Source organism: Tamandua tetradactyla, chromosome 13 (assembly GCF_023851605.1).
Source record: "Tamandua tetradactyla isolate mTamTet1 chromosome 13, mTamTet1.pri, whole genome shotgun sequence".
Lineage (NCBI taxonomy): Eukaryota > Metazoa > Chordata > Mammalia > Pilosa > Myrmecophagidae > Tamandua > Tamandua tetradactyla.
In genome coordinates, this window is record NC_135339.1 from 83,902,677 (window position 1) to 83,974,765 (window position 72,089).

General features: G+C 41.4%; 1 long non-coding RNA gene across 3 annotated transcripts; it reads right to left on the reverse strand.

Annotated features, from left to right (window-relative positions):
• Window positions 1-3,446: 3,446 nt before the first annotated feature.
• Window positions 3,447-16,104, reverse strand: LOC143653271 (uncharacterized). 3 transcript variants are annotated; one of them, XR_013161211.1, is made up of 3 exons: window positions 16,007-16,104; window positions 15,727-15,885; window positions 3,447-3,568 (listed from the first exon to the last, which is right to left on the reverse strand). It is a non-coding gene; the product is annotated as an uncharacterized LOC143653271 (long non-coding RNA). The 3 variants fall into 3 exon arrangements; XR_013161210.1 differs by lacking the exon at window positions 3,447-3,568 and adding an exon at window positions 10,334-10,502; XR_013161212.1 differs by lacking the exon at window positions 3,447-3,568 and adding an exon at window positions 12,776-12,929.
• Window positions 16,105-72,089: the final 55,985 nt, after the last annotated feature.

Sequence of the window (72,089 nt, forward strand, 5' to 3'; positions counted from 1 at the left end):
TTCGCACCTCTATAAGTATACCCCACATTTGGGACACGTTTACACTAAACAATTATTCGTTGTTTATCGAAATTTAAATGTAACTGGTACCTCATGTTTTTACTTGACAAGGAACTCGGGAAATCTCATAGCGGGGCTGATATTTGAGTGGGGTTCAAGGATGAAAAGGGGTGTGCTTGCTGGAAAAGGAAGACAAGGCAATGAAGGCACAGAACCCATGCCTTGGTATGCGATCCTACCCCAAAGTGAGGTATAACCGCAAGGGACGGAATGGCTGAGGTCGGGGTGCTGAGGGCAGCCAAGGCCAAATGTTAGGGTTTTGACCCCAGGACCAAAGGTCAGTCTTGATCCTGTACACAACAGGGAGGGAACTAAGGATTTTAGGCAGATAAGTGACTACCTTGGGGTGTATATTTGAAAGCACAAAGTATCCTCTCTTGGGTTCTGCTAATAGGTTAAGTCTTGGTCTTATTTTAACCAGGCCACGTGTACCGGCTTTTCCTTATTATGAATTTGCTGATTAATACACACTCACACACACACACACACACACACACACAGTAGAAATATAGCACTTTTAACAACAACAAAACAAAAAAGTTACCACTTGCACATCAGAGATAAGAATTCAGGTTCCACGTGGTAGGACTTGCACACCCCTGAGCATCCATCCGCTGTTTTCACTGATTTGAGGGCCACAGCCCCCCAAGGGGGGGTGGGAGGCCATTTCAGTGATTCCAGCCCACTTCTGTGTCTCAGTCTGTCTTTTGGCTTCTGCCCAATGAGAAGCCTGTCCCAGGCCCATTCTTCATTGTTCAGCCTGGACATGTGATACAATTGCTCCTCCGGTCACTGACATGTTTGCAGGAGACATAGAGTCAACCACAGGCTGCCTTCAGGTGGCAGAAGTATGGAACCTGGGACCATCCCTGGACCACTCCACTGCCTGGCAGCCCATGGAGGATGAAGACGAAGCTGAAGCCAGAGAGACTGGTATGGCCACTGTGGAGTCCAGGAGCATGAAGCGCTGGCTTTGTGGAACAATTTGGGATAGAATGATTAAGATTTAGTGACCAGCTAGTTGGTGATTGGAGAGTAGAGAGGGACAGGCATCAGAACAATTCAGATTCTAGGTTAGGAGAGTGACACCACCTTCCAAGCTAGAAGATTCAAAACAAGCTCAAATTTTGGGGGGTTGGAGAAAGAGATATGATGAATTGATGTTCAATACGTTTCTTTTGAGGCACTTTCCAAACCAGAAGATTGTAAGTAGTTGGCGATGTGTTTCCAAAACTTGGAAGAGAGATGGATTTGGGAACTGTCATCTAGATGTTGTTCAGAAGACATGTGAGTGGATGGGGCTTCACCATGGGGAGAGAATGTAGAGAGAGGAGAGAAGGGGACCAAGAATGGAACTGAGAAGAACCCCAGCTTTTATGGATAACCAGAGGGGGTGGGAGCAAAAGAGACTGAGCCCCACAAGCCAGGTGGTTAAAAAAAAAAAGTAGAGAATTTTGTCCTGAAAATTAACTGAGAAAGTACAGAGGTATAAAGAAGGGATGACAAGACTGAACAGGATGTTGGATTGAGCCATCAAGCAGCCACTGATGACCATTGAAAGCTAGTGTCCATATAGTGATGGGACCCAGAGATATTCTGAGCTGTGGGTCTCAACCCTGTTCATTCAACATTTTGAATGATTAATACCATGAATAGTGCTTATTCAATAAATATTCATTGAGCATACACTCTGGTCCAGGAATGTCCTAGAAAAAGGCTTAGCAAGCCAGTGGATGAGATAAAGCTGGAAGGGGCAGAGATGAATTCTAATGGAGGGAACTAAAACCATCAGAATATTTGATAAATAGAGCTAGAACAAAGTTAGCATATTGGCAAGCCAAACTGATTGTTTTTGTGACCCAAAGAATTAGCAAATGTGATCAATGTTACTTCAGGCTACTTCCAGGAAACTGTCAGTCTGAATTAGAAGAAAGTCTGAAGAAGTAACTAATTTTAAAGGCAAGTAGTTTAATGACTCTGAAGTACTAAAATAATTCATACTTTGCTAACATCACTGCCACACAGAAGTCCGCAAGGAAATGCTTTATGGGAAATGTAATATGGTTTGTAACGAATATATCGATAGGCTAGCAATAAATTTTTTTTTCCCTAGGCTGCTAAAGCATGTGCTTTCTTTAGCAGATTAAGCTTTCTCTTTGCAATATTGTTTACAGTATTACTTTGCCTTGTAATCAAGTAAGAGATTTAGAAAAGAGCAGGGGATTTAGAGTCAGACTGACATGGGTTCAAATCCCAGCTTGGCTGCCTACCCAGCAATATGGCACAGGAGGAGTTGCCCAGTTTCTGAGTCTCAGTCTCCTGCATGGCAAAATGGGTGGCATAATATCTGTCTCTTAGGCTTATTAAAGTTAAGTTAAATAACACTGCATCTGGAACATAACCCATGCAGACTGCTATTCTCCTAATCACTGTTCGTTGTTATTAGGCTCAGACGATGAGGCAAGTGGCCTCAGTTTAGTCCCTGGGTGAAGTTTTCCTGAAGTTCTAAGGACAGTATTCAGTGCAGGGTTCTAGCGTGATAAACAAAAAGTGAGATGGACGAGGAGACACGTTCCTTTGGCACAAAACCTGGCAGGGGGGGATCAGTCAGAGAGAATGTGCACTGGCTGCCGGCACCCTGGCCAGGATCACCCGTGTCCCTCCCTCACACCTGCAGCTGCCTGGGGCATGGCTGAGCCCCGGAACACAGGTGTAGGATGTCCTGCCAGGCGTCATGGTGAAGGCGTGCCAGGTGCTGCCCCAGGAGGGTGGGTGGGCTTGCCTCCTTCTGCAGCCAGAGTCCTTCTCCCAGGCAGTCCACCTTCAGTGGGGGTCACAGTTCCCGAGGCTGGGGTCCCTTCCCAAGGCCCAGCCACCAGCTCTCCCACAAGCCGTCATGAGCTGGCCTTACCTCCCCATTCGAAATTGCAGGGATGGGACCAGACCTGACTCACCAAAGAGCTGTGGCTTCCTTTAATAGTTAAGATAATGGGGAAGAAAAGGGAAGACAAAAAGTACGAGGTGCTTTGCAGCTTTGTTTTAAAAGAAGGCAGTCTAGATTCCACAAGGCAGAATCTTGGGGGCATTCTGGCAGCAATTTTCAAAGTTTCATTTTGTTAATCATCTCAACATATGTGCTGTGAGCACCTAAGATGAATGAGGGACAGTGCTAGGCTGTGTGTGTGTGTGTGTGTGTGTGTGTGTGTGCACGTGAGTGTGAGAGAAAGAGAAGGAAGAAGGGAATCATCTCTACACTCATGGGACGTCCCATCTAGCAGGGGGCTGGCAGGCACATGAAGGGAGTTTAGCAAAGGCCGCAGCCATAAATAGTGGGAAACTTGATGCAGGCAACAGAGTTTCTATATAATCCAGTACTTGCCTGGGTAGAGACAGACAGGGTGAAAAAATAAAGTGGTCCCTCTTCAGCTATTATCCGGGACCTTCTGTGTGCCGGGCTTGCTGGTACTTGGTCACCTTGTTCGTGATAGTTTCTGGTTAGTTCTAGATGCTGCAGAGAAGAGGAAACAAATTCAAGTTTTGTACTCTGAGGTTTCCTACGTATGGGGGCGTCTGTAGGGAGGGTGGGATGGGCGAGCAGAATCGCTAACCAGAAGCTGGGAGCACAAGCTAAATTTAATCACCATTGCTTTGCCTGACTTTTAGTCCCAACAGTTATGGTCAATCAGTGATAGTTCAATCAATGATAAAGGAGGATACGAGCTTTTTGCGTGGTGAAAGAGGCATGGGTTTAAGAAGGCAGAAGAATTATTGCACTCATGTCAAAACTCTTTGAGGCAGGGAGCCAGTCGTTGTGCCTAGAGGAAGACCAGGGCATTTGATAAATGCTGATTGTATGAATAAATCAAGCAAGTGAGTAAATAAATGTGACAAGTAATTCCATGCACGCTGTGGTTCAGGTATCCAGGTAGGGAGGTGAGGGGAGTGAGCATTAAGAGATGAAGGCAGCACCTGCAATATGTGAAGAGGAGACAGGCACAGAGGGGACAGAAGTCACAGCTTTCTTCATAGACTTCCTAAAAATCACACTTACTAAAAAGTCCCTCCCAGGGTGCAGGTGGTGTCTTAGAGCTGTAGGTCAGGGGCACGTGGCAACAGAGGCGGGAGGATGGGCCGGGGGAAGTATCAGGAATCAGAGCCTCTCCCAGGTCCTCGGGGTCAGGAAGCCTTCCAGGAGAGTGGGCGCCCCTGGCAGCGATGGGCCAGGAGGTGAGGGGTGCAAGGCAGGACTAGTAAAGAGGATTCTGCCCCTTTGGAGATACGGTGCCTGTGAATGTAGCACTCCTCAGCTTTATGGTAGCAGAGTTTAAAACAAACTCTTTCTTCCACTTAAAGAGTTGGGCCCTGAGCAGAAACAACATAGCCGTCAAAACTAACAGCACTCCACAAAGGGTTGTGCTTAGCGCACACTCACCCAGGTTCTAGGAGGCAGATGGTGCCCGGATGGGGCTCCTCTGCCCAGATACGAGGCCCCCACGCTCACGCACAGGTCTCTGCTTGTAAGCTCCTGAGCTCAGCCGAAGGGCCCTGGTAGGTGGCCCATGGGCAGTTCTCCTTGTACATCTGCCAGGTGGTACCATGTGGAGCGGCTGGGGTAGAAGGTGCCAATGGGGATGCAACTGGAAGTGGCATGGGACAAGATGCCTGTGAGGTGGAGGGCTTTAGACTGGCTGCCACAGGTGTTGATGCAGGAAAAAAAATGGCCTGCGTGGAGATCTGTTTAGGAAGAGTGAGTAAAAAGTGTCCCCTAAACCAGCTCCCTATCAGAATCACCAGAGGAGCTTTTAAAGATTCCCAGGCCTCAAATGAGGGGTCGCTTCTGCCGGGCTGGTGTGGGACCTGCAGTGTGTATTTACATAGGAGCTGTGGGTTGCTTCTCATGTGGCCAGTTCTCTGATTGGAAAAATGGAGAGAACAAGGTATCTGGGAGGCTCTCACAGTTTTCAGGGGTGACAGTCCTCTGTGGGGAGGGGAGAGTTCCTCTCTTTCACTATTCTATGATCCAAAGCTGGGACCAGCCCCTGAGCTCCATGTGGGCTGCTGTGATGGAAAGGGGCGGAAAGAGTGCTGAGGAGGTACATCTACCTGGCAACATTCCGAGTAGAGGTAGGTGGCGGGAGGCTTCACCCTCCCTGATTAAGGGCGTGCAAAACCATTTGGAAAATGGGGCAGGGAGATGAGGGGCTGGCTGAGGATGAAGACAAGTGCTCCGTTTGGGACCTAATACCTTGGAGGGTCTCACCAACTGGGGCAGCACAGTGTAGGGGTTGAATGCACAGTTCAAAGGCCAGCCTCTGCCTGTGTCCATAATTCTAGCTTCGATACTTACCTCGCTGTGCCACTTTGGGCAATTTTGTTCATTTCTCAATGCCTCAGTTTCTTCATTTGTAAAATGGGGATGATAATAGTGACAACAACAAATTATGGCAGGAACTAAATGCGTCCACACAAAGTGTTTGGAGCAGTGTCGGGCACATAGTAGGTACCTGTCAGGGGTTGCTGACCTTGTTACAGGACCCTCAGATGGGAACATCAGTTGATCAACTGAAGATGTCAGTCTGGGGCTGTGGAGGCCAGATGGGGCTGGAGACACAACCTTTTACTTTCTACTTTTTATTTTCAATCATCACCCACATTGATTAGTGACTCATAGCTAACTATGCAAGAGGGACAGGTCACCACCCAGGGCATGGATGCAGAGGTGATGGCATTGTCCCAGCAATTTGGCCCCAGCCCTAAGCCAGCCCACCTGGCAGCATCGGCTTTGGTGGGTTCTACCCTCACATCTGCCACCAGCTACTGCTGTGACTTTTTCTCATCTGTCACCCTGAGGGTTGAATGTCTCAAGTTCCAAGGTGTCCTCAAGGCTTTTAATTGTGATTGTTCCAAAATCAAAATCATGCATATCCGAAAAGATGAAGAAAAAGCTCCTGGTTCCAATGCCCCAATGGTTCACATAACTCAACCTGCTTCTCAATTGTAAGAGTGGACAATAAAATTGGTGGAAAACTGGCAGATGAGTTCCTTCCTCCTGGTAGTCAAGATCTCAGCCTAAAACTTTGTAGAACAAAAATCTGCTTTTGCCGGAAAATGCTGGCTGGAGACTCAAAGTAAAAAGCAAACAAGGGTGGCCAGCGATGAGACAGTCTATATGACAGAAAGTGAAATAATGGCTGCAGAGCCTCAGCTGTGCTCAGTGCTGCATGGTATACACCTTAGCCAGTGGCTGTGTGTGGCCTGTGAGGAAGTTGGCCAAAACCCAAATGACTTGTATCCTCTCATGGAACAAAACCCAAATGGGGCATGGTGTTGAAAACATAGTCTCCTCTGATGGTGCTAAAGTAACCCAGGGGTGACGAACTCATTCAACAATAAAGAAAAATGTTCTTTTTAAAGTAGCTATTTCTTTTCTATTCCTATAACTTTTACAAGGGATTAAAACATTAAAATATGGAAACCTGGCTTGACTGAGGACCAATTAAGGAGAACAATGGAATTCCTGGGAATTTTTACACACTGTTTTTAAGTAAGTGTCAAGAAGAAAATCCTAATCTAGAGGATTTGTAATTTCAGTGTGTACCTGGCAAAAAGAGCGGCCGTATATCATCCCTTGGCATGCTTTGGGTTACTTTCTCAGGAAGGATAAGGAAGAGAGACCAGAGGTTGGGTTCAACTAGACCCCAATTCCACTCTCAGTTCTATCTCTGCTGCTTCAGGAGTTTGCCTTGATAAATTAATCTCACCAAGACACCATTTTATTCATTCGTGAAAATGCAAAGTCTGCTTCCTAGAGTTATTTTAACAATTATAATGGAGTTGCATATTCATTTGGAGTGGGAGAGTTGGCTAATAAAATTGGCACATATAGTCATATTTTCCTTGAAAACTCATTAAATCACCCATAAAGTGCACTATAGACCACCACTGTCCAATAGAAATATGAGAGCCACGTATGTCATTTAAAATTTTCCATTTGCCACATTAAAGACATAAAAAGAAACAGATGAAATTAATTTTAATGATATCTATTATTTAACCCAATATATCCAAAATGTTGTTATTTCAACATGTAATCAATAAAAAATTATTAATGGGATATTTTACTTCTTTTTGTACTAGGTTTCAGAAATCTGATACGATTTTATACTTACAGCACATCCCGACTTAGACTAAGCCACATTTCAATGGCCCAGTGGCCACCTGTCCAAGGACTGTGTCACTCTAGCCACCTTGGCACCTATTAGAGATGGGGATGCCAAGTCTCAGTGAGGGCAACCCAGCTGGGTTTTCCAACAGAGTTGAAATGAGTCCCCATTTCTTCCACCAAGCACCAGGGCAAAAGGGATGTTCATAGTTAAGGTCTAGGATGGAAAATTATCTTGAAACGCCAGGATGCTGCTCATTGCAGCAAGGTGCGCTGATTTCTGGGCCAGAGAGGACCACTGGACCCGGCTGGGGAGGAAGAGGTACGTCTCCCCTGGGCCATCGCATTCATGGTGTGGATCCCAGAGATTCGATTTTATTATTATTATTTTTTTTTTTTGACATGGGCAGGCTCCGGAACTCAAACCCTGGTCTCCAGCATGGCAGGCAAGAACTCTGTCACTGAGCCACTGTGGCCAGCTCCCGAGATTTGATTTTGAGATTGCTCAGCATAAACGGTTGACACCACGACTGGCACACACACAGACAATATGATTTTGCTTCATGTGGACAAAATTTCAGCTCAAGGGACATTTGTTGAGCTCCAAATATATAACATAGCCTTGAAAATATAAAATTATCTGCCCAAGTCCAGATCCTGGCATATGACCTTCAACAGGTTACTTGATTCCCTAAGCCCCAGTTTCTTCATCTGCATAACAAGGACAATACTTTTCCCTTTGTAGGGTTGTTTATGAATCCTCAAAAAGGACAGGGCAAAACCCACACTGGATTTCCTTTCCCATTCACAAAGTGTTTAGCCCAGGGTAGTGCAATAAATATTTGCTGAAAACAAGCGTGCCAAACCTGATGGCCCAACGTGGGTGTTCTGAGGGGATGAAGAAGACATCTAGGTTTCAAGGCTTCTCCTCCCGCCATCCCACCACCATCACCGATTTCTCAAAAAAACAGAGTAGCCAGTCACCCCTTTAAGCTTAGATCCCTCTCTGAGTCTGATTAAAAAGCAGAGGAGGGAAGGCAGCGAGTGTCACGAACTTCTTAGTAAGGACCCATACTGCTTCTTAGGGTGTCATTCACTTTTCTCCTGCATGGAACAGCCTCAGGGATCTGTGGGGCTCACATGGCCAGGGAAGGGGGGGGAGGGGGGCCCAGAGACCGGAGAAAGGGCAGCTGGCTACACACCTCTTCATTTTCAGCCCCCAGAAGGCTTGGACGTTTTGACTCTGGAAACCTGACGGGGTGGTTTCCCGTCCCTGCGGATGTGGCTAAGGGAAATAGAGCTTCGTGTCAACAAGGTTCCAAATGGACTAGAGGTCACAGTGACTTTGAAAGACTTCCTAATCTGCTTGTCAAAGTGTTTCCCTTCCAAGAAAGGTGAAGGCTTAAAGAATAATCCCTCAGAGACAGCACATGTTTAGCAACAAAGAAGAAGAAAGTTAACCCGGATTGAAAGCATTTTATTAAACATTCGACAAATAAAGGAAGAAAGTCAGCACAGGCCTGTAGGATCTTGCCAGGGCTGTGCAGGGACGCAGCGCCGGCGGCGGGCATGCTTCCGGGGACTGGCTGCACGTTTGCAGGCAGGTAGCTGCCATCACGTTTCTGATTATTCTGCCGCTCTCTTTCAGAGCAGTCCCACAAAAGGAGATGCCGAATCAAGAGAACATTTTGTTGGAAGAAAGAGACTGCATCTTCTTTTTCTGTCTTCTGTGAGCAGTAGAACAAGAATCTCCTCACCAAGTGCTAAGGACCATGCCTCTTGGGCTGGCTTTCTCCATCTCAGCAGTGCGGACCCGGAGGGGAGAGGGGGACAGATAATTCTTTGTGTGGGCTCTGCCCAGTGCATTGTAGGGATGCCTAGTAGCGTCCCTGATTTCTACCCCTCTGGACGTTGCCAAATACCCCTTGGCAGGGCAAAATTGCCCCTGGTGGAGGACCACTGTTCTAGAACTAGAGCCACCTTTCAGAGCATTCCACCATTCAGCCCTACTTGTGGACTGAAATGATCAAAGAAAACTCTCTGTCTTCTGTGCCAGATGGGAAAAATCACTTATCTAAACCCTGAATCTCTGCGACATCTTTTTTCAATTCCAACGAAAGGACAGTTCAATTTAGTAAAGCAATAAGGAATATAAAATGTAGTCTGGCGATGTGGTTTCTAAGCTTAGATTTGGCCTTTCTAGCTTCAAAGATCGTGAAACCTCTCATTTGTAGTCCACAAAGCATCAATTTCTCACAAGGGTACGTTCCTTTGACTCTCTTTTAAAAGTCAAGTACAGCTTGGTAACCACAGAGTACAGAAAATACAGGCTTTCTGCAAGAAGCAATTATTCAAAACCCAAAGACTTAAAAAAAAAAATGAGCATGTCAAATCGTGTCAGTTACAGCATATAAGACAACTGGATTTCTTCATTTATAAGCAACGGAATGATCTGGGTTTGTTTTTTCTTGCTGACTTTGATTATTTCTTAAGAGATATAACCCAAGCTGTCTAAAGCTGTTGACACTGGGTTATTGACCTTTAATTTAAAAACAAAAAGGTCCAGGTTTACTATTCGGATTTTTGCTTGAAGTGTTGGCCAATCATCACACCCATAATTAGATCTTTTGGAGTGTCCCAAAATCTACATCCTGGATGACTTACAGGGCCTGTAGAAGCCACAAGAAAACTGAACACTTCAGCAATGGTAGGACTTTTCTGGGCTGGCACAGGAAAACTCACTTCATGGAATATAAATCAGCAGCCCGATACTCTCATTTCCAACCAGCACATGCAGTGTGATTATACGAGTGAGCCAAAGAAGCCACTTGTCAAGTCACAAACCAAGGTACATTTGCCAAAAGGAAGACAAACCTTAAATTCTGTGGTTAATGCCACCTACAGATATAATTACACAAAACTAATATCATCTTTCTACCAAAGAAGAAAGAAAAAGGATCAATACAGCCAACTTTCATGTGAATAAACCATTTTAGGTTTAACACCATGGCCGATGTCACATTCCTCAGAGTAGTCCTATCCAGAAGTTTAAAAGTGAAAACTCAAGCATCCAATAAGGACATTAATTTACCAGTGGTATACATTCTTCAATTTATTAAATGTCAATTTCAGATACCTTCTCCAAAGACTGCCTCCTGTCTTATTAAAAGGATTCTGCTTCAAATAATTATAACCTTCACATACACAGCAGAATCCAAACACTTGGTGATCTATTGGTTCTCTCCATTGGTTCCCAAGGAATCCACATAGGTATATTGAACTGCAGGCAGGAAGAGAAATTGTTTTATTAGGAGGCTCAAAAAGGATATTTATTAAGAAAGTTGGGGGGAGGTGTGGTATTTGTTTTCCCACATGAAAACTGATTCCTAAAATGTAAGGCAGGCATTTAGAATTAGAGGAAGGTTCAGAAATGGACCATGTCACATCTTTCAGACTGCTGATCTCCTACTCTGATTTCACAATTGCATAAATATGTGAACAGGTGAAGGGTTTACTGAAATGAATGGTTTACTCTGAAAATGATCCACAACAAAATTTCCTCAGACTGAAGCACTCCTCCACCGTCTTACTTTCTCATCCCTAACTTGGGCCATTCCCTTCATCCAAGCTGACAGTAGCATGTCTAAGCAAAAACTCATCCATCTCCATAAGTGAAACAAAGAAACAGTTTAGAAGTTTCTTAAAAAGTTAAACATTGAGTTACCAGGGGACCTTCCACTCTTAAGTCTGTATCCAAGAGAAATAAAAACTTTTGTCCACCCAAAACTTGCTTGTGAAAGTTCATTGCAACATTATTGGTAATAGCCAAAAAGTAAAAGCAATCCAAATGCCCATCAACTGATGAATAGACAGGTAAAATATTTGTCCATGCAGTGAAATATTATTCAGCAACAAAAAGGCTCAAAGAATTGATACACACAACATGGATCAGCCTCAAAAAGATAATGCTAAGTGGAAGAAACCAGTCACAAAAGTCACATACTGTCTGATTTTATTAAGTGTCAAAAAAAATTTATGGGTTCAAGATAAGTAATTTTTCCCCAAACACAAGTAATTCTCTCATCTACCCCTTCCTATTGAAGTGTGGCACCATGCCTAACACCAGTTTCTGTATTTATTCTTAAAATACATTATTTCCTTGTATCAAAATGAGAACTACAAATATATTTTATAGAACTAACCATTCCACGTTGATACCCAATATAAAACCCAAACTATCTTAACAAGAAATACCAATGACACTCTTTCAAAAGACATAATAAGATCATTAACTTCTGTCTTCTAAAATGTTTGCCCCGAATTCTAATGATCACTCCTTAAACTTCTCAACTTGGGACTCTTCTTCAATTCTGCTAAGAAGCAAGTAGATGTCAAGTATCTCAATTCTCCCTGAATTATCAAAGAGCCCAAATTAAATCCCAAATTGCTTTTTAAGTGTGAAATGTGATTTTTTTCCCACTCTCAGTTGAGAAATGGCACAGAGACTTTACTCAGATTTTCCAAGTTATAAATCTCTTTCAAGCTAGGAGAGAGAATGGACATATTTAGCCTTGAAGAATATTTTTGTCTGAGAGCTACGACTGAGGGTTTCAGGGAGTTGTGATGGTCATTATGTGTCATCTTAGCTGAGGCACCCATGATTAGAAACCAGAGATGGTAATGCAATGTTATGACCAAAGTAACAACAATAAAAAAAAAAAATCTTAGGAAAATGCATACAATCCAAACAAATCCAAACAAAACAGTATGCATAGAGGCATAAAACTGTTCATGTTCATTGAACCAGTGATCTTATGTTTAGGACTTCAGCTTAAAGAAAAACCAACCACTGCAACATGATTTATAACAGCGAAAGATGGGAGGCAACCTAAATATACAACATATAGTAGGGATTAGTCCATTAAATTATGGTGTGTCCTTTTGGTGGGATGTTATGTCTCCACAAAGCTCTATAGACATAGACATGTACTTATGGTATAATGTTAATGGGGAGAGGATAAAAAATAGATATACTGTAAAACTACTGCAAGAAAATGTATGTATAAAAAAAGAACAAAAGGGACTACATAAAAGTGTAAATAATTGTGCTAGCATGGTGGGCTTACTCAGACTCTCTCCATGCTCCCAAACTGCTGAAATGTTATCACACAGTCTTTTTAGGAAAAAATAAGTCAGCCATGCAAATTTTATGACGAACAATCCCATTAATCCATTTGCCCTATCACTACCAGCTACATTTGTGCCACTTATGTAGAAATACGGGCCATCAGAGACCACCATTCAAAAGGCAGGAAAGGAAATGCCATGCTTTAGCTAAAAGCCAAAATGTGATTCAGTGATGAGAATCTGGACAAAAGAAGTAACAGAGGAGGCTCATCCCCTCCCGCTCTCTGAACTTCACACATGCACTGCTACTTTTTTTCATTGAATTTCCACTCCATCTCTTGGGAGGAGGTTGTATGTGGAGGAAGATCAGAAGCCCTTAGTGATACTTCCTTATCTACTGTGCCTCACCGAGTAACTCACCTGCCTGCCAGGCACCACCAAGCAGCCCCTGAGGATGACATGCAGGAAGGTTGGCAAGGTGGGCTTTCCACTCAGAATCTTAACACCTTAAAAATCCTACACCTTTGTCCTGCGTACCCAAAAAGTCTCAATCCACAAAGGGTCCATGTAGTGCTACCTCCTGCAGGGTAGAGAAGGGTCAATGTTCAGCAGATGTTCATTGAATGAGGGAGAAAGGGAGGCAGGGAGGGAGGGAAGAGTGAACTGTTCTTGGGTCCTGGAATGCAGCCTTCTCAGGATATAGACATTCATATAAATTAAAATACAACCAAAATGTTCAAAGTTTCTGACTCACAGAGCTCCTGCCTCTCTACATGTGAATGTTTCACTATCTTAAATGCTTGTTACAAAATAATTTTGACATTCCATTTCCCCATAGCTGGTTCACCTGAATCTGAGATCCTTAACTACAGAACTAAAGATACTGATGATGTGGCTAATTTTAACTTCAGTGAGATCATAACTTACATACTTACAAGTAATTAACTGATTCAATATGAAGTCACAGTAATTACTAAGTAGGGACAGGCCTGTTCTTCAATCTCCTCTTTCTATATAAACATCTGTAGTAGAAACACAATACGCTGAGTGTGTTCTCTAACATGGGATTAGTATCTGGTCTACAACAGACAAGACCACCTTCTCTTTTTCAAGTGTCCTTTCGGATGAACCCTATTAATCAGTGATATGTTAGAGAATACTCAGATTTCAAAACCTATGATCGCTTATGTTTGAGTTACTATTTCATTTTCTGCCACTTATTTTTGAAGAGTCTAAGTCTAAGCCACAAATTTTGGGGACCAAAAAAACCATAAAATTTTTGCCCTAATAAATTTTTTTAATGGTAATAACAAAGGCCTGATTTTAACATAATTGGTTTAAATTAACTAAATATATTCAAAGCATAATGACTTACTGGTTCAACACTTTTGCTGAAATGTTTATTTTCTTACTCAAATGATTAAGTGGTTTGATTGTCTATCCTGAAAGTAGCCCCCCAACAGGTCCTTGCACCCACACCTTGGATGCCCGTGGAAAGGGGGATAATAAAGACCCTGGGAAGCTCAGCATTCAAGAGCCTTCACAGGCAAACCACTCCACCACCCCAAGAAAAAACAACTTTGCATTTATAAGTGAAGACCATTTTCTGAGGTCCAGTCTTAAGAAAGAGATTCAAGAGTCAGTGTCCTTAGAAAGGTTTACTGTAGCCTGGAGCAAATGAGAGCCACATCTTATTTAAATAAAGTCATGTTACGTTTGTGCTTTGAGGAAGTCAGTCTATGGACGAATGATAGTAGAGAAACCACCAGTGTATTATTCAGCTCCCAGGGACCACAAATCCTACACTATGGACCAATGCAGTTCACTGCAGAGCACCAAATATCCATCTATAACCTCCCAGGTGATCCTGTATCACTTCCCTCTCAGGTAACTTAAATTCTGTCCAATAACATCAGCTCTCAGCTCCCCTTCCTTAGGCCTATTTGCCACTAGATCAGTAGTTCTTGAACCAAACTGCCAACAGCACATTGCAATCATTTGGGGGAACTTTCAGAAAGCAAAGCTTTCTGGGCCCAACCCCAGACCAATTAAATCAGAATTGCTAGGAATGAGGCCTAGGCTAATTCTAAGGTACAGCCAGGTCAAATAAATGCTAAGACCCACAAGACACAGATGGGTTTTCTCAAGGACAATTTGATAATTTGTTGAAATAAACCTGCTCTCCTAAAAGCTGCCCCTCCTAACCCAAATAATTCCAGGATACATACTTTACTGTCCTGGTAACTGAGAGCTGCCGGGCTCCAGAAGTTTATCCACTGGACCCTTGAGGTACTTTTCTAAAGTGACAAACCCTCAGAAGAATTCTCCAGAGTTTCACGTGTGCAACAGTTGAAACTACATTATGTTGTGTTATTTTTTTTTCCCTGAAAACACATGTGTCCTTTTGTTTCACGGTCTCACTTGGCACCAAGTACCCAGTTCATTTGCCCATCAGATTAGCTCGAATTACATGCTTTTACTGCTCCTACAAGCTAATGCAAGAGACCTACAATTAACTGTGGGCTGGTTTAAGCCCTAAATGGAACTAATGTCTGCCCCAACGAAATGCCTCAGGACCTGCTTTTTTCCCCCATGAAAATTGCTATTTTCATAGGCTGTCTTCCAAAATTTGAGCCCCAAAACAAGTTGGAACTATAAGCCTACTAAAGTCTACTCACAATTATTGTTGAATCCTTGCCACTTGCACTATCTCTGAAAGCTAGCAAAGTGCACAATATCGCCCTTGCAATGAAAGATGGAATTGCCTTTCATAATCTATCATTTAAGTTCACCTGGCCCTCCAAGTATTTATGCGTCAAGACAGAGGAAGCCATAAAATATAGCCTGTCATTGCATCTGCAAATTGAAGCGCTAATTCATTTCTAAGAAGAAAGAGATCTTTTGGGCTCTCAAGTTGAAGATACCAGGAATGTTAGAAGATTCTAGTGCCATGTGTTCTAAAATGATGACAGAGTGTGCAAATTTGTTCTGGCGAGTAAAATTCTGCAAACTTCAGAAAGAGAAAAAGATGAATGGAGAATAAGCATGATTCTTGCTTACGGGTCTCATGGAAAAGTAGCATAATATCAGTATTACATTACCTTTCATTTCCATCAGCAATGAGTTACAGTATGTCAGTGCCTGAGAGGAACAATCAGATAAAACCCTACCAAGTGCCTGTGGAATTTGCTGCTCCTGGCAAGACTGAATTAAGCAAAGCCAATTCTGCTTTGGGGGATGGGGGTTGGGGCAAGAATGCAGCTTCGTAGCTCTTTGGTTTGTGATAGATCACGTTTCCCCCAACTGCTATCATCGAGGAACCAATGGAGGCTCTCAATAATGGGAACTGGAAGTGGAAAACAGAGTTCTGAACTTACACCTTGGCTTGCCCGACTCTGAAGCCCAGTCTTCTGGAATGACTGTGATGGAACAACCCATATCCATTACTTCAGCCGAGAGGCAGACACTTTGTCTAACGTCCTTGATGGTGAAATTAGACTGCCATTTCCTTGGCTTTTATTCTTGTCTGAATCGTACTGGATGGTAAAATATTGGATCATACAGAAAGTCAAAAGAGGGTCCTTTGATACTAAAAAGACAAACACGTTTGTGCTACTTGGGCAAATCCATTCCTTTCTCATTAGGATTGAAACATACCTGGAAGGTTGATTCCTAACCTGGACCCAGGAAGCAGAGTCTGTGTTCTGAGTAATTGTATTGTCTCTTCCAGGTATATATGAATGCTTTCAAATAGGTGTAAATGATGTCACAATGGTAACAATTCATTTAAAAGCCTTTATTTAGGGTAGTTTTTTTGACATGTATTTACTCAACATTGAATACTAAATATACAGCCATAGTCTGTCTACAGAATTTTCACAATTGTGACACCCTAAGTAGTTTAGTTTTGCCGGGTCTGGAATCACTGAACTAGAAGACCTTCCAATTTCATTATTGTCTGATGTCACCTTCAGATGTTCATACATACCCTTTTGAAATCCAAATCTAATATTGCCACAAACTTATCATTCCTATTGCACATATTAGTTGTGATAAATAATGAAGGTCTTGATGGCTTCATCAGGAGCCACATATGAAATAATGATGACTCGCCCAATGTTACAGGAGGAGTTCTTAGGTTCGTGAATTATGAATCGGAGCCTTCTCTTCTTCCAGTGCTCCTCACACTTTGTCACATGCCCCCGTTTGTCATTTGGATAAGACCAAGCTTATCTTTGCTTAAGTTATGGCTATGAAAATAGGTTTGGAGTTAGGTTATGTAGGCCGAAATCCCAGCTCTACCTCTAGCTAGCTGGATAGCCTTAGCCAAGTCACTTAGCCTCAGGATCCTCATCTGAAAAATGGGTCCCCTAAGAGTTCCGACAGTGAGAGAGACCATGGAGAGACCTTAGCCCTAAAGTTGGGCCTGCGAGTATTACTTGTTTCTCTTCTTATAATTCCATTCAGTCAATTAATCAGCCAATCATCTCCTCCTTCACAGACCATTTTGGATACATTTTCTCCAATCCAGACACCAGCCGAGAGTACTAGACCCTTCCATTTTAAATTTTGTCATTTTCTTGCATTTCCCGCGTTTTCGAGCTTAGTTGCAGATTTGTTCACAACACAACACTTTAGAATCCTGGATCTTGACTCATGAATCCTTCCCCCCTCCCACCCAGATATGGAATATGCCCACAAGTTGCTGGGAAAGACAGAGTTAACCAGACCCTACGTGTACACACACACACACACCAAGCCAGGTACACATTAGAGACCTGTCAGCAGGGTAATTATCTTCCATGCTGACGGCTCTGAATTGCTGGGTGCCTTCCAGCTACATTCCGCCTTCAAACCTCTCTTCCCCTCCTCCTTGCAGCTGTTTCTGACTGCAAGGGCCCTGGGGCAGAAGGCCTACTCAGGCTTTTCAGTCTTGCCTCTTCTTGCCCCTAAAAAGATTTGCTGCCCTGAGCGACATAATATCCAGAACAAACATGTAATATACTTTACGACCCAACCCAGTCCAGGAGCAGAAAGCTATCTTTCTGTAGAGTCAGTCCAACAGTTGACTTATTAATGGTTTGTTGGCCAAACAGTGCTTGCCCAGACACAGTGGAGCTATTTTTACCCCCACCGTCACATTGCAGGCATGGCAGGCCATACAGCCAGGGCTGGCGTGATGCAGACGTGGGTTTGGTGAGCTCAGTTACCTATGGGAGCCTACCCTCTTCTCTTTCATGTAATCTGTGTGACCCTCCCCTATGGATGAACAGTCCTGGTGGTTTGGGAAACGAGTAAAGGAGGAGAAGTAATGGGGTCAGGATTCCCAGGAAGAAAGGACTGTTTTGACGTGCTGTTCCGGAGGGAACAATGGCAAAAAGGGCTAGTTGGAAAAGGGGGCTAAGTGGTTTTACAGAGCTGGTGGGACACCCCAGGGCTCTGTGTGGTGGAAGGCTCATGTTCCCACTGCTAGTCAAATTGTGTCAAGGTCGCCTCCCTTCGGCACTCTCCTGCAGTCCCTCAGCATTAGTATCTTGGTTTAATGCCTTCAAATTTGACCTTGTTATAGGAAAATTGTTCTCATTTGACAATTTGGGCAGAATGTGTAATTTAAAAACAAGGGTATGAGTGCACTGTCACAATTTTGAAATCCCATATCCTGAAATTCATTCAAAAACTTCCTTTGTGATTCTCTCACTCTCTCCCTTCTCTTCTTTCCCATTCCCCAAATCACTAACCAAATGAACATTATTTTTTCGTGCTTTCGGCATTCCTCCTAAAAAGCTCAATGTGTGTTCATGACAAATACACCCCTGTGGCTACTTGCAAGAGAAATAAACCCCAGCATGAAAAATACCGAGGCTTTCCCCTTTTCTTATGTAAATAAATCTCCAGATGGCTCATTTTTAAGACTGTGTTTACTAATTCTTGTTTTCTTTCTAGACAATCTGTTCCCACTAACCATCCTATTATTGAAACACAAGGTAATGCTTACAATTTCGTTTAATGAAAAGTCTATCAGAAGACTTGGCCCACAGGGGTAGAGTGTTGGTGGTGCCAACTCTGCACACACATACACACAAACCCTAGGGAAATACTAACAACCTTTGTACTGTTGTTATTGTAGTTGCACAAGAGATATTTTTAATTAGAGTTAGAAGTGAATAATTCATTTTGGACATTAGAATACCAGAACTGGAAGGGGCTATAAGGCGTATCTAGTAGAAATTTATGCCATGCATACTCTTTCTCCTGACCTGGTCTAGTGCCCATGGCAGACATCACCAATCATCCATGACATCCTTTCCAACTGAGCTCAGAGGTGATCTCAAAACCGTTGGCAACATGACTTTCCAAGTCACTACCAATCAATCACAGTTAACATGTAATATGATACATATTTGCTATCTCTATGCCCCTCATTTTATAGATGGGGAGATTGAGACTCTGAGAGAGGGAATGATATTATTCAACACTTCACAGCCAGTTAAGAGCACTAGTGGAAAACTGAAACAGAGATCTGTGATATCGATGGAAAAAAAATTTTATCTTCATTTTAACTACCCCTAATTTAGCATTTCTTTCATTTATGAATGATGGCAATAAATCACAGTACAATTAGCATATCTGACTTTCTCACCAATAGCAATCACAGTTATTTTCATGCAACATTTGATTGCTGCAGATTTCTTAAAATATCACATATGCTCACTGCTGAGTCTAAATTATGGTAGTTATTAGACCTGCCACTAGATCTTGTTAATTATGAAGTGCATATATTACTATATCATAAACTTGTTGCTGAAAAATATTTTGATAACTTTATTTCAATATATTTGGCTTCCTTTGTAACTCTGAAATAGATGTATTTCATTTTATGTATTAAAGGCAATGTTCTAAGAAGAGATCCATCGACTGCATCATGCAGTCGAAGGGATCCATGACCCAAAAAAGATTCAAAACCCCAAGTTAAGAGAAAACCCAAGTCTCAAACCCTAGTCTTTTGAACTCTTAGCCTCATGTTTGTCTCATTCAAAAAAAGGGCCTCGCCCTAAGAGTCCCGCCATGCTGGACTGGCCCAATAATTATCTCTATATCAACAAAAAGGATTTTTAATTTAAAAATATGCATGCTAATTGTACACACGAGAAACAGATAAATTAAAAATTGCAAGTTCCAAGCTCCATACCCACAAGAAAACTATTGTTACTGGTTTGGTATTTGGCTTTCCAGAAACATGTACTCATTATTTAATACAATGGAATAAAAAATCCAGGTTCTTCTACAGCTAGCTTTTTTTTCACTTAAAAAAAGGAAAGGGCAAAGAATGATATACGGCCACCTTTCCTTTATGTAGATTTGCTCTATTCTTTTTAGTGGCTTCAGAGTATTTCACTATATGACTGTACCCCAATTTACTCTATAGACCCCAATAAAGAAGATTCATAATCCAAAGCTTTGTTGGCAAATGATTACAGTGGGAAGAGCTATAATTTAAACCTGAGACAATTAGAAATTTGGTATTAAAGACTGCCATGGGTTCCTGTGGAATAGAATCTACGACATGATGTCACCACCCCAATAAACCCCAGCCTGCAGCTCTCCAGACCAAGGGGGTCTCCTTCCATGTGGAGGGGGAGGGGAGGGGTCTCCTAAACAGATGTGGCCAGTCCAGGAGGGTGAATACCTGCACAAGAGTTGGAGCACAGAGAGGGGAGGTCCAGGCCTGGCCCCATCACCCCAGGCTGGTAACTCTGGGGTGACTGTGGTCCAGTCCACATGCAGAAACCAGGCTCGGGCCCCTGCCTGGCCTGGGGGACACTGCTGCAGGCATACCTGAGCATCGTGAAGCTGGTAATGAGCCACTGCCCTCCAGGGCCAGCTCACCTGGAAGCCCACCCTGGCAGTGGCATGACTCTTCCCACCTGAGTCCATTCCCCCTCTCCAGCCCTGCATGATGCTGCATGAACCATCCCCACAAACCCTTGGATGTCCAAGTCACAGTCGACCCTGGAGGCTGGCCGCCCTGGGAGCTGCAGGTTTGGGCAACTAGTGTCACCCATACCCTCGGGGCAGACAAAGAAAGGAAAAAGGAAAAATGAAACTCTTCGTCAAAATCAGTGAAAACACAACCTGCTTGATGTCTCGGTGCTGGACAGTGTTATTAAAATAAAGCCAGAAAATTCAGGTGAGGCCAGTCAAATAAAGGAGGTAAACAGGCTTTCTGGAAGTACAGTAATGAGGCAGCGCTGCAGCTGTGACACACGGAAGGTCGAAGAGAAACCAGCTTCTACCTCCCATCAGAGGACTCAACGCCAACAGGAGCACTGGACTGGGAGTCCAAGACCTGCTCTGCCCCAGACCCCTTGTGTTTCGGGGGGAGTAGCTTCCCAGTTGTAAAATTCAGGGCTGGATGTGCAAACACATTCATCTGGAACCCACTCCTTCTGCCCCTGTTATCTGCAGGCGCCACCCAAGAAGCCGACCAGACTCAGGGTGAAGCAAGATCAGAGAAGGGGCTTCTGCTGTCTGGTTCTTTTGCCTAAACCACCTTTTTTTTCCTTCGGTGTTTCTATGTTTCTCAAAATTGGACTGCCACTCTTTCCTCATTCCCAATCCATGGTAAGAATGTCTTTTTTTCCCTCTCATATACGCTTTTTTCCCTTCCCATCACATCTTGCTGTCTCCTTTCTGCTTTGGGTTTCAGCAATTTTAAATTCCCTGGCTTCAGTTCAGCTCTTCTATCAGAACCAATGTGGCTCCAGACGGTTCTCCCCGCATCCCCCCCCCCATTCGATGCAGGAAATAAAACAAAGCCGGGCTTGTTCCCAGTTTGATAGGCTGCAAGTTTAGGGAACGGGGGCTTCAAATCTTTTCACGATTTTGTTTTGGCACCAGAGCGTCTGTGTTTAATTCTGCGTCTCCTGCCAGACTTGGGAAGCCAAAGTGATAATATCAACATGCAGAGAGATGGAGATGGGGGGAGCCACCGAGGGTGAGGGGCTGCCATCTTCCTGGGGGTGAAGGGGGCACACTCAAGCACACGCAGACACACGTGCAACACCAATGCACATTCCCAGAGACCCACACATACACCCACAGACATACATACTAAGACACAAAGATGCACGCACTGACATACACACAGTCATGTGCCCATATGCACTCGCCCACACACAAACACACACTCACCCATGTTCATACACAAAAACTCATAAACATAGGCACACATACACTGACATATACAGATGCACAAAACAGTCATCCACACACAAGCAAACACACCCACGCATACATACAAACACACACACTTGCATATACAGACACGGATATGCACGCATTTGTTGAGAGACACACTCATCCATGCACACACATGCACATATACTGACACACAAATGCAAACATATACAAACACCCACTGCACTCACTGATACAAACACTTCCACACACAGTCACACTCACCCACACAGGCATACTCACGTGCATACACAGACACACACTTGTGCATACACAGAGACACATACACAGGAGCACACACTGATATACACACACAAACTCCATTATGTAAACACACACTCGCTCTCTGTCTTTCTCTCTCTTACACACACACAGGAAAAGAAAGGAAAAAGCAAGACATGCACTCTGTACAGCAGGAGGGAAGGGATATCAGAGGCAGGCTGCCATTGCAGGCTCCCCCACCCTCCAGGACCTGAGAGAAAGCAGTTTCTGATCACAAGACCTCTCCAGGAAGGCCTATTATAAAGTTCAACCGATTAAGGAGACCGTTTCCATGGAGATGTTTACGTCTCACCGTCCTGAAGTTGGGCGGCTCCTGTGTCCTGGCAGAGAGGATGAGTGCATGCCTGGTCAGCCGTGCCAACCACCAAGACTCCTAATCTCTTTAGCTGACCCTCTCTCCATAACCGAGCCATCTTTTACTGTTCACCAGAGATGGGAGCGAAATGGCATCAGCTGACCAGGATGGACAAGCAAGGACCCCATGCAAGGCTCTCTGTGGCCGGCACCGTGAGATCCTCCACTCCTCAGCCACTCCTTCACTCATTCATTCGGGGAACTGTCCTGAGGACGTACAGGAGCCAAAGCACATCCAGGCCCTGGGGTCCCTCAGACAACCAACAGTCAGGACCCTGTCCTTTGGGTCCTTCAGCAGAGGGAAGGAGAGAGCACTGATGGAACCACCACGTGAAGGGATGTGACATAACAACTGGGAGACGGATTTCCATTGCCTCCTGGAGTGGGAGACGATGATACCACCTGAGGGTGGAGAGGCTGGGGATCATGGGAGGGAGTGGATTTCCTTGTTGGCAAGGAAACAACACCTAATCGATTAGGCGAGCTTCACTGTGGTTGCAGTTTAGTCCTTTAATACCCAGACTCCAATAGAGAAGGAGATTTAGGTCATCTAAAAACTCAAGATCAACACATTTACCTTAAGGCAGGGCTTGTGTGTGTGTAGCTGTGGCCATCTTTGCTTTGCTTTAGGAGGAACAACAGATGTGGAGTAAATAAGATGGAAGTACAGTGCTAGCAGTATGCCTGGTACCTAAAAGCTGCTTCATAAATAGACTGGTATTATTTTCATGTCATCCCTTTGTGCCCTGGTTATGCTGGGCTCCAGGTCCCCAGAAAAGAAAGAAAAGAACTTGCAGTGAGGTGGGAAAGTGATCAGATAAGGCAGAACTGACTTGAATTGCCTCTTCTAAGTGATACTTCAGACCATTTTTAACCTATTATATGACAATATGGGAAGGAGATCATTACAGTGAAGGTATTGAACATGGTTCAAGCAATGGGGCAGAGTCAACATGGCAGTCCTTTCCAAATGCAGTCTACCATTACCAGCATTTCCACACTAACCTGTTGGCCCAGCGGTTCTGGGGAGGGGGTGACCACTGCGGGGTGCCAAAGCCACTGGGATAGTCTCTTGCTCCACCGCATTTGCCATTACACAGGACCCTTGCCCTGGCTTCCTGCCTGGCCCTCCATCTTCCTCACAGGAGAAGGCAGCTGTCCTGAATCCCAGTCCACCTTGATCCTTGTTAGCAGGAGAGCAGGGTTTTTGAAAACATGTCTGTTTCACAATGAAACAGAGTAAAAAGACTGGTCCTGGGATTCAGACAAGCCCCTATCTGCATCCTGCTCTGACACTTGCACTGAGGTCCTTGTGCAAGTAATGGTCCTCTCTGAGCCTCGGTTTCCTTACCTCTAAAATGGGGAGAATAAGAAGCCCTACCTGAGGGAGTTATTGTGAGAATAAACTGAGACAAAGTCTGCAAGTAGCATGCCAACTGACACATAGCAAGCTCTCTGTGGACGTTAGTGTCTGTTTGTTCATACTCCACCTTTTCTCCATTATAGGTGTGGGCATATGGTGTGTTTGTTGAGTTAGGGGAGAACAGTAGGCAGAAAGGATGGATAAATAAAGCAGAGCCTGACATCCCATAATAACACAGAGAAGGCCACCAACAGAGCTCTTGCACTCTGTTCTAACACCCATCTTTTTTTTTTTTTTTTTTTTTTTTTTTAACATGGGCAGGCACCGGGAATCGAACCTGGGTCCTCGGGCATGGCAGGCAAGCATTCTTACCTGCCGTGCCACCGTGGCCCGCCCTACCCATCTCTTACTGTGCCCATAAGCTAAGGACATTGTTTAGCAGAACTTCCACATTTCTTACTGGTAAGATCAGATAGAAATTTCTCCTTGGGATGTATTTTTTAATTTTTTTAATTATAAACATATCCTAGTCAATGTCTTACTATCAAAATGGAATTCAAATGATCTCTTGGGATGGCCATTTAAAGCTTATTAATCACTGTAATTTATTTTGACACCCAAGTGGAAAGTCCTCTGTAATGCTTTTAGAATCCCATTTTCATTTAACATTAATTAAAGGCCACTAACAGTAAGTATTAATGAAATCAAATTCCCAAAAGGAGTCCCCAGCTGACAGGCTCTAGCTCTTGACGAGGTATGGAACTCTGAACTAAAGATATGCCATAATGCAATTTGAACCACGGAAATGTAATCCGTTCCACTGTGATTAAGACAGAGCGTCTCTCAGGAAGATAACAGAGACTTTCAGTAGTAAGTGCTATGGCCATCGGTGGCCTATCTCCAGTAGTCTATGGTTGTTATGGCTATTTAGCAAGACCGTCAAATCAGACAACCTGGCTGACATACTTTATGGTTTTCGGTGGCTCTATTTGATCATCTGATAAATAATGGGTCTAGGATTTAAATCAGAGGCTGGGACCACCTTGGCGGTGTCAGACCAGAGAAACATGAAGGCTGACATAAAAAGTCATCTCTGGGTGATGATCCGAAAACACCAAGAAAGGCTGTGTCACTCTCAAAGAGTTCATTTCCCTAAAAGATAAAGGCCATCCACCAAGTCCCTTCTTTAGGAAAGAGGGAATGTCAATGTCTGGTCTTTTTATCAACCCAGCAGCCTGGTGCCTCATGAATGGATAGAAGATCCAGCTCATCTCCTTTGGAATCTCCATTTCCAAAGCTGCATCATGAAGCCTCCCTGGCAAATTCATGGAGCTGAGAGAAGGGCCTTGGAGGAAATGTATGTAGTGGGGTGCCGGGAGAACCTGTCGTGTTCCCCGAATAGTTCAAAGGATTCATCAGGTTGCCTTTTCCCTCCTTTCCTTGGGCAATTTCGTGTAACTAAAGCATTTTTAAGTTATGTTTCAGAAACTAAAAATAATAATTGTATATTTGACTTTATTTTTTTATTTTCTTCCTTTTTTCTGACTTTATTTTTTTATTTTGTTGCTTTTGAAAGACTTTTTGATTTGTCCTATTTTTTGTCCTATCTGAAATCCTCATGACATATTAAAACAGAGGCTGTAATTTGTAGCTATCAGCCCAGATTCTGACCTCAACATTAAACACCATGGGCTTTGTCGCCTCTGGATAAGCTCTTCAGATGTGGGGAAATGTCTCCCATTGTCTTGGGGGCATAAAATTCCTGTGAAGGCCTGTTCTGAAAATATTTTTGAATGCCCACCCCAAATAAAGACATCATTTGTGTTGGAAGTGTCCCTTATCTAAAGACTAGGTGTCTTTTAAAAGCTTGATGACCCCCAACTCAACTCCACTCCAGTTCCACCAATGGCCCTGGGAAATTTATTATGATGGGCACCTCTAGAGTTGTGGAGGGGAGAAGGAAAGATCCAGATGTTCCACCATCACCACTACTGCCACATACCTTTTTGTAGGATACATCTGAACATAATGCAAATGGAATCCACATTTGTACTTGAAGAGGAGCAGACCCAGCCACTGCCTCTGAGAGAGAAAAGGATGGATGCTTAGAGGCCAATCACTTCAGTGACAAGGTCTGAGCCCTTCTAACACCATCCCTCTGAGCTGTTTGCATCACTCTTTAGTTGGAATCCCCCAAAGCCCAGCCCCCCAAAGCATGAGACTCTCCATTTAAACAGGCAGGTAGATCCCCCAGTGTTCTGCCTACAAGTTTGCCAGCTGAGTGGGCGGCAATGAAAATGAAGAGCAGGTGGGAGAACCTTACAATAGCAGGAGTGAAGACATGTCAACCCCAGGGTCACCACCCTACCCCAAGTCACTTGGATGGAACTCTGTGGTCATGCAACCAGTGTCTTGACAAGCCCATCAGAATTTATCCATCCTAATGATGGCTGTTCTCAAAGGGATCACCTTAGAAGCAATTGTAATTGCTCTTTTCCTCAAAATCACTTAGAAATCCAGCCTTCATAGTCAGTTTCCAAGTCACTTGGAAAAAGTAAGTCTTGAAGATTAAATGCGAGTATTAAAATGAGGTAGCTCTAAAGCACACCTGGCATGGTGGGAGGTTTCTAGTAGGTACTGATAGATATTGGCTTTTATCATGATTATTATCCTTTCTACTTTTCTTAAGATGTGGTTCAATGGCCCTTTACCAGGGATTATAAGCCTCAGCAGGTAGAAGCTGTCAGTCACTTAAATTAATTCCCATCTTATTCCCATGAGGCATGGGGAGAATATTATGCAAATTGAGGAATGAAACTACAGTCCTGAGTTAACTAATATAACTGGGGTAAAGAATGATGACAAGGCAAGCCTGGCTCAAAGTCTTCAGGAGAGTAATGGAAATCACAATCTTTTTTTTCTGAAACCTACCCAGCTATGCCATCAGGGCTGAGGGTGCTCATCTGGCTTCTATTTCTTCATCTCTCCAAGGCAGGAGGCAGAGTTACTGTGGCAGAAATAATACTACATACACACCAAATTTGTTTCCTCTTCTTGGCCTCACAGGAAGGCTGTGTTCCTAAACCCTTTGCAGTTCAATTGGGACCACATAACTTCTGGTACTATCATTTGTTCTCACTGTCTGCCTCTCCCTCTTCCAAGCTGGAAGCAGGGTCTCTGAGGTGAAATCACATGATAGAGGGAGCCTTGTTCACAGCTTGCAGAAGAGGTTCACTCCCGATAGAGTCACCGGGCCAGGAGCATCTACTTGTGACTTTTGGAGAGCAAGAAATACAATTTTATTGTATTGAGCCACTGAGATGGGGTCAGGGGCTGTTATTAAACCAGCTAACATGAACATACTTATCAATATATAATCGCTTCCACTAAAGATTTGAACTACTTCCTTTTTGAAAGAAACCAACTCAGATACGAAAGACCCAGGTAGAGAGGTGGAGTTTGCTGAGAATTGAAACCATCCCAGATTTGCCCCCATCTAAAGCATCCTGGAGCTCTAAGCTTCAGTCTAAGAAAACTCTGCTTCTGGTTTGCTGGAAGGGCTGAATGCATAGAGACTGAAGGGGACAACTTTTCAGATTATCTATTTCTTACCTCCAAACTAGTTTTGCAAGCAGTTGAGCTAAACATCTTAATCCTAGAAACTTAATTTTAGATCTAGAAATGAGCATTAGAGGAAACATTGGGTTTCAGAATTGGAGGAGGGTTGATAGTTTTAGACCAATGTAAGATGGGAACACTGAAACCCAGAGAAATTGAAGTGGCATATCTAGGGTCACTCACCAGCTAGCAAAAGGGCCAAGGCCAGAACCCTCATCTTTCAGCTCTAATCAATTCTACCTCCCCCCTTTATTGCCTAAAGAACTAAAGCCTAGATTCTTAAGTGAGAGTGAGATAGCAGACAGGTCTACACATTTCTAAGGCGGGCCCCAGGTGGCTCCAGGGGATTCTTGATAAACCAGCCCTTTCAAAACCCATGTAATGGTTGATTCGGCACTGTTGAGACATGACTTAAGCCAAACAAAGATCACTAAGTGAAGTGTTGAGGGAAACAAACAAAAGGTAATAGCTTCTCCAAAGAAGCTGCCTGCCTTGCATCTGGAGTACACTTAGGATTTCAATGCTGAAAGAGTCTTGATTTGACACAAAGTAAACAAGAATCATCTTGAAAAAGAGAAGGATATTATTCCCTCATCGGTGCTTAGGCCAGTTCAAATATTGGCTTAAGTAAAAAGGCATTTTCTAAACTACCTCTGCACAAATAATTAACCTATTATTAAGTAATAACTTGTTAAGGAAGAAGACATTTTTTTTCTGCTGCATATTCCCAAATAATTAGCAACTAATGGGGGATGTTTGGGACCTTATACTTAGGGAAGTTTTCATTTTAAACTAAGATGACGAAGTCATCTCCTCCTTGTGAAGGGGGAAGAGTGGGCGGAATTGGAGGAAGGAGGTATGAGGCCATCCCAGTCCTTGACTGTCAACTTGGCAGAACCAAAATCCAATCCAAACAAAGGCTGTAAACCTCAGAAACCCACTCTCCTTCTCTCAACCCAGTCTCCCCCCTATACTGGAGGAGATCCTCAACAATGACTCGTTTATTCAACTCAACAGTTGGCTGATGGAGATGTCTCTCCACCCTCAACAATGTAGCGGGAGAGGCAGGCTTGAGAAAAAATTATAAGAATACTATGGGGCAGTCACCAAAAGTGATATAAAATGTTCAGGAATGTAAAGGGGGATTCTTAGTCTCCAAAGGTGCCTCCAAAAAGTGGAACATTTACCTTCTCACCTATGCTTCCCCTAGGAATGGGTATGTTTTCTAGCCCAAGAATAGGAAGCAGAGTTGTGAACAGTTTGCCTATAATATGTCTTTTCCCTTTTCTTCCCTTCCCTCCTAAATCTGGGCAGGAAGAAGGGATGGAGAGTGGCAGGGCAGACTTTGAAATTGTCTGTGTAAGGAGGGACGAGACACAGATTTTCTCAAAATTCTCTCCCAAGTCTTGGGTTGGGACCACGACGATCATTGATTGGCTCAGTGGCCAGGTGGTAATACCTGCATTTTTACACAACAGTAGTAGGATTCTGTCCAACATATTTAGAATGTGAGCACCTACCAGAAGCAATGCCTGCCTGACCAAGCCTCCCATCTGTGATCCATCTATCACAGTCTTCAATTAAATACGAAGAGCAAACAGGAAAAAAACATCCTCCAGAAAACCCACACTTTCCACTTGGTTTTCCTCAGCTTGAAAAATGAAAGGCCGGTTGTAATCTGCTGAAAATAAACTGATCAGAGAATTTACAGATTCTGAGCATAGAAGATCAAATGTTGCAATCAAAGGGAAGGAGGATGTTTAATCTAAGCGGAAAAGAAAGATCCACATTGCAGAACCATGAGAATTCGCTGAATCTGTGTTTTTAGGACAGGAAACCACCAAGTTTATCATTAGAAATGTTCATTCAAAAAATCCAAATTCTTGGTTTTTCATGGCTTAGGTCCTTAAAAAATAATGGCAGGGGCTAGACTGGCAGGGGTGGAGGTTGTAGAGCTGAGAGTAGAGAGGACGTAGAGATGATGTAGACAGATGTCTCCATGATATATCCCAAGTCAAGTTCAAGTAGGGGGCTAGGGTCAGAAACAACCAACTGAAATCACTCAACTAGTCAGCAACCTTTGACTAAAACCAATTCTGGGAAAGAGGCAGTCGCCCTGGAAATGTTTATAACACATCCTGGCTCCATCCTTTTCTGTTCTCCAAGAAGGACTGAATCCATTTCTTCAACACAGCATTTTTAGACAATGTGGGTTTTATGGTTTTTGTGAAATAGAGGAAGGAATGAATTGCAAAACCAAATATAACTGGAAATGTCTTTGTAATTTTAAATAAAATAAATGAAAACAGTTCAGATCAAGGATTGCCCTCCAAGAGTGGAAACCCAAGCACAAGCACTTTCTGCTGAAATATGGGGGAAGGAGCAGAAGTGAGTCCAAAGGGACTGAAGTCCAAAACTTAAATTCAATAACTCAATAGCAAAAATTGAATACAAATTATTAAAACCTTACCAGCCCTAGAGGCTAGGAGTAACACACACACATGCAAAATCTATTGTCCTTTCAAGTATTCATGGGCAAACATCAAATTTGGGATTTAAAACTTTCTCACCACTTTGAGACTACAGATATTCATGTTGTGATAAGCAGTTGTATCTGAGCAATCCTGTCGCTAGTGGAAAAAAAAAATCAACTGCAAAAGCTTTGCAAATCTATCACCAAGGCAGTCTCAGAGCTAGCTAAATTGTTTCCCACAGCTGCAAGCAATTCTCCTTCTACTAAGACATGTGTAGATACAAAAGCTGGATATTCTGTATTTACTCCACCTGTCTAAATGTCCAGAAGAGGAACGGTTGAGTAAATATAGGATAGCTACTTAATAGAATAATATACAGCTCTTTAGAAGATAGTTATGAAGCCTGGGTTGCCATACAAAGACGAATCATTAAATAATGGTAAGTGAAAAGCAATTTTAAAAGAGCATATGAACTATTCTCAATACCATGTTAAAATTTCTAGGAAAGGAATTCCATCAAAATATTAGTAAGAGCTGTCTTTGGGTTCTAGGGCTACGTGAGACTTTTTTCTTCTCTCTTTTCCAAATTTCATAATGTGATTATAATGAAGAAGAATGATAGATAGATGGACAGATGATATGGATAGATTAGGTAGATGATGATGACAGATTAGATAGACAGATAGATAGATAGATAGATAGATAGATAGATAGATAGATAAAAGCTTTATTAAAAGCACCTGGGAAAAATATGATCCTAAATTATTCTTTTTAGGTGTCACCTTTCTACTCAGGATGCCAGGTGAGAAGTGGCAACAGAACGAAAATGAGGATTCCTTTATTATCCTGAATTTCGGCTCCCTGGGATGCAAATTTGGGGTAAATTAAGAGTCTTGTTTTTGACACTTTGGGTCTGTAAGACATGCAAGTAGCAATATCAATTAAATGGCTGAATCTATAAGTCTACAAAGAAGAGGACTATTTTTACTTTGCATATTATGACCAGGGGACTAGCCAGGGGGGGAAATATATCCAACCTGCAGTTAATGGTTCTTTTGACCATTATTAATATACGGAATTATAATACAATAAAAAAAAACTCTGGCCAACCTTTCATATCTTACTATAACGCATTTTGCATTTATCTTTAAGGTTTCATCTACTGAAATATTAAGATTCTAAGACAAATACAACTAACTATATTAAAACAGGATTCTTGTCTATAAGTAATAGAAACCAACAAGAGCTAACAAGCAAAAAGAGAAATGATTGGGAAGCTATGGAGGAACACAAAGAATTGAAGAAAAGGGTCAGAGAGGGAAGAATCAGAGAACTTTCAGGGGTCTGAGTAGCAGGAAAATAAGGGCAATGTTTTTAGGAGACAACTCTCCAGAAGAATCAACCCCAGCTGCTTCTAGCCTTGTAGTCAATATTGGAGGTTCCCAGGAAGGAGAATTCTGATTTCCTTGGCTTGGTCATGTGCCCATATCTTGACCAAGAGAGGGCAGGGTGCCTCATCTGACAGTCTCAATAAGACTGAGGTTGGAAGGAATGTCATCAAAGAAGACAGAGTGGACTCCACGCAGGAGGATGAGCAATGTCCACCTCACATTCTGAACACAACAGTGCATACTCCATATAGCATGTGGTTTTAGATACATGCAGTACTGAAAGAACACATGAGCAATAGTTATAATTAGGCTTCTGGAAGCTTCTGTAGGTTACAACCCATGAGCACAACAACAGACACAGGGCTCACCTTGCAATGAATTTGAGCATACCCATTGCACACCAAATCCGTGATTTAGAGCTTTAGAAAAACAAGGAATTACTAGCAAAGACCGTGACTGTTTCAGTTATGTTACAGGCAATGATTTCAAAAATAAATGAGCCAAATAATGTTTGTGTGAGTGATGGGTGTATCGGGGGGGGGGGGGGGCCAACTCTTGTGCTAAGTTCCTCAAACAGTGACATTAACAACAGAAAAAGTCCCATGAGGCAGTTTTATTGGCCTGTTTTCTAACTCCACTTTTGAACACAATGGAAGTTGTGTGTTTTTAAGTAAAACAAATATTTTTTTTCCTCTCCCAATACTACATAGAAACCTCCAGGGCAAAGTTAAAGGAAAATCTCATTATTTCAGATTCCACTCATTCCAGAATTATGATAATTTAGCCCAGGCTGCATTGAAGCCAGCCTTTGTACTCTCTTTGAGTCATGGTTTTACTAAACAAATCAATAATATAAACAAGATTGCTGGGAGTCATGTTTACCCTACTCAAGAGAGGCCTTGGCATGCAGATTACATGCAAATGCAGCTGTTCATTATAGAGACATCTTAATCGTTCATTAATACAGAACCCGCAAGGCTTATTAGGAGCTACTTCGAATTTCAGCAGGTCCCTAGTATTTCTTCTAAAACTCTTTTATAATTCAAATATTTAATTCATTCCAATGTGTCTTCACTGTGTTAGTCTAATCAAATGATAGCTGACCTCCTGCTCAGGTGAAAAAAGGTAAGAGTAAAGAACTTACCAATCAGCCTTGAAAACAATGTTATAACCACTGTTTTCTATCTCAAGGAGAGGCAACAATAAAAAAAAGATGGATGTATACAAATGCCAGCTAAAATTTCTAAATGAGCATATGTATGAATGCAATATTAAGAAATATAATCCTGTTATAAATATCATAAAATATATATGAGATGCTTCAATCTGTTATCCCATGTGAGTATCACAAAATATGCATGAGCCACACATGGCAAAGACAGGAAGTGCTCACCAAATAGTCCACGTGCTCCCTTGCATTTCCCAGCCTCCTTGTAGTGACTTGGGACTCACTCACACGGACTGTGAGCAGAGGTGGGCAATGTCATTGTCGGGTCAAGGAAGCTAAGAGCCAATGTGTCTCCTCCAGCTCCCTTTCTCCCCCTATTGTGACAACTTCGGAAACCCCTCATTGAGGCAGCAAAGATAAGAGGAAGAGAGCTTGAAAAAATGTTTATTTGGTACAAAATTTATATTTTGACTAGTGCTACTTCTAAGATAACTTACATGGACAGGTTCATTGAACACCATAAGTATATGGAACTTTGAATAAGGCATGAGATTTTGTAGGTTTGTCCAGGGTAATGCCCCAATAAATCCCAGAGTGATTTGAGCAGTGAATAAAAAAGTATTTGCCAAGTCACTTTTAGGGAATGGTGAGAGAGGGGAAAAATTGAACTTTCCCGTTTGGAAAATTCCTGATATTCTCGCAAGCAGTGGGGACAACCAAATCAATAGGCTGAGCCCTCAATCTTGGGGTTTGTTCCTACGAAACTTATCTCTGCAAAGGATAGTCTAAGCCAACTTAAAATTAAGCCTGAGTCAACCCCAGAGAACCACTTTTGTTGCTCAGATGCAGATTCACTTTTCCTCAGTGGACACAGGAAGCAAACTCACTGCCCTCCTCCTCTGTACAGGGGACATGACTCTCAGGAGTGTGAACCTCCCTGCAACATGGGACAGAAATCCTAGGATGAGCTGGGACTCGGCACCAAGGGATTGAGAAAACCTTCTTGACTGAAAGGGAAGAGAGAAACGAGACAAAATAAAGCGTCGATAGCTGAGAGATTTCAAACAGAGTTGAAAGGTTATCCTGGAGGTTATTCTTATGCATTATCTAGATATCCCCTTTTTAGTTTAAGATGTATTAGAGAGTCTAGTGGGAAGTGCCTGAAAATGTAGAGCTGTGTTTCAATAGCCATGTTTCTTGAAAATGACCATATAATGATATAGCTTTCGCAATGTGATTGTGGGATTGTGAAAATCTTGTGTCTGATGCTCCTTTTATCTATGGTATGGACAGATGAGTAAAACATACATATGGATTAAAAATAACTAAATAATAGAGGGAACAAATGTTAAACTAAATTGAGTGGATTGAAATACTAGTGATGAAAGAAAGGGAGCAGTAAGGGGTATAAGAAAAAAATAAGTGAAACAAGATTAAAATATATTGGGTAGTTGGAAATATTAGCAGTCAATGGGGGGGTAAGGGGTATGGTATGCATGAGTTTTTTCTTTTTTCTTTTTATTTCTTTTTCTGGAGTGATGCAAATATTCTAAGAAATGATCTTGGGGATGAATATACAACTATGTGATGATATTGTGAGTCATTGATTATATACCAAGAATGTAATGTTCGTATGTTAAGAATGTTCGTGCTTGTATGTTGTTAGGTTTTGTCAATAAAAATATTTTTAAAAATGTAAAAAAAAAAAAAAGAGGAAGAGAACTTGAAATCCTGAGTCACCAAATGGAGGAGAGACCTGACAACCTGCAACAGATGCTCCTGAAGTAAGTTTTGGTTAGACTAAGCCACGCAAATTTGGAGTTGTATCAGTTGCTACAGTATAGCTTAGCCTTTTCTAATGCACTAGATGTTATTGTTTCCATCTTGCAGACGAGAAAACTGAGACTGAAAGAGGTTATTTGACATATTGAAAACCATGTTAACAGCAAGTGGCTGGGCCCAGAAAATAACTTAAGCCTTTTGAGTCCAACTCCAGTACACTTTCCCCTCAGACTCAGTTGCTGGGATATTGCTTGAATGCGTAAATTAATAGCCACATGGATTCCATGACAATCTGTACAATTAATATGTGATACCAGAAAAGACATTTCCATTCCTAGCATGTTTGTTTAATCAAGGACCTCCTTACCGTCTTCATTTGCAGGCACTTGAGAAAAGAGAGGCATTATGTACCAATGAAGCCTAGAACATTCCATGAACCGCTGTTGTATTTCATTCTTTTTTTATAAGGGCTTCTTAATAAAATCAAAAGAGTATTGTTGGGGGCTAGTGGTGAGAACAGCCTTGGGAACAAAAAAACTGTAAATACAAATCCAATTTCTCATCCTGCCAAATTCAAACAAACATCATTTTAATGACCTGATGACCCCCACAAAGTCAGCAGCCACCAGTTAAATAAAAAGCCCATTCATTCAAGAGGAGCAATGTCAACACGGGCATTTAACCTAAGTCAGGTCTCAATAGCTGAGTGGCTCTGCATATGTCAGCAGGCACATTTGGACTGGGATTAGCTAAGCAGCATCCCCCAAAGCAAAGGCAAAGAACATTTAAGAACCCCTACCCCTCAACCCCTCCAAACTCTAACCAACTCATACTCCATCTCAAGGACAAATCCTAATGTAAATAGGGGTAAATTGGTTGGGATTTTTAAAAGGTCTCCACAATTCATTAAGCGGGACATTAAGTCTCCATTAGAATTCATGGGACAATAAAATACTATCAGCTTTTCTTGGTAAGAAACATAAGTTGGCACAGACTATGCAGAGCAATCTAGAGTAAACCTCATAAAACTACAAAGCTCCCAGAAGAAAATTTAGGAGTATGTCTTCATGAACTTGGAGTAGGCAAAGATTATTTAGAGAAGACACAGAAAGCACTAAACGTCAAAGAAGAAAATGATTACTGAACAAAGCCAAAATGAACAATTTCTGCTGGTCAAAAGACACTTAAGAAAAAACACTTGAGAAAACGAATAGGCAACCCACAGCAGATTTGCAACACATGTATCTGATAAAGGACTTAAAAGTGGAACATGGAAAGAACTCCTATAATTCAATAAGAGAAAAGACAAACAACCCAATGAAAAATGGGGAAAAGATTTGAACAGACAATTCACACAAGAAGATATTCAAATGGTCAATAAGCGCATGATAGAGAACTCAACATCATTAGTTATTAGGGAAATGAAAATTAAAACTATAATGAGATGCTATTACATTCCCACCAGAATCATTAAAAGGAATAACATCAAAAACACCAAATATTGGCAAAGCTATGAAGTTTTCAAAATTCTGATACATTTCTGATGTTGGTGTATAATGTTTACCCCCACTTTGTTATATAATTAAGTATACATCTAGCCTATGACTCTGCACTTCATCTCGTAGTTATTTTTCCAAGAGAAATGAAAATATATATCCACAAAAAGACTTGTTCTTGGCAGCTTTATTCATAGTAGCTAAATGCTGGAAACTCAGGTGACAATCAATAGCAGCACAGATAAACAAATTGTGGTAGTCATACAATGGAATACTATGCAACAATAAAAAGGAACAAACTGCCAATACACACAATATAGGTGAATTTCAAAAACGCTCTGCTAAGTGAAAGAAGCCAGACACAATAAAAGTACCTACCAAATGATCACATCTATATAGAGCTTTAGATCTGGAAAAATTAATATATGATGATAGAATGCAGACCAGAAATTGTTCCTGGGATGAGAGGAATATGCATTTGTCAAAACTGATAGAACTATACACTTAAGATCTATACATTTCACTATATATGAATTATACTTCAATTTCAAAAAGCATTGGAAAAAAAGGATCCCTTCTATTTTTGGCAGAGTAGGAACATGTGTAAGTTGGGTAACACAAATCTTTCGCTGTTCTGTGTTCTGACTGCAAAATCTTCACAAATATTGATTTGGGGGTTACCAGTACATTTTAGCAAGTAGGCAAATTTGCAAATGCAGAATCTGTGAAAAATTATTATCGACCGTAATGTGCAGTCTTGGACCAAGGCAGGCTATAATGACATTAACCAACCCACAAATTGACAGTAACTGTACTTCTTTGTTAGACTCAGGCTGGTATCAGACACCTCCATGAGTGTCTTTAAATCATCTTGGCCACTTTCTTACTCAGGTACCACCACGGTGACCAGTCATGTGTGGGCTTTAACTAGCTTCATTCATGGACAGCCCATCAATGTCACATCTTGCCCAGCATCTCATGGCTCTCATGTTCTGCCCTGGAAGTTTCTCTGATGCCCTGGGGTGGGACCCAGAATCTACATGTGCCTTCAGGAGGTGCAGAGGACTTAGAGCCTTTGGAGCTGCCCTTGGCCACTGTCAGGTGGGAGCTAGTAGGTAACTGTTGCCCTCTGCTCTGTTTGTGCAGACACTTCCGAGATGCACTCCCTATGGTTCCCGCAGGTCCCTGGAGATGGAGCACGAGTTACCCATGTGGTGGTCAACTGAACGAAACAGGCATCCTTATACTGTCTTGTCCTTCTTCCCTGTTTCACTCCCTTTATTCCTCACGCCTGCGCCTCATGATCACTTCTCAAATAAACCACCAGCATGCAAACCTTTGTCTCACATGAGTCTTAACAAGGCTGAGACAAGGCCTGCAGATATAGGTGTACTGAAATACACATTTACACACACAAATGCTTCTCTGCATGCCAAAACCTTCTATAGCACAGACCTCTATTCAGCTGACTGCTTGCCTGGAATGCTGTCCCCATACAAACTAGAATGAGATCGATGGCAGCCTGCTAAGAGAGTCAGTCCTGGCTAAGATATACACCTTGATAGGAAACATACAAGAGCCATTACCCAACATCCGCACCAGAACCATGTCTTTCTATGTAAATGACAAGCCACTCCCATGGTCAGCGTCTTGAGCATTGAGTCATTGGGGTCGTACCGTTGTCTCTGCCACCAATGACTAATGACTGCGCAATCAGTAAGTTTTATCGACTGTAATGTGCAGTCTTGGACGAGTAAAACATATGGAATAAAAACAAATAACAAGGGGAACAAATGTTAAAATAAATTTAGATTGAAATGCTAGTGATCAATGAAAAAGAGGGGTAAGGGGTATGGTATGTATGAATTCTTTTCTGTTTTCTTTTTCTGAATAGATGCAAATATTCCAAGAAATGATCATGATGATGAATATGCAACTGTGTGATGATATCCTTAATTACTGATTTTATATGTAGAATGGAATGATCAAAAGTTAAGAATGTTTGCGTTTGGTGTTTTTGGTATTTAAAAAAATTAATTAAAAAATTAAAAAAAATAAAACAGCAAACCAATATTGAAGTAATAACCGTTGGCAAGCACCGACACTGCTTCTGGTTGCATCCCTTGTTGGGGTCCATGGTCTGGTTGTTCTACAACCAACCACAAGAGAGAGCACCCATGATGGAGGGGCCTGAGCCTTTCAGACACACGTGTCCCTTCCGTACTCATCTACTGCATATTGGGTGCAGATCATGTGACTTTGGGGGAAAAAAATTTTGAGCAAGGAATTTTGTCCATTGTATTTATGCCTTTCTCCTGGACAACAAATTGCTTTTTTTTTGGCTTAAAAAGAAAAGAGTTACTGAAAGACATAGTGTCAATTTGGCAAAAACCCTTCATTGGAGATAGTTCACTGAAATCAATGGCTTGTTGCAACAAGTTTTCAACTGAACTGCTTAATGAATGTTTTAGAAAATGCTACAAAGTATCTGTCGATACTTAACCAGAGTAGCAGGTTGGTGCATTGGGTTTCCTCTGCTGGGAAGACACAAAAAAAGTGGTTATGGGATGTACAGCTATTTAGAAGCATGTTGATGAACACTGAAAAAAGAGATGAGGAACTATCAAATCTTCTAGAACTGTGGGCAGGCTGTAACTACATTTAGAGACAGAGGGGGTTGGGCTCTGTCCGGCAGGTTGAGACCTTTGTCACTGTAGCCACTGCTTTCAGTTTCACGTAGTTCTCACTGCCAAACACCAGCAGCAAAAGAAGCACAGAGCCCCAGACTGAACTGCGATTTATATTTTGGAATTCTCGTGTGCATGGAGCAGGGGAATGAAATGTGTACTGACTTTGATTTTGTTTTTGCTAGTTTACAGATTAGCCTAAAAGAGACTCTGGATTTCATAACAGCAAAAGAGGATTCAAATCTCTATTGTCATTTAGTGCACAAACAAGTGTTTATGACTCTAGCTGCCCAAGTTTAAATAGTAAGAAATGTTCATTAGTATGGCATCCGAGGTTTTTCCTCTCCCTGTCCTGCCATCTTCACCCATTAGACTTATGTTCCAATTTTTCAGAGCCACCTGCTGCTCCCTGCACATACCAGGTGGCTTCAGGACTCCGTGCTTTTGCTCACACCACCCTCCCCTGAAATGTCATTCCTTGATTCCAGATCAATAGCTCCTCATCTTTCACGATACAGCTCATGGGTCAGTTTCTCTAGGAAACTCCCCACCCAAACCTTTCCACTTTGAACCAAATGCATCTCTTTCTCCTTTGGTATTCCCACTGTCCCCTGTACATCCTTCTATCTTTGAGCTCAGGAAATTCCAAGCAAATGAGAGGTAGGAGCTATGTCTGATTAATTTTTGTATTGCCACTGCTTAGCACAGTCTCTAGCATGTTCATATATTTTATGAATAAAGAAATGAATAAGGCAGTTTGATTTATTCACCTGAGAAAGTGAGAAAATATTGGAGAATTGCTGCCTTGAAAAACATTTGGAAACAGTCAGGGCTACTTCTATTTGTGGACTCCAGAAAATTGCACACAAAGCCCAGGTGAAACCATAGAGAAAATACTCAGGAAAATTCCAAAGGCTTCCCCTGCCCAGGGAGCTAATGCCGATGCATGCTTAATTCCTGTGTGCTCCCGTGCCACCTCACCTCCCTGATGCAAATGCATGCTGGATTGCAAGAAGGTTAGCACAGCTGGGACAGATGAAGGAGGAAGGTAAGGGAAAAACATTTGGATCACACACAATGAAGGCTCTTAAAGTTTGGACTTCTCTGACCTCCTGGAAGAATCTTTGAGAGAAAAGCCCAATTCTCAGGATTCTGATCCTGAGAATGACCTCACTGGAATCAGAAGGGCAGTGCTTGAAACCACAAAGCTCCTAATGACCGGTGGGTCCCGAGACCCCATGATAATACTTCCGCTACCTACTGTCTTCTTAACCAGATAAGGAAATTTACCTCAAGTAAAATTCGAAGGTAAAGGTGTGTGTGTGGGGGGAGGGAGGACGAACAGGCAAAAAGAAAAGAATATATTCAAAAATATTTTCGTAGGGTGGGCCACAGTGGCTTAGCAGGCAGACTTCTTGCCTGCTATGCCAGAGACCCGGGTTCCATTTCCAGTGCCTGCCATGCAAAAAAAATAAAATAAAAATACTTTTCTTCCTCCGAGGTGAACAGCTGGTTATTTTGCCATAGAAAAGTAATAGTTTTGTTGCAATCCGTCAAAGAGATAAATCTGAACATGCCAGAACTTGATTACCCCCTTGGTCTGATAAACTTCCAAATTACAATGGGACCCAGTTTCTGAGCAGGCAGAGGGACGCCGGCTGAACCTCCACAGGGAAGAGCCAGAAAAAGGGGGGCTGTTCAGTTGGAGGCAGAGTGCAGACAAGCGTGAATAATGCCGACTCCCAATACAGCTGGACTGACCACGAAACTGTCACCTCATATCGAGCCTGTAACTGAGAAACCACAATTATCCTTTTACAAGGGAACGTGGGAGCCACAGGCATTATGGGTGTGACTATTTTGAACAGGTGGATTGGGGCAGCGAGCGAGGATTGTCACATGTGCTTCTCTGCAGGGACCTGGTGGGGAAGCCAGAAGGCAGCTCCATGACAGCCCTTACTATAGAAGGGACAGAGATGAGAAGAGGTAGGGATGAAAAGAAGACAGGAAAGGAAATCATAATGTGCTTGTCAAGGCAAGCAAATGACAACTGCTGACTTTTTCAGATGCGCCAACAAATGCCAAGCTCCAATGTTGATAAGCCTTTGAGGTCAAAGAGGTGATGGATAAGGTGAGGTGATGGAAAAGTCTTGTTGTTGTTTTCATTTCCCTCTTGCACAGGAAAAGTTACCCCCCACTAAATCTGACTCTCCCCTTCCTTTCCAATTTCTAAGCCTCAGGCAGCAACACATGCCATTTTATCTGCAGCTCAATCCAAAATTCAAATACAACCTTCAAAGATGTTATGTGTTCCTGACACTTGTTGACATGTTTAGATCATTTAGATAATGAATCATTTACATTCTGCAAATTCCTTTAAAACTTTTCCAAAGAAATAATTTACAAGCGCTGTCCCTGGTTTCAGAAACACAGACAGGTCCTGTCTTAACTTGTCCCCAGTAATTCCTATATTTCAATTTAGGAAGATAATCAAAGTAGTAAAATTCTCTGCTGTTTTCAGCATTACATGACTTTCTTACCTGTTTCCACTTAAAAATACTGATAAGCAAAAGTTCCCGTAGATTTCTCCTTGATATTAAATATTTGTCATGTGTGTGGCAATTTTTAATTTGGGGATTGATAAACCTGGGCCCTTGTTTATCACACAACCCAAAGACCTAGCTGAAGGCATTCTTGGGGCATGGCAAGTGAACTAGGTGCCAGTTTCTTCTAAGGAAATCAGACAGAAAATGTCTACTAATGTCAGACATTAAAAAAATTCAGGTGGACTTCCGGAGAAGATGGCGGCTTAGTAAGACGCGGGTCTTAGTTCCTCCTCCAGAAAAGCAACTAAAGAAACAGAAACAATACGAAACAGCTCCCGGAGTCACGACAGAGACCAAAAAGACAGCGTACCCCATTCTGGAACAGCTGAACGGGCAGGGAGAATCTGCTGCGGTGAGATACCCAAGGGGCGCGCGTTTTCCCCGCCGGGGCGGCTGGCGACTGGGGTCCCCTCCACGCACGTGGCTCCCCGGTCTGACTGGGAACGTTGGATAGCGGGGCCCTCCCGTCACGCTTGGCGTTTCGGGCCAGCTGGGCAATTAGGACCGGCACGCTCCCAAGCCGCGGTGGCCAGCGACCCCCGCCTCCACGCGGGTTTCCCGCGGTTTCCCGGGCCGACTGCCGTGCAGACAGACGAGCACCACGAGCGCCACCTACTGGGCAGGAAAAGAAAAACAGAGCCCAGAGATTTCACAGAAAAACCTTTCAACCAGCTGGGTCCCACACCAAGGGAAATCGGATCAAATGCCCAGACACCAGCAGAAAATAATGGATGACGCTCGGAAAATTGAAGATATGGCCCAGTCAAAGGAACAAACCAATAGTTCAAATGAGATACAGGAGCTGAGACAACTAATGCTGAATATACGAACAGAAATGGAAAAACTCTTCAAAAACCAAATCAATAAATTGAAGGAGGACATGAAGAAGACATGGGCTGAACAAAAAGAAGAAATAGAAAATCTGAAAAAACAAATCACAGAACTTATGGGAGTGAAGGACAAAGAAGAAAAAATGGAAAAAGCAATGGATACCTACAATGGTAGATCTAAAGAGACAGAAGCTACAATTAGTGAACTGGAGGATGGAACATCTGAATTCCAAAAAGAAACAGAAACTATAGGGAAAAGAATGGAAAAACTTGAGCAGGGGATCAGGGAACTGAATGACAATATGAAGCGCACAAATATACGTGTTGTGGGTGTCCCAGAAGGAGAAGAGAAGGGAAAAAGAGGAGAAAAACTAATGGAAGAAATTATCACTGAAAATTTCCCAACTCTTATGAAAGACCTAAATTTGCAGATCCAAGAAGTGCAGCGCACCCCAAAGAGAATAGACCCAAATAGGCGTTCTCCAAGACACTTACTAGTTAGAATGTCAGAGGTCAAAGAGAAAGAGAGGATCTTGAAAGCAGCAAGAGAAAAACAATCTGTCACACACAAGGGAAACCCAATAAGACTATGTGTAGATTTCTCAGCAGAAACCATGGAAGCTAGAAGACAGTGGGATGATATATTTAAATTACTAAAAGAGAAAAACTGCCAACCAAGACTCCTATATCCAGCAAAATTGTCCTTCAAAAATGAAGGAGAAACTAAAACATTTATAGACAAAAAGTCACTGAGAGAATTTGTGACCAAGAGACCAGCTCTGCAAGAAATACTAAAGGGAGCACTAGAGTCAGATACGAAAAGACAGAAGAGAGAGGTATGGAGTAAAGTGTAGAAAGAAGGAAAATCAGATATGATATATATAATACAAAAGGCAAAATGGTAGAGGAAAATATTATCCAAACAGTAATAATACTAAAAGTTAATGGACTGAATTTCCCAATCAAAAGACATAGAATGGCAGAATGGATTACGACCCAGCAATACCACTGCTAGGTATCTACTCAAAGGACTTAAGGGCAAAGACACAGACGGACATTTGCACACCAGTGTTTATAGCAGCATTATCTACAATTGCAAAGAGATGGAAACAGCCAAAATGTTCATCAACAGACGAGTGGCTAAACAAACTGTGGCGTATACCTACGATGGAATATTATGCAGCTTTAAGACAGACTAAACTTATGAAGCATGTAATAACATGGATGGACCTAGAGAACACTATGCTGAGTGAGTCTAGCCCAAAACTAAAGGACAAATACTGTAAGGTCCCACTGATGTGAACCGACATTCGAGAATCAACTTGGAATATATCATTGGTAACAGAGACCAGCAGGAGTTAGAAACAGGGTAAGATAATGGGTAATTGGAGCTGAAGGGATACAGACTATGCAACAGGACTAGATACAAAAACTCAAAAATGGACAGCACAATAATACCTAAGTGTAATGTAACTAGGTTGGAACACTGAATGAAGCTGCACCTGAAATATAGTTTTTTGTTTGTTTGTTTGTGTGTTTGTATCTTTTGTTTTTTTTTCTCTTTCCTTTTTATATATATATATTTTATTAGTATTATTATTTTAATTCTCTTCTCTATATTAACATTCTATATCTTTTTCTGCTGTTTTGCTAGTTCTTTTCCTAAATCGATGCAAATGTACTAAGAAATGATGATCATACATCTATGTGATGATACTAAGAATTACTGAGTGCATTTGTAGAATGGAATGATTTCTAAATGTTGTGTTAATTTCTTTTCTTTTTTTTTGATTAATAAAAAAAATTAAAAAAAAAAATTCAGGTGACAAGAGAGGTGTTAAATGTAGAGAGTGTGCCATATAGAAACAATCTAGAGAGAAGGGGAAATTTCAGTTGATCAGGGAAGTGTCCAGTGGTGAGGAAGAACAACAAGGTACAAAAAAAGGGGGGAGGACAGAGCTCAGAATCAAGAAAATAGTGCAGTCCCAACCCCAGGACCCTACACCCAGGATGCCATGAAATGAAAAGTGACACTGAAACTCTCCCTCCTTAGCTCTCCTGGGGACTTCATGGGAGGCAGTCACATCCTGGACCTTAGAATGGAGATCAGCCAGCAAATGGGATTCATTTTCACACTGTTGTGTCGAAATCCAACTATTCCATAAAGCCAGGAATGTCTGGATTCACACTTAACACAACAACATTTCTTTTCACAAGATGTTTTAATGCCCCCTTGCAATGGGACAAGAGAACTGAAGAATTAAGTACAGCGTGGCATTCCCGCCCCCTTCCTTGGGTCTGTATCAGTGGTTCTTGGGTCAACAGCATGAGCATAAATCCAGAATTTGTTGGAAATCCAAGTTCTTGGGGCCCACCCCACCCATGCCATTTTGAATCAGAAACTCCAAGGACAGGCCACTGGCAGGTTTCATAAACCCTCCCATTGAGAGGGAATCACAGCCCTCCATTAACTGACCCCTTCTCGTGAACTTCACTGTCCCTTGACGAAGCCGATTCTCATTCCAATAAGTCAAAAATGGAGCGCCCTCGATGATGAGATGGAAGGGAATTGCAAACAAGCAGCCTTCCATCTTTGGTTTGTTTACAGGGTGGGTCTTTTCTACCCATTTATTTGATGGGCACCATGTTTAACCCGGAAAAATGTTTCTCTGTGAACAGTGTTAGCATCTTGTGCTAACTTTAAAAAATATTTTTTAAAACCATTTCAGGTAACAATCCCCCATGTGGCCTGTAACACCCAGAATTCTGGTGGATGTTCTGATTGTTTTGCAGACAGGAAGAGACTGCAGCATTAACACTATCCAGAAGTGAGTTGTGATAAACTCTGGCACTGCTACATAAAAGAGAGACGCAGGAACTTGAAAAATACATTCTGCAGTTGAGAGTTCAAACCCACATAAACTCACAACAAAACCAGTTCAAGTAAACCTTCTTCCTTGCCATCTATAAACAGAGATAAGTTCAAGGGAAAATCTTTTGGCCTCACCAAGAACTATGGAATGAGATAAAATGTTTTCTTCTTTACTTCGTTGGTGCCCCATTACAAAGGCATCTCAAATATCCGTTAATGATTTAATTAACTAAGTCCCATTCTTTTCTATCACATTAGGTTTATCTGTGCAGAACTTCCTCCTGTAATCTTAAGTCTCTGGCAGCTTATTGATGGCTTTATGTCAGCAAACACTATTTTTTAAAAATTGGAGGACAAACTCATAAGGAGTAAATGTTTCTTTAGATGTTAGGAAGTCAATTCATGCCCCAACTTGACTTGCTTATCGGACACAACTCGTCTAGAAGTCCACGTAGCTCTAGGCAATGGAGCTGTTAAATCATGTTCACATAGGACATTCCTTCTGGTATGAAATACAATCTAGTTAATGAATTTACCTTCTTCACCTCCCAGGCACCGGTCAGAACACCCAACATTAAAATATTTGAGCTGAATGTTTTCGAATCTATACGGTATCAAATTCCTACAGGAAAGCCTGTGTTTTGTTTTGTTTTGTTTCTTTGTAAAAAGGAACACTAGCTTTCCAGTCCATTGTGATATATCTCAACTGTTAGACCTGGCTGCATTTTTCAGGAACAATAATAACTGGAATTCTCTCTAACCCAACTAAACTCCTTTTAATGAGTCCAGGGGAATCAGCAAGTTTGGGTTGGATTGGAAGCTCTCAGGCTCCCGACCTTAGCCAGCTCAGGCACAGATCAGCACAGGGAAAGCACTAATCTTCTCCACACGTATCTACCCTGCAGGTTTCATGGCCAAGAGCAATGCCAGGGGGTTCAAATGATGACTGGCTTTAGGGAAACAAAAGCCAACAACCCAAGAATCTACGTCCCCGAGAAAAGGTCAATAGACCTCAGTGCTGTAATGGATGTAACAAATATTTAAATAAGGATAATATAAAAATGGGTTTGATTATTTTGATTTATTTCCAAAACGTTGGCTCCCATTCCACTGAGTGCTTCACAAGTTCAAAATTGATTTCTGCTGACTTGTTTAGCCGTGCCACTTCTATTTCCCTTCCTTCAGCATGCCTTTCCATTCCAGTTCACAATCCCCTCTGACAGGACCACAAAGTATAGCACCACAGACATTCTCAGTCTATCAAGCACTTACATTTTAGTGGTTTTGTAAAGCAGAGAATCTGAGCCAAGCTTCCCTTACAGGGCTGAGTACAAGCCAAGGTCCTACACACACTGTTTCAGGCAGCAGTGACTATCCAGGCTCTGCCCAACCCCAACCCACCAAGATGTGACTCTCCTTGGATGGAGAAGCACAGTATCTCCCAGCAGGCAGGGCCCCACCTGATCCCCTACTCTACCCCCTGATGAGAAAACAGAGGCTGGACGAAGCAAAGTGGGTTGTCCAACATCCTCAAGAGGCAAAACTGGGGAAAACAAGCAAGAGCGAGCACTGTTCTGGGACACGCTGGGCTGTCTTGCCTCCTGCACGCATGTATCGATCTAATCATAAGTGAACTGCAAGCCATAGCCCAATCACTGTTCTGCTGCTTGCTGGGAAATGACAGTTATCACACCTTCTCTGGGCAGGGAGGTACCCAGGTGGGGGATTTGCTTCCCAAACAGGCTAGCCACCCAGCACTATATCCATTTCTACGTAATCTCTTTTAGCAAGCCAAGGGGCACTAGTGCTCCTCTCTTAATTTCCTTTTGTTCTTTAAAAAGTTCCCACAGGCACTCCAGCACCACATAAGTGTCACTGCTGCAGCCTCGTCTCCACATCTGCTTGTCTCAAAGGGACTGAAGAAGTGACAACTTTTGATTATATCCTTTCAACACAAGTAACTATCATTTATTGAGCATCGACTATGCACCAGGAACTAGAGCAAGCGCATTGTCTTATTTAATCCTTGCTGCATCTCTAGTGCATCTCATAACTGCTCTATATGGTTATACCTGTGCATATCATTATTTTTGTTTTTTTGTTTTCCCTTAAATTTGCGCCAGAATGTGAGTTCCCAAGAGGAGTGACCTTGCCTCTCTCATTTTCAGCTCTCTTCCCGGGCCCTATAGCGGTGGCTGGGACATAGGAAACACTTCCAAGAACTCGCTAAATGGATAAAAGAATCCTCTATTCATAAGTGAAGAAACTGAGGCCTAGGGAGGTGAATTCACTTACTCGGGGCCAGTCAACTCATGAGAGGAAAAGTTGCCTTTCGACAACAGCTATATTTTTATAAGTATAATTTGATACCGAGATGTACACATGATAAAGGCAACTGAAAACTGTCAGGTTTCCCAGTTATTTCACCCAGAGGCCACGCAGTGCAGGTGTGCTTGCCAAAGGCCCTGACCTGTGTGAACCTGAACTTGCCCTAGTGAGAAATAAGAAAACGTAACACTTGTAATAGATGGAATATAGTCCTCGAATGATGTCTCTCTATTACTCAGGAGACCAGTAATTTCTGGGGAAATGGGATCTATTTTTATTAGTGTACTTAAATAATGGAGGCTCATTCAACAAACCTGCAGAAAGAATATTGAGCTCTTCAGATAAACAATCTACTATGACAAATTCCACGTGAGTCCATAATAATGAAGTGGGTTATTATTCAGAAATCTGCTAAATGCCTGGCACTCACATTTCCATGGGAGTATCATTGTTTTGGTTTACTAAAGCTGCCAAATTGCAATGTGCCAGAAATAGGTTGGCATTTACAGTGGTGACTTATTAATTTACAATCTACAGTTCTTAAGCCATGAAAAATTCCAACTCAAGACATCCGCATGAAGATACCTTCTCTGAAAAAAGGCCAATGGCTTCTGGGGTTCCTCTGTCACATGGGAAGGTGCAGGGCCAGTGTCTGCTGATCCTTCTCTCCTAGATTTCATTGCTATCAACTTCTGGTTCCAGTGGCTTCCTTCTGTGTGTCTTCTCTTAGGTTCTCTGGGGCTTTTCTCCATGAGTGTCTCTTCATCTCATTTCTGAGCGTCTATGTCTCTTTTATCCTCTTCTAATGGGCTCCAGCAGGAGGATTAAGACCCACCTTGAATGATGTGGGTCACAACTCAATGGAAACAACCTCATCAAAAGGTCCCACCCACAGTAGGGCTGCACCTACAGGTATGGATTCAAAGAACATGGCCTTTTCTGGGATACATAAGTTCAAACCACCACAATCATTGTTAGAAATATTGATGTCATGAAAATGTATTAGGGGAGAAATGGAGAATTCTTGGGGAACTATTACTAGGCCCTAGGTTCATGAGCATTTATTGAAACAGAAGACGTTTTCCAGATGTTCTGTGTCTTCACAGAACAAAATAATAACTGAAGCTAAAACCTGCAGCATGAAGGATGTGGGATCCCTATAAAACGTGAACTGTTTGGTGAGGGGGCCAAATGGAGGTAGGAAGATATTATGTCCCAGAGTTTCCTGAATATAGGACCAATATGCTAGGACAGTTTAGATAAAATCCAAGCTTAAGGCAAGACTTAAGGCCCCCTATCAGGGGCCTCATAATTATTTAATTTTTACTTTAGTTGGGGAAAAGGGCCATCTTAGAAGACAGAGCCACTGACATTCAATTAATCTGCCCTGTACCATGTTGCAAATAAAAGTTAAGGAATCTAACAGACTCTTAATGAAAAAAAATAAATCTTCAGAAGTTATTGTCTGGGAAACCTGGACATTGTCTAAGGACCCAGTTGCCTGTGACAACTTACATTTGCCTGGTGGGATTGCCAGGGGATCAAATATCAGACCATAAAGTTGCTAATATAATTGATGCAGCTTGATGGGAGGGAAAGCATCAATCAAAGTTAGAAAGTCTGTGCAGGCAAAGGGAGGTGGGGTGGGGGTGGGGTGACTTTAGTAAAGTTTGATTCTGAAAACAGAAGGTTGCTGCAGTGTTTTCCTGTAGGTTACTGTGGGGGTCCAGTAAACCCAGGTGCTAGGAAGAGGTGAGGGACACTAGAATGAACCTTTCTAAATTAAGCATGGAGACCACTTGCTTCCTCCAAATTGCAGCCGCCGGAAATTTAGTTCTTTCTTTCAATGGCAACTTCAAAGTTTAAACCCCCCCATTTTGAATTGTCCAGCTTTGGTGGCAAACAAAAAAATAAAGCCCCTAAAAATTATCAGAAGTGTATAAATGTACAGTTTTTCCTTTGCTTTCTGGATTTCAGAGGCAGATGATTGAATTAGTCTTCTACATTGGCTCATGGTCTCTTATTATAATCAATCCAGCAAGTCTCCTCTCTTATTTTGTTTTACTTACTTAATCTCTTTTTTAATTCCCATTCCCCACCCCCATTCCCCTTCCTCCGTAGGCAACAGTTCAAATGCATTTAATATGTATCCTCAAAATTGTAGGTATCTCTGTAAAATACAGTACTGTTTTGTATGTGTGTGTGCATTTAAATTTCCAGTGCAGTATACTATGGACCACCTTTTTTTTCTTTTTCACTTCAACACTCTGTGTTAGAGATTTATCTCCAGTGCTATGAGTACATCAATTTTGTGATCTCTAATGCTGCACAGTATTATATGACACCATCCATCATGTTTTACTGAACAATTTTCCCTGCTATTGATACTCAGGATGACTCCATTTCCCCATGATAGAAACAGTAAGCAGCAAACACTTGCACCCAAGGCTTCCTTCAGATTGATGAGAAAGAAAAAAAAAGACCTGAGATTACCCACATGATTCTGAGTCCCTCCATAAACACATTCATCATTTGAATCCAGTTCTCTTCTGGATGACGGACCAGTTCACAATCCCACCAGTAGGACATGAAAGTTCCTGCAACCCATATCCTGCCAACGCAGGTGTCAGCCAAGTGCTAATATTTGCCAATTAAGATGGGTATAGCATGGTATCCTACTCTTACTTTAATTTGCATTTCTCTGAATATTGCTGAATTCAAACATGTCTTCATATATTTGCTAGCCACTCAGGTATCCTTTTTATGACTAGCTATTTATATCCTTTGTCCATTACTTACCTGTGGAGTTTTCTGTCTTCTCTTTGTTTCTCTGTAGAGTTATTTTATTCTAGATATTATTTTCTTGTTGGTTTTACACATCACAAATATGCTTTACAAATCTCTTATCTGTTCATTCCCTTTATCTGTGTTGTCTTTGTTAAGCATAACTTTAATTTTGATGTAATCAGAACTATCAATTATTCACTTAACGACTTATTCTTTTGAGGTCATGTTTAAGAAACCCTTCTTCTCCCCCAGCTCCTGCCCTTTCTTCTATTAGCATTCTAATTTTACTTTTCACATTTAGGCTTTCCATCCATACAGGGTCCATTCTGTATATGGTATAAGGTAGGGATCTAGTTTTGATCTTCTCTGTTTTCCTAACACCTTCTATTAAATAATTTGTCCTGTCCCCTATTACCGTTAGTCATATATTAAGTTGCCATATAAATGCAATCAGTCTATGAGTTATTTCATCTTCAATTGGTCTATTTGATGTTCTCATATCAATAGCACAGTGTTTTATTTCTATAGTTCTGTAGTATTTCTAATTTCTGGTAAACAAAGGACCTCTTCTTTTTCTACACAACTTACCCAAAATAGAGAAATTAAAATAATCTGTATGTAGAATAAGTTTTTCATTTTCCTAAAGACAACCCAACTGGAATTAATTAGGGTTACACAAATTATAGATTAATTTGGGGAGAATCTGCATCTTTATAATGTCCATTCCTAACCATAGAGTAGCACTCCATGTATTCATCTTTTCTAGATAACATACATATTCTTTGTTACTTTTTAAATTGTCATTATGAAGTTATCTTTTGTTCTGTTGTATTTTCTTATTGGTTACTGGTGGTATGGGAAAATATTATTGATTTTTCTGAGTTGCTTTCTGTCTTGTGAATTGCCTGGATTCGCTTATCTTAATGTTGATTCAAATAGGTTTCTATTTAAATCATATCGTCGGCAATTTAATAGCCTCCCTCCCAATCATCAGACTGACTTTGCTCTGATTTGTTTTTTTCTTATAGAGTTGGATAGGCCCTTTGATATTATGGTAAACAGCAGCCTCTGTTCCTGATCTTAAAGGGGATGAGTCCAAAGATTCTTTGAAGTACATTGTCTGCTGTTAGTCGGCATGTAAATCTTGATCACGTTAAGAAAGTTCCCTTCTGGACGTACTTTGCTAAGATACTTTATCATAAGTTGAAGTAGAACTTCATAAAAATGCTCTTTGTACACCTATTGCAATGCACTTTAGATTATTAATGTAGTAATGTTTTCTGAGGTTGAGCCATCTTTGCTTTTCCAGGCTGAAATCCCTGAGATGATGTTAGCTTTACCTTTTATATTTGTTTAGCTAATATTTCATATTGCATTTTAACATTTGTGTTCAAAAGTCATATAAGCCCTTTTTACTGTCCTTGACCAGATTTTGAATCAAGAATACATTCTTCTCATAGAACAACGTCCTATTTTCATTCTTTTTCCATTTCCCAAAGTTGTTTATTTATTAAAACTTTGGTAGAATTTACCTACCAAATCACTGGGCTGGAGGCTTTTCTGGGAGAAGAGGCCTTAAGTATCATTTTAATTTCATTGTTAATTATTTGTCTCTTCAATTTTTCTATTTCCTCAGACACTAATTTGGCATTTGGTATTTTTCCAGAAACGTTTCTGCTACAGGTAAATTTTCAAATCTACTGATGGATAGTTGTTCATAATAGCATTTCATAATTTTTTCTCGGCTGTGTCCATTTATTTCCCTGTTTTTCGTACTCTATTTCTGTTCTTTGCTGTGTTGCCAAAAGATGCCAATCTTACTGGTGTTTTCAAAATACCAGCTTTTGACTTTGTTAATCTTTTCTATTCGTTTTAGTTTCCCTTAAATTTACAGTATCTCCTTTTTCTTTTAGGGGTTTGATATTCTTCCAACTTCTTAGTTTGAGTCCTTAGATCATTTGTTTTCAGTGTTTCTTGTTTCCAAATAAATTTGTCTAAGAGCTACTTTAACTGAGGCTCACATATTTTATTAGGTAATGTTCTGATTTTTGTTTAGTTCTAAATATTTCATCATTTCTTTTTCAGCAGAGTTATTCAGTAGAATGTTATTTAGATTCCAGATCTATGAGATATTTCTTAGCTTTCTTTTCTTTTCTTTTTGGGGTGTAGCATGGGGTGCATGATCCTTAGCTATCTTTTGACACTAATGTATCCTTTAATTGCATTTGGTCTGAGAACATGTTCTGCATTATATGTATAATTTGTTGGACAACAGAAACTTCCATTGTGGCCTAGTAAATGGTCAATTTTTTTGTGTGACAATCCATCCATTCTCAGAAAAATGCACCTTTACTGATGGTTGAATATAGAATTCCATACACATCTATTAGCTTTTAAGCCTAATATACTATTTAGAACTTTCATATTTTTGCATGCCTTTGTTTTGCTTAATCCATCAGTTTGTGAGAACTGTTTCAAAATTTCTCACCGCAATTGCTGACGATTTCTTCACAGTTCTGTCAGTCATCATCTTGTATGTTTTTAAGGCAACGTTATCAAGCATGTTTATGTCTGTTATTCTAAAATCTATTATTCCTATGTTATGTTTACAAGTATGTCATATTTCTTGTTGTCCCTTAATGGTTTTTGCCTTTAATTCTATTTAATCAGAAATTAATACTGCCATCCCAGTTTTCTTTCGTTTCATTGTTACACAGTTTTTTCATCCTTTTGTTATTAACCTAACAGAATTGCTTTCCTTCTCTGCTTTCTTATTGATAAAATATTGCTGATCAAAATGTTGGATCTTATGTCCTATATCCAATCCGTGTACCTCTGTCTTTTGATTGGAGAGTTTATAGTCTTTGTAATTACTGTTACATTAGGATTTATTTCTTCCATCTCATTTTATTTTTTCTCATTTACAGTACTTTCTTTTGTTTATTTTTCCTTCTTTCCTGCCTTCTGTTGGATAGATAAAACTCTGATGGAAAGTTATAATTCTTTTTTTGCCTTCTGGTAGTTGCTCCTAACTTAAGATCCTAAGCCTGATTTTCCTCCCATCCATTCTTTTTTTTTTCAATATGGTTTTATTGAGATACACTTACATACCACACAGAACTATGCAATCACTGGCTCACAGTATCATCATGTAGCTGTGTATACATCCCCATGATCAACTTTGGAACATTTTCATTACTCCAAAAAGAAAAAAACAGCATGGTACTGGCATAAAGATATATATACTGACCAATGGAATTGAATAGAGTGTTCAGATATAGACCCTCTCATCTACGGACAATTGATCTTTGACAAGGCAGTCAAGCCAACTCACGTGGGACAGAACAGTCTCTTCAATAGCTGGTGCCTAGAAAATTGGATATCCACTTGCAAAAGAATGAGGATCCATATCTCACACCCTATACAAAAATTAGCTCAAAACGGATCAAAGACCTAAACATTAGATCTAATGCCATAAAACTTTTAGAAGAAAATGTAGGGAAATATCTTATAAATCTTATAATAAGAGGTGGTTTCCTAGACCTTATACCCAAAGCACAAGCACTGAAAAAAGAAAGAAAGAAATGGGAACTCCTCAAAATTAAACACTTTTGTGCATCAAAGAACATCATCAAGAAAGTGAAAACACAGCCTACACAATGGGAGACAATATTTGGAAACAATTGATCAGATAAAGGTCTAGTATCCAGAATATATAAAGAGATTGTTCAACTCAACAACAAAAAGACAGTCAATCCAATTACAAAATGGGAAAAAGACTTGAACAGACACTTCTCAGAAGAGGAAATACAAATGGCCAAAAGGCATATGAAAAGATGCTCAACTTCCCTGGCTATTGGGGAAATGCGAATCAGAGATATCATCTCACACCCACCAGAATGGCCATTATCAATAAAACAGAAATGACAAGTGCTGGAGAGGATGTGGAGAAAGAGGCACACTTATCCACTGTTGGTGGGAATGTCAAATGGTACAACCGCTGTGGAAGGGAATTTGGCAGGTCCTCGGGAAGCTAAGTATACAATTGCCATGTGATCCGGCAATACCATTGCTAGGTATCTACTCAGAGGACATGAGGGCAAGGACACAAATGGACATTTGCACACCAATGTTTATAGCAGCATTATTTACAATTGCCAAGAAATGGAAACAGCCAAAATGGCCATCAACAGACAAGTGGTTAAACAAGCTGTGGTATATACATACAGTGGAATATTATTCAGCTGTAAGGCAGAATAAAGTTATGAAGTATGTAACAACATGGATGGACTTTAAGGACATTATGCTGAGTGAGATTAGCCAGAAACAAAAGGACAAATACTGTATGGTCTCACTGATATGAACTGACATTACTGAATAAACTTGGAAAATTTTTGGTTGGTAACAGAGACCATCAGAAGATAGAAATAGGTAGATATTGGGTAATTGGAGCTGAAGGGATACAGATTGTACAATAGGACTGATTGTAAAATTTGGAAATGGATAGCACAATACTACCTAACTGTAATACAATAATGTTAGAACACTGAATGAAGCTGAATGTGAGAATGATAGAGGGAGGAGACCTGGGGGCACAAATGAAATCAGAAGGAAAGACAGACGATAAAGACTGAGATGGTATAATCTTAAAAAAAAAAAAAAAGATTGAGGGCTCGACCTATTGATTTGGTTGTCCCCACTGTTAGTGAGAATATCAGGGATTCTCCAAATAGGGAAGTTGAATTTTCCCATCCACTCTTAAAATTTTTCATTTTCTATCTCTTTCCCTGAACAAGGAAGGCCTGCCTCTGGTCTCACCTTCCCCTCCTAGCCCATTATTACTCTCAAATTTTAGTGCTGGGCTGTTCAGCAAATCACTGATGATAGAACTGGGGGCATGCATCAGTCTCTCTTCTGGAGGTTAATGGCTTCAGGGATGCAGCTCTAGGCTTTTCCTTCTCTACTTAACAAAACTTGGAAAGCAAAACATTAGAGAGTGGGCCACCTTCTCCTGGTCGAGGATGGTATAGTTGTTGAGTCACAGGCAATTAAAAAAATAAACTTTACCACATGAATGAACATCAAATCATCAAAAACAGCAATTTAGCCTTGGAGACATAGTGGGTGAGAAAGGAATAGTTCTTCATTCCCAGGAGACAAGTGATCCTACCTCCTTGCTCGACAGTAGCCAAGGGTGGTGCTTGCCCAATGAGCTACACTCTCTTGGACAGTAGGGTGTCTATGTTTATAAAGGGTTCTAAGTAGGAAGTATACATAATTCAAATATCCATACATCAAAACATGCCCATAATATGTAATTTCACATCTGTATATTGCAGAATAGATAAATCTCAGTGGTAGTTACATGTGAGTTGCATACACATACACATACCTACATATTCACATACATTCAAATGCATACAGATATGTATGTACTTTAAGCTGTACCTTAATTTCAGAATACAGTAGTTAAATCAAATTACCCTAGATTATTTTTTAACATAACATCCAACGTTATCACTAACAATGGGATTTAGCAGCAAACAAAAGCTGTTCTTAGTCAAAGGAGAACCAAGCACTAAACCAAAGACTGCTTTCTCTGAGCCTCTGGTCCACAGATCTTCAAATCAGCCAAACTCTTTGTTTAGTCCTTCCCTTCCATGGGCACTGAAAATCTATCTTAACTCCTCACATAATTTCAATTTCCCTGGGCTTCACAAGCCTTTGGGTATAAATGAGATTACATCCAATTAACCCCTAGACTCTGTTGGCTCTTAAACTTAACCTGCTCATCTTCAAAAGATCAGCCTTCTGCCTCAGTGTTTCCTGGCCACATCTGGGAGACTACAGGAGGGTTTCAGCTATTTATTTTCTTACTACAGCCTTCCTGTTGGTGCCTGATGCCCTTTAAGCCACCTGAATAAGGCACATTAACATGGCCATTCTCCTCCTTCACAGCAAGGAGAAGGGCTATGGAACCCTCAGGTAGCCAAATGATGGTATGTCCGCTAGGCTAAGACCACACTGCGGATCTATGGAGGAATGAGGAAGTGATTTCTCCACTCTATGATGCTCCAACATCATTTGGGCACTCAAGCTACATTACTTATATCCAGAAGTTCAGAAAGCACTTTGTCAAAAGAGCTCCTTCACCTCTTCATTTGCAGCCTTCTTTCTCCCTAGAGTTCAGATTACTGCCCATGGAGGGAGGTCATTGCTAACTCCACCTCTCCTCCCAGAGACATACATACAAAAACTTTCATAGGAAACTCCCATTGCACAGCCTTCTGTGATATAGATAGATAGTATGGATATTGAGCCATTATAGGTATTAAGTCATGGAAAGAGAAATGAGAGAGGTACAGTTCAAACACAACCAAACCCTGAATTTTAGCTTAGACTTGGTTGGATCATGCACTATAGCGATGATTCCTTTTGCAACTTCCTCTCTGTGAAATTGTTTTGATGTTTTGAAATCATTATTTTACTCAATAGATATTTTTGATCCCTTGCCACCTGTGCAGGTTTGAAAGGAGTATGTACCCTAGAAAAGCCATATTTCAATCCTGATTCATCTTGTGGTGGTAGCCATTTCTTTTAATTCCTATTCAATACTATGGCTGGTAATGTGATTAGATTATCCCCACAGAGATGTGACACACCCAATAATGGGTATTAACCTTTGATTAGAGGGAGAAGTGACTCAATCCATCCCAGGTGGGTCTTGGTTAGTTTACCGGAATCATTTAAAAGAGGAAGCATTTTGGAGAGATCCTCGAGAACCACAGAGCCCTCATAGCCAGAGACCTTTTGGAGATGAAGGAAAATGCCCTCGGGGGAGCTTCATGAAACAAGAAGCCTGGAGAGGAAGCTAGCAGACATTGCAATGTTCACCATATGCCTTTCCAGTTGAGAGAGAAACCCTGAACATCATTGGCCTTCTAGAACCAAGGTATCTTTCCCTGGATGCCATGATTGGACATTTTTATAGTCTTGCTTTAATTTGGACATTTTCATGGCCTTAGAACTGTAAACTTGCAATGTAATAAACTCCCCCTTTTGAAAGCCATTCTGTTTCTTGTATGTTGCATTCCAGCAGCTAGCAAACTAGAATACCACCAAAGTAGGAAAGAATCCCATGAGTTATTTATAAATTGATTCCTTAAAGATAACTTAGCCATGACAGTGCCATTTTTCTTATTACAAAGGTAATCATTAGGGTCATTTGCAAAAATTCTGGCTCACCTCTTCCCTGGCCCAGAGTAGGATTTCCTTTCCTTGCTCTCTTGAAGTTGGGCTTGACCATGTGACTTGATTTGGCCAATGGTAAGTACGAGGAAACGATGAGTATCACTTGCAGAATATAACTGCCAGTGTAAAACACTGAAGTGCTCACTTTTCCCTGCCATGAAGATGGAAGAAGCACATGTCAAGATGGAGGCCCCAACCACCTGAGTTCCTGAGTGACTGCAAGAGCAGAGTCACCTCTGGTCATCATAGGATATGGCATATGAATGAGAAATAAATGTTTGATGTTTTATGCCACTGAGTTTTGGGGGATGCTTGTTATCATAGCGTGACTTGTCCATCCTGACTAATAAAAAAGGAAGATCGGCTTAGAGTTTCTTTTGGACCTGTAAATTCAGGACCACTGCCTTTCAAAAGTCCAAGGGACACAATTCAATAACAAATTCAAAACAAAACAATAAATGCATATAATTCCTCGCTTCTCTGTCAAGTTTAATTGGTGAATGGGGGCATTCCTACTAGAGTGAAATAGATTTGTGTCTGGAGAAAGAATAATATTTTGATTGACTGTAATTGTCTTTTTATAGAAAGTGTCATTGCAGGACCATAGTTTACCTCAATAAATAAATTTTGATTGTAGGGCGAGGAGAAGGAGGAGGGTAGTCTTGTCTGCAAGGGACATTTGGGCATCTCTGGAGACATTTATTTTGGGTTCTCACAACTAGGGTAGGGAGCTGCTACTAATATCCAGTGCATAGAGGCCAGAAACACTGGTAAAAAGCATAGGACAGTGCCCACAACAGAGACTCATCCAGCCCAAAATATCAATGGTGCCACTGCTGAGAAAACTTGTCTTAAGAGAAGCCTGAAGGAAAATTTAATAGCCACGCTCAAGTAGATAATCCTCATTTTATACTGACCAAATTCTGCCCTTTCTGGAAATTTTTTTAAATTTATTTTGTATTATCAAACGAAAACAACATAAAAACATGAACATTCTTAACATACAAACATGCCATGTATGGTGTACAATGTACAATCAATGGCTTACAATCATCACATGGTAGTATATATATCACCATGATAATTTTTTAGGGCATTTGCATCACTCCAGAAAAGGAAATAAAAAGAGAAAAAGAAAAATCTCCCCTTACCCCTCCTTTTCATTGACCACTAGTATTTCCACCTACTCAATAAATTTTAACCTTTGTTCCCCCTATTTTTTTTCTATACTACTCCCTTTCATTGTTCACTAGTATTTCAATCTACTCAATTTATCTTAACATGTCAAAATTTTTAAAAGAGTAAAAGGTTCAAGGAGGTGGGGTATAACTTCCCATTCCTTAAGTATGGGCTATGCATGGTGACTTCCTTCTAAGGAACACAGAATGGTAAATGAAAGAGGGGAAAGAGCAAATTTACAATGGAGAAACCTGACAAACACGACCTCAGCCAGATGGTCCAAGACAATTTCAACAGTGATGTCATGTCAACACTATGTTCCCTGGGTGGCATGGGATGAGAATGGCCTCTTACTCAACTCTATGGGCTTCTTCCTCAAGCTCCATAACCCCAATCTAATCATGAGAAAAACATCCCAATTGACCAGATTCGTCACAACTGCCAGGATCACCAAACACTAGGAAAGTCTGAGAAACTGTCACGCCAAGAAGAGCCTAAGGAGGCAGGAGGGTTAGAGGTAATGTGGGATCGGTAACAGGAAAAGGACATTTGGTAGAAAACAAAGGGGACTCATAAATTGTATCACTATCGGTCCATTCATTGTGAGAAATGTATCAAATTAATGTAAGATGATATTAAGAGGGGAAACTGTGTGTGAGGTATGTGGGAACTCAGTATTATCTTCAGCTCTTTATTTTATAAAGTTATTATAAAATAAAAAGTTTACTAAAAAGGAAAAGAAGAAGCTAATATGGGGGATGAGGGACACAGGAGAACAATAAAAAAAAATCCCAGCTGTTATAAGGATCAAAAATAAAATTGTTCATAAAGAGACATTGCAGACACATATAATGAATGGGATGAACAATTATTCATCATGTTTAACTCATGTCAGTCTTATCCAAAGACAACTGGAATTAGCTTTTGGTTGATTGAACAATAATTACTTAACACTTATCACATGTAATATGCTGAGACGGGACACAAGGTAAATGTGGGCTGCAAGATTATAATCTACTTGAAGATACAGGAGGCACACATGAGATGACTGAACAAGGTTATATGATGTTGGATAATGCAGGCAGTAGTTTTCAAACTGTGTTCTGTTGAACCCACGTGACCCACAAAAGTCTGGTCTAGATTTGTTTAAACGTATTTTAACTGTTATTAAAGCTGTAATAAACAGCAACATAATCCCTTAAATGTTTTCCATAACCCAACACACAGAGAATAACAAAATGTGGGGTTTCATTTGGTTCTAAGAAGGAAACTTCTCCAGCCACCCCTGAATATATATTTGAATGTCCTGGCAAGTGGCATTAATTAGGAGGGATAAGGCTTCATGCTTATCTTTCAAAACTTCCCACCTCTTTGTTCCCTTGTATATAGTTACACAAGGGAAGAATCTCTACAAAGCCGGGCAAATCACTTTCTCTCACCCTTGGATTCCTCACAAGTAAAACTGGAGAAGAAAAATCTTAGGGTTATTGGAAAAGTAAATGACCTAATTCATACAAAGTTCTTAGCATGCTGTTCGGCACACAGTAGGAAGTTTGTTTGTTTTTGAATTATTCTATTTCCAGCCAATCCTACCTACCAACCTTGCAAGAAGATTCATGTTCCAAAACTGAAACATTTTTCCCATTTCCTTACCTGGGTTGCCCCTTTTAACTGGAGCACACCCTATTCCTCCTCAAAGATCTACTCAATGATGAGGCCACCTTGTTGGAGAAATTGGTCCCATTCAACACCACTGGAGAGGGCCAGTGTCTGCCCACCCATGTTCCCACAGTGCTGGGACCATGCATCTGTTATAAGCCTCATTAAGCTGCAGTATTATTATTCAGATTTTCAAATTAAGGTAATATTCACATAACATAAAACTAACCCTTATAACGTGTGCCCTTCAGTCAAATTTTAGTTCATTTGTAATGAACTAAATAATGCATTCATTACCTACATCTCGTTCCAAGATACTTTCATCACCTTAAAAGAAAACCCACAGCCATTAAGCAGTCACTCTCCATTCCCCTTTACCCCAGTCTCTGGAAACCACGAATCTGCTTTTTGTCACTATGGATTTGCCTTTTCTGGACATTTCATATAAATGGAATCATACAATTTGTGGCTCTTTGTGCCTGGTTTCTTTCACTTAGTATAATGTTTTCAGTTTCATCCACGTTGGAACATATATCTGTACTTGATTCTTTTTCATAACTGATTAATACACCTTTCTATGAATATTCCATATTTTGTTTATCTACCTGTTTTACTTCACTAATGCACTGGGAGTGCAGTTTACCAGAAATGGGTTGGCTTTTATAAGGAGGATTTGTTAAGTTATAAGTTTACAGTTCTAAGGCCATAAAAATGTCCAAACTAAGGCATCCAGAAAAAGATACTTTGACTCAAGAAAGGCTGATGGCTTCTGGAACATCTCTGTCAGCTTGAAAGTCACATGGCTGGTGTCTGCTGGTCCTTTGGTTTCTGGTTTCAAACAGCTTCCCCAGGGGCATTTTCTTTCTGCATCTCCAAATGTCTCTGTCTGGATTGGCTCTGAGCTTTTTCCAAAATGGTTCCCTCTTAAAGGATTCAAGTAAGTGGATTAAGACCCACCTTGAATGAGCAGAGACACATCTCCATGGAAACCACTGAACCAAAAGTTCCCACCATACAGCTGGGTGGGCCACATCTCCATGGAAACAACTTAATAAAAAAGATCTACTCAAACAATAGGTCTGTCCCCAGAAGTGTGGATTAGGATTGAAAGAAAATGGCTCTTCTGGGATAGCAACAGCCTAAAACCAGCCACACTATTCATTCATTGATAAACACTTGGGTTGTTTCCATTTTTGGCTGTTGTGAATAATGTGGCTATGGACACTCATGTAGAAATATTTATGTGAGTATCTGTTTTTAACTCTTTAGGGTATATTCCTAGGAGCTAAATTGCTGGGTCATATGGCAACTCTCTCTTTAACTTTTTGAGGAACTGCCAAATTATTTTCCAAAGTGACTACACCATTTTATATTCCTACCAGCAGCACGTGAAGGCTCCAATTTTTCCCCATTCTTACCAACACCTTATTTTATGTTTTGTTTTGTTCTTTTTAAAATTATAGCCATTCTAGTGGGTGTTAAGTAGGATCCCATTGTGGTTTTGATTTGCATTTCCCTGATTGCTAATGATGTTGAGCATCTTTTCATGTGCTTGGAGGCCATCTATATACTCTCTCTGGAGAAATGTTGGTTATTGGTTTTATATTGATCTCCTCCCCTCAGATATGAGCTCCTCTACAGTAGAATATACATTTCTTCTTCTTTAGATATTCAGAAAAAGGGCAGCCCCAGGAACATGGCAGATACTCCAGAAAGAAAGAAAGAAAAAAAAAATTTTGTTTTAAAAAGGGACTGAATGGATTTGAACAGGGAACGAAGAAGTATTTGTAAAGTCCTCTTGGGGGAATGGCAAGAAACGGGGAAAATTCAACATCCCCATTTGGAGAGTTCCTGATATTCTCACAAGCAGTGAGGACAACCAAATCAATAGGCCGAGCGCTCGATCTTGGGGTTTATTCATATGAAACTTATCCCCACAAAGGATAGGCTAAGCCTACTTAAAATTAGGCCTAAGAGTCACCCCCAGAGAACCTCTTTCGTTGCTCAGATATGGCCTCTCTCTCTCAGCCAACACAGTAAGTGAACTCACTGCCCTCCCCCTCTTTACATGTGATATGACTCCCAGGGGTGTAAACCTCCCTGGCAACATAGGACAGAAATCCTAGAATGAACTGGGACTCAGCATCAAGGGGTTGAGGATACCGTCTCGGCCGAAAGGGGGAAGAGAGAAATGAGACAAAATAAAGTGTCAGTGGCTGAGAGATTTCAAACAGATTTGAGAGGTTATCCTGGAGGTTATTCTTACGCATTATATAAATATCCCCTTTTTAGCACAAGGTTCCTCTGGTTCCTACAAATGCTTCCATTCTTAAGAATGTTCATGTTTGTATGTTGTTTCGTTTTGTCAATAAAAATATTTTTTTTTAAAATGGACTGAATGAAGGAATGGCCTTGAAATTTTTAATAGAGGCTCAAATGATTCTCACAGATGGAAGAATTTGTAGGAACCAGAGTGGAAGTGATGCCCACAGGGTTGGAAGGCTGCATGGATGTTGGGGGACTTAAGTTAGAACTAGAAGAGTGAGCAGGATTTGATCCTAGGTCCCCAACTCCTCCTTTTGTCACCATTCATCTGTTTAACAGTGAGACAAACAGAACCTGAGTAATCAGGCTGCATTAACAGACTTGCCGAGCCCCTGTGTGTTGGGAATGGTGGGGGGTGTCTGCCCTAGAGACCTCACACCTGCTTGGGTCCCCACCCTGCTGCAGCACCCTCCCAGCTGCTACCATTCATAGGATGCTTCTCTCTCTGTTGAGGGAGCTGTTCATCATCCCAAGCTCATGGGCCTATAATACGTGGAAATGAGAACAGTATGAGGGCCTCCAAGTATTTTATTGGCTTATGAGGTTCAGAGAAACATCAGACTTAAACCTGCTGCAAATTTGTTCCCATTTGATTTTTCCTTGCCATTAGTCACAATTTGTTTCCCAACACCTTCCAAATCCGCTTCCCAAGCATTAGGACTGAAGCATTTGCCTTGGCTTTTTTCTTTGATTATTCAATTTAGAAACCCCAGGGGAAAAAAAGAACAGGAATTTTTTTAAATGTTGAAATTCTTATTTTCTACCTCTTTATAACTACAGTGTTCCATTGTGGCCCATGGCTCATCATTATCATTAGTAAGAGTCATAATACACACTTGTGAACACTTTTGAGTTTAAAAATTCCTTTCTCAATATGATCTCTTTTATTCTTCTCAAAAACTTGTAAGGTGTGCCTGATTCTCCCAGTTTACAAGTAAACTAAGGAACAGAGAAGTGAGGTGGTTTGTCCAACCCACACAGCTCACACATGATGGAGTCAAGATGTCATCTTAGCTCTAATTTCAAAGCTTCTGGCACTTCTACTTATCCATAGACACATTATGGAGATCACGGCATAGGAACAAATGACAGATGAATAGCGTGATTGAATTACTCAGCAATATGATTTTCTCGAAATTTAGTAATGATTAAACTTTGGAGGACAGAGCTGCCTGCCTTAGTTTCCAATTCTCTTAACATTTTTCATATTTAATTTCTTGGATGCCAACTACTTGGCCAGCGATCCAAATGAAATTTCAAATCTAAGCTGTACCCTTGATGAAATGACTGTTTTCCCCAAAATAGTACATAGCAAACTGTCACACATTGTGCTCCACAACCAGGGACACAGCTGGTGAAACACACCATTGAAAGTTTTTCTATTTGCTGAGATGGTTTCGTGCTTGGGCCTCCTGGATTGCTTTTAATAATATAGTCACGCACTCTCTATGCTATATCACTTCTACAATGCTAATTTAAACCATGTCAGTGTGCTTGCAATAGCACTGAACATAGCCAAACATTTTTTTTTAAAGAATCAATTCTTCAAATTAAATGTATACCATTCATCTGTGAACCTCATGCTTGAGTGGCTAGTTTAAAATTCTCTCTTTCCTCTCTCCATTTCTCTCTCCCCTCTCCCTCCATCTCTCTCCTTCCCTCCCTCCCTCTCTCTCTCATGCGCGCGCGCACACACGCACACACACACACACACACACACACACATACACACGATGACTGCTGGATAATTTCCAAATGTCTAACATACACTTTACTGAAGCAAGCTGGATTGGACCACACACAATAGCAAGTTGTCTAAATAAGTCAGATGCATAAGCAACAGCCACTCAAGTGCAGAAATGTTTAAACTTTAGGGGGAAAAAATAATAAATTGAAGTGCAACCTTCTTTCTGAAGTGATTCCTTATTGAGGCTTCTGCTCTGAATTAGAAGTTGTGTCAGCATGGTGCGCATAGCTGGGGCCCACCCTGAACTCTCTCTCTTTCTCCAGGACAAGTTCAGGGGCCCCATGGGAGCTGTGGCCCTAGGCCCATGCCCTGCAGCATCATGGAGGACAGAAGCTGGGGTTACATCGTCTTTTGCTTTACTATAGCCTTTAATTCCTTTGAGAAAGACGAGCCTCTGGGGTACATGCCTTCTTGAACAGCTGTAAGGCTGATCTGCCCTGTCCTGCCCTGCTTGCCGGACAACAGATGCAAGGCCCCATCACAGTTTTCTTTTGAAAATGTTAAGCAGACAGTCACCCCTTTCTTCCCATTGCACATACAAAATCCAAACTCCTCTCCTATGAAGCCCTACCTCATCAGCCCCTGCCTCTCTCTCCAAGTCTCCCTCTTGTTAGCTTCCCTCCAGCCACACTTGATTCTTCTCTATATCTCCAATACTCCAAGCCCATTCGTGCCACCCTTGTCAGGTGGCCTGGGGTGCTTCTCACTGTGGGCAGAGTGACTTCCTCTCCCCATCAACATCAGTCATATGACTTGCTTTGACCTTGGAATGTGGGTGTGACTATCGGCCAGTTGTGAGATAAGGTCCTAAGAGTTATTACAAGTTTTCCACTCACCCTCTTGCTCTACTGAAATCCACTGTGAGAAGACCACATCCAGATAATCACTGGTCCGAGGCGAATGAAGAACTCTGAAGCCAGGCTCAGTTGATCCTCTGAGTGAAAACATCAATCTTTGTTGTCATAAATTAGTGAGATTTTTATCATTGCTTTTTATACAGCAAAAAAGCTAGCACACTATCCAACCCAAAATAAAATAGCTCCTTGAGGTCTATTAAGTCACTTTTTGTTTTCTTTGTAGCATTTATATTCTTAACACATATTTCCTGATTTATTGGTTTATTGTCTATTTCCTTCCACAATAATACAAGCTCTGTGAAGTCGAAGTATCCTCAGCCCCTAAAACAGAGCTCAGTACATAGTAGGCATTCAATAAATATTGTGTTAAATGAGTGAATGGAATCTCATTTCTTAACCTTTAGAAAGGTTTATATATTCTCCAACCTGAAGACTCAAACCCTCTGAGGCTTGAAGCAAAAATACTATATTTTTAGTTTAAAACTCAACAAACAGTATAATATCAGTATCTGACAAACATCATCAGAAGTTGGCTCCCAAGAAGCTAAAAGCCAACTGGTTATGTCCCATAATAGGAAGATACCAACTGGTCTTACTGTGACTCTAGGCCTAAAATTACCACGATGATGATGATGGTGATGATGGCAATGGTGATGGTGGTGATTATGATGATGATGATGATGGTGGTGGTGGTGATGGTGGTGATAGTGATGATGGTGGAGATGGTGATGATAGTGGTGATAGTGGTGAAGATGGTTCTGATGATGACATGATGATGGCGGTGATGGTGTTTATGATGTTGATGAAGGTGGTGATGATGATGATGACAGTAATGTGATAGTGTTGATGGTGATGGTGATGGCAGCGATGGTGATGGTAGTGGTGGTGATTATGATGATGATGATGGTGGTGATGGTGATGGTGGTGATGATGATGATGGTGATGATGGTGATGATGGCAGTGATGGTGGTGATGGTGAGATGATGGTGATGGTGATGATGGTGGGGATGGTGATGACAGTGGTGATAGTGGTGCTGGTGCTGCTGCTGGTGATAGCTCAAGTCAGTCTCTGCAACCCAGCTATTTGATTTTGGCACTATGGTGCCATCCCAAGACATGCAGGGGGAAATTAGTATGGCCTGTTAAGGGCTATACTCAACATACCCTACCAAATACTATACTAACAATGGAAACAAAGGTAGCTCCTACTCCACAGTTATCAAATCCCTACAATCAAAATGTATTTATTGAGGACCTGCCATTGTAAGATACTCTCCGGGGGGGGGGGAGGGGTTGAAGAGAAGGAAAGTATAAGGAGATAGGAAGAAAACCAAGTGGAAAATAGGCATGTGAAAGGAGTTTAGGATTTGGACCTTGAAAACCACATTCAGGTCCTGTTCAGCCACTGGTGATATCTGTGTGACTTTGGGAAAGTCAGTTAATTTTCAAACCTCTGTTTCTCCATTCACAAGCAGGATGATTAGCATTTCTTAAGTGGGCTGACATAAGGACAAATGGAATAATAGTTGTGAAAATGCCCTGGAGATCAAGGAGAGTACAAAACATAGTGGTTATTGTGGTGGTTTTAGTCAGTGAATTGGGAAGCAGGACCTGCTGCAGACTCCAGGCTGTGCACACTCAGTTACAGTGAGCTGAGTCTTCAGCCCCAGCAGAGAACTACTGAAGTACTAGCATTAGAGTCATTTTCTGGATGGGCTGTGCATTCATTCCCAATCCTCTGATATGCCATTCAAACGAGAGATATCATTTATTCTTCTATTTCATGGGGGTAAAAATAACCACATGGTATCATGAAAGAACAAGGACTGTCCTTATTTTTGAAAGACAGGTATTAACTTCTAATTCTGTCTTTTTTCTAACTGTGTGGTCATGGGCACATAGCTAAAATTTTCTGGCCCTTAAAAGTGAAATGGGGATAATTTATTTGGTCAAGTAGCTCCCTCCAAGTCACTCTTTATCTATTGCCTAGCATCTTTCCTTCATAGCACTTATCACTACCTTATGTTCTTCATTTTTAATAACAATAATTAATTTATTATTATTTAATGATCAATTACTCTTTATTAGTTGAATGTCTCCTCCAATTATGCTGTAAGCTCTGTGAAGGCAGGGAAAAACCTCTTCTTTCCTATTAGTGGACAAATCTCCAGGACCTGATATACAGTAAATCTGCAAAGAGTATTTGTGGGATGAATGAACAAAGGAATGAGTAAATCACATTGAAAGAATTAATTATATTTTTCAGCTGTGGAATCTGAGGCCCAGAGAGATGAAAGCCTTGCTTAAGCTCACACTTGGTAAGAGGTAGAAAAGAGATTCAAACTAAGATCTGATTCTCTAGCCCACAATTTTTCCAGGATCCCACTCCATCTCCCAGGAGAAGAAGCCTGGAGGCTGCATGTCTGCGAAAGGTACAGCACCCCTTGGAATAAAAAATCCATGCTCCCCAAAGTGGCTTATCGGTTCCTACCTCCTCCAGCTCATGCTTCCTGTTCTGACCTCATCTCAGTCCACCCTTCTCCTCACTGAATTCTCTCTACAATAGCTTCTCTCTGTCCCTCAAGCACACAAAGCTTTCTCCTGCCTCAGGGCCTTTGCACTTGCCTTCATTCTACTGGAACACTATTCTGCCTGGATCTCCTAAGCCTGGTATGCTAGTTTAAATCTGTGATGGACCCCAGAAAAGCCATGTCCTTTAATACCCTTTCAATATTGCTGGTGGGAGCTTTTTGATTATCCATGGAGATGTGACCCACCCAATTGTGGGTGCTAACTTTTGATTAGTTGGTTTCCAGGGAGATGTGTCTCTACCCATTCAAGGTGGGGTTGCTTACTGGAGCCCTTTAAGAGGGAACCGTTTTGGAAAAAGTTTGAGAGCCCACAGAGCCAGAGACCTTTGGAGGTAAAGAAGGAAAATGCCCCCCGGGGGAGCTTCATGACACAAGAAGCCAGGAGAGAAAGTCAGCAGACTTTCCCATGTAGCCTTCCAGCTGAGAGAGAAACCCTGAACTTCACTGGCTTTCTTGAACCAGGATATTTTTCTGTGGATGCCTTAGATTTGGACATTTTCATAGCCTGGGCTTAATTTGGATATTTTCACGCCTTAGAACTGTAAACTTGAAGTTTAATAAATTCCCCTTTTTAAAAGCCATTCTGTTTCTGGTATATCGTATTCCTGCAGCTTTCAAACTAGAACACCTGGCATTTTCTTTTTCTTTTTTTTTTTTTCCTCTCCAACACTTTTTTTAATTGACAAAACTTCACACACATACAGTATACTTGGTGTAGAAATCAATGGCTCATAATATCACATAGTTGTGTATTTATCACCATAATCATTTTTAGAACATTTGCATCGCTCCAGAAAAATGCATCCCATACCCCTCACCCTTCCCTCTCATTAACCACCAGTATTTCAATCTACCCAATTTTTTACCTCTTATACCCCCCTATTTTTATCCATATTTTTTACTCATCATTCCATACCCTGGATAAAAGAAGCATCTGACACAAGATTTTCATAATCACATGGTCACATTGTAAAAGCTATATAGTTATACAATTGTTTTCAAGAATCAAAGCTACTGGAACACAGCTCAACAGTTTCAGATACTTCCCTTCAGCCACTCTAATTTACCATAAACAAAAAAGGGATAGCCATCTAATGCATAAGAATAACCTCCAGGATAATGTCTCGACTCTGTTTGAAATCTCTCAGCCACTGAAATTTTATTTTGTCTCATTTCTCTCTCCTTTTTGGCCAAGAAGGCTTTTCAATCCCATGATGCCAGGTCCTGGCTCCTTCCAGGAGTTCTGTCTCATACTGCCAGGGAGATTTACACCCTGGGGAGTCAAGTCCCATGTAGAAGGGAAGGCAGTAAGTTCACCTGCCAAGTTGGCTTAGAAAGAAGGCCAAATTTGAACAACAAAAGAGGTTCTCTAGGGGTGACTCATAGGCATAATTATGAGTAGGCTTAGCTTCTCTTTTGCATGAATAAGTTTCATAGGGGCAAACCCCTAGATGCTCAGATCAATTTTGATAAGTCAGATGAGCTGAGCTATATGAAGGGAAATACGAGATAAAAATCTATACGGAGTTGGAGTTTTCAGTCCATGTCTTAGACCCATTCTCAAGTGTGCTTTTTCATTATCTTAGGGTTGTCTTTGCAAGGAGTAGGGTCAGGTCATCTGGAAACCTGGCATTTTCTCATCATTCAAATCTCACTTCAAATAGCAGGTTCTGGGACAGACATTCCCTGGGGACATCAGTTATAGGTATCTCTTGCCTCCACCCACACCCCTCTGTCATCCTCTAGTCCACCTTCCTGTTAAATTTCTTTACAGCATTTATCCAAGACCTGTATTTACCTTACTCGTTTTTCCATGTTTATTGTCTGCCCCTTCACCCTCACTATAGCAAAAGCTATATGAGGACACAAAGCATCTACAACACTGAGAGCAATACCTGGTGCCTCGTAGGTGCTCAATTAAGACTTATCGCATGAATATTACATATATAATCATTATCCCAAAACTATTTCTGCCCCAGATTTAAAAGAAAATAAAGTCTTGTCTCAGAAGCAGTCACTCTATGCTGAAACACTAAAGAATTGTTTTAAAAGTTATTATAAGGACTTAAATGAAATGGCATTTCATGCTATTTTTACCCCAAACCCAGATTACAGTGGCATTACACATTCTCACGTCTTCAACAAATACTCATCGCATACCTTCTATGTCCTAGAACCAGGGGAATGGAGATGAAAAGGCAGTTCCTGCCCTCATGGAACTTTGGGTTAAAGGCAGGTGCTGAAACATGAAAGCAGGACAAATGTCATGACATGGGGCGGGAGGGATCTAATCTGACACAGGAGTCAGGGTAGGTCAGGGGTCACATTTATGCTGAGAACTTATGAATAAAGTAGCTAAGGTTATTGCCAGTAGAAGGGACACTTAAGGGAAGGGAACAAATGCAAGCGGATCCAGGGCCCAGCAAACACTGCAAACAAGCCTGGCTGCCACGTGGTGGCATCTAAGGTACAGAGCAGTGTTTTTCACGCCACGCTCTCGGTAAGCCAGCAGCCATCTGGCAATTTTCTATATTCTGCTTTTGATAAAGAAATGAATACAGTGAAATATTTCTCTACTCTAAGAAAAAGCAGCAATGTTATGATAAATTATAAATTGACACACGGTCTCAGGAGCAGGGAGGCAATAGGGAGTGGTGGAGACTGTGGAGTCTGGCCAAGCACAGGCCCTGCCTAAATGGAGGGCAGCTGACTATTGCCACATGGGAACCTGGACACAGTATTGTTAGGTCTCTTGATTTTCCAGAGTAACTGGAAATCTAAATTTCTATGTAAAAATCTCTTTTTTATGTTGATTCAGAAACATCTAAACTGCCTATAATCCAAGCAACAGACACAGGCAGGATCAGGCGCGTGGGTCTATAAAATGGGATAACAACACAAAAGAGTCTCTTAATGTGCTTGTTTTGAATTTGTTAGGATTGGTATTGGAAACTATCATTCACTGTGAAAGTGCCCACCAGGCAGTAATAAAAGTAACCTCTACTATGATAGAAAGGAGGTAACAAACAAGAATTTTTCCAAAAGTTTTAAATAATGGCTTCATACTGATAATTTAGATCTTTTTGAAACTGCTGTGATGCCGCATTCATGCATAGGTTAAGTCTGATGGACAATTAGCAGGATTCTAAGTGCAAAAACATCTGTTAAGGTTTTTTGTTTGTTTCTCATCGCCGACACGTAGACTGAGGAAACCTTCTCATGAAATTAATGTGAAGCATATCATACGCTAGCACTGTAAACTTAAATATGACATGGAATGCCGCCAAGTAAATAATTAACCCCTCCCTGACTCCTGACAAGGAGGTGGGCTTTTCATATCTATTTCCCCCACCCCCTGCCCTCATTTTGCAAGTCTGAGCTCCATGGAAAAATTGGTTTCTGTTCCACTGTGCAACTCAAACACCCTTGACATTCTTTAGCAAAAGCGTTATTTGGAAGTTCCCGGAGAAATGAAAGTGAGAAAACCCAGTTCATAAAGGGAATGGATATAAAGAGCTCCATTAATACAACTGCTATGCCTGACAAGCCAACAAAGCTAGACAACGTGTTTTATTTGGATCTACCCTCCACTGTGCACTGGCGATAAGGAGGTACTTGAGGCTTAGACACTCACTGTACTGCACAAATTCAGCCTCTTATTGATTCTGAAACAATGCCCCCATTCAGATCAGACCTACTTAAGCGAATAATAATGAGGCCATACCAGGGAGAAGATGTGGTGCTGTACTTGAAGCAGAAGGAGGCAACACAGTGAGGCTTTATTTCAGGTGCTGTCCACTGCTTTGTTGAGTTATTTGGGCCAGTCCATTTAGGCTGCCCATACCATACCTCTCTGTTTGCAACATAGGGCTGGAACACTTGCTTGCAGCCACCATATTCCTACATATCTGTACCGGAGCTCTCATTTTATGGATACTTTGGTGGCCAGTCTCCATACAGCCCATGCAGGCACCAGCCAAAGTTTTAGAATCAGATTTGGAAAGGACACCCGCAGGCACATGTTCTAACCTCCGATAACACACCCAGAACCTCCTTCAGTGTCCCTTCAAGGACTTCTGCAGGTGACCCCAGCCTGTGAGGATATTTTTACTCCATCACCATCTCATGCGTTCACCCCTGGTTCTTTCCATCCAGCCGCACTGGCTTCTGCAGTCTTATTCCTTGCTATTCCCTCTGCCTGGAATGCCAATCCCCTAGTGTGTCCCAGAGCTCAGCCCAGTGTCACCCTCCTAGTGACCTTCCCTTACCATCTACAGGGGATTGAATCATGCACACCCCAAAGGGCAAAGCTCAAGCCCCAACTCCTACTCCCACGGGTATGAACCCATTTTTAATAGGACCTTAGACAAGGTTATTACTAGTTAAGGTGTGGCCAAACTGAATTAGGGTGGCCTTAATCCAAATTGGCCTAAGTCCTGGTAAGCAAAGCAAACTGGACATGGGAGTGGAAACCAGAAAGAAGAGGACTTAAAGAGGCAGGTGATTGCCATGTGATGGAGGCAGAGCTGCAAGCCAAGGAACCCCAAGGATTGTGACAAGCCAGCACCAAAATACTACAGGCTCTAGGAGAGAGCATGGCCTGCTGAGACCTTGATTTTGGATTTCTAGCCTCTAAAACAGTGAGACAATAAATTCCTGTTGTTCAAGGCAACCCATTGTGTAGTATTTGTGATAGTAGGCTGGCAAATGAAGACATCTTCCATTGCACTATCCCTGCCCAATCATCCTCTACCCTGCTTCCCTCTACTATTTTCTACAGAGCACACAGCCATATCAGAAACAATCTTGTTAATTTTTGTTGGGCTTCCATTTCAGTCTCCCCTCCTAGAACAAAG